The 60,948-nt window shown below is 44.8% G+C and overlaps 1 protein-coding gene across 3 annotated transcripts; it reads left to right on the forward strand.

Moving 5' to 3' along the window:
• Positions 1-10,522: 10,522 nt before the first annotated feature.
• On the forward strand, positions 10,523-60,421 carry KIAA1210 (KIAA1210 ortholog). Of its 3 annotated transcripts, none has more exons than XM_048514485.1 (12): positions 10,523-10,717; positions 37,973-38,034; positions 39,499-39,670; positions 41,032-41,158; positions 47,274-47,432; positions 48,326-48,391; positions 49,583-49,792; positions 51,466-51,571; positions 51,700-53,226; positions 54,784-54,968; positions 56,657-56,756; positions 58,494-60,421. In XM_048514485.1, exons 2-12 carry the CDS (start codon positions 37,983-37,985, stop codon positions 58,655-58,657), a joined length of 2,868 nt encoding a protein of 955 aa, XP_048370442.1. In that variant the 5' UTR covers positions 10,523-10,717; positions 37,973-37,982; the 3' UTR covers positions 58,658-60,421. The 3 variants fall into 3 exon arrangements, with proteins under 3 accessions (XP_048370442.1, XP_048370441.1, XP_048370443.1); XM_048514484.1 differs by lacking the exon at positions 10,523-10,717 and adding an exon at positions 20,911-21,170; XM_048514486.1 differs by lacking the exons at positions 10,523-10,717; positions 48,326-48,391 and adding an exon at positions 20,911-21,170.
• Positions 60,422-60,948: the final 527 nt, after the last annotated feature.

Consider the following 60,948-nt stretch of genomic DNA (forward strand, 5'->3'; position numbering starts at 1 on the left):
ATTACAAGCATGTCCCTGTTTTCATCTGTGAAATGCTGCCAAGTAGGTAAGAGGTGAGGTGGTGACAACCCAGAGGTTTTTTTCAGTAGAAGCATCATGCCATTGTAACCTCTATCTGTGGGTTCTGTGGGGCAGAACTTGGAATGAGTTTGCAACAACAATTTTTAAAAACAAAATGGTTTACTTTCTTAACACATAACATACAACATCAACATTTAACATCACATTTCAAGGTCCTGTTCAGGTTGCATTTTCAAGTCCTTCTAGTTACAGTCTACTGATACTGCCAAGTCCAATTCTTCTTTGCAAGTGGGTTGGCTCCTGAAGACTCCAAGGGCTTGATGAACAGGATTCAACACGATGAAGGTTTCCAGGAGAACTCTCACCCATTACAACCACAAAAACCGTGAAACAATGAACTCCAACATTTACAACATAGCAAAAACAAACAACTACCTTCCCAGTAGTTCCCAGCAACATTGCAGTTACCTTAACAAGGTGTTAAGGGCTCAGACAAATCAAGATCCGAGTCTGGTAGCCTTGTCTCCTCCAAACTACATGAGATCTGCAGCCTCTTGCTGCTTTGAGTCTCCACCCCTTACTGGGTCAACCCATTCTGAGCATGGGGGTTACACCATCTCCTTTGAGGCTTATGGACTTTACTATCTGTTAGCCAATAGCCACCAGGCCAAAACATCTTTTTAACCCATGCTTTTAACTGAGGGTTTTCCATCCTTCAGGTGTGCCCTGAAGTTCTCCCAGATTTACAACTGACTTCCAGATTATAAAGATCAGTTTCTGCCCTGAATCTTCAAGAATTTTCCTAGCCATAGTTGGCAAATCCTACTTTTAGCTTTTAAGTGTTTTTTAACCTAAGGACTCTTTTATAGTTACAATTTTAGTCTGCTTAATGTTCTGTGTTGATTTTATGCTTGGGCTTGTTGTTATGGTCTATTTTGTTGCTTTTATGGTTTATTCTGTTGGTTTTATGATTTTATAGTATTGTGAGCTCCCTCAAGCAGGTCCCCGGAGATGTGATATATATATTTTCTAAATAAATAAATAGGGTTTATGGGGTTGCAACCCTGTAGTTCTGCAGTTCTCAACTTTTTTGTACCTGTGGGCACCTTTGAAATTCTGACACACTGTGGTAGGTGCAGCCATAAAATGGCTGCCACAGAAGGTAGAGCCAGCCACAAAATGGCAGCCACAGCTTACCTTCAATCACACAGTGAAAATATTTGTGCTGTGGTTACTAAAGCTACTTAAACAAAAAACTACACAACCAATCAAATCTCCAGTGACAGTCAGAAACTTTGCTGGACCAAAGTCCCATCTGATCTCACGCACTTTCTAAAAACTCTTGATGGGTGCCAGGAAAGGTCCATGGGGACCCCTACCCTAGCTACAGAAGCCTTTGCTCCAAACAAAGCAGTGGCCATCATCCTTGGTTCATTCACAAATGGCAACCACCCATCTCTCACGTACACATCCAGTGCTGAGAGTTCTGCATGCCACAAGAGCTTTTTGTCTGTAAATACTCATTGTGTATTGTCAGTCACTTCTTTCTACACAATGGCATGGAGAACAGCAATCTTAGGCTTGGTATTACTCAAGTCTATCAAGTGGAGCTTACTTCCAGAAAGGGTTCTTTGGACCGCATGGATAGTGAGATACTACATGCAAAAAAGTTCAGGAACTGTTGACGCTGGTGATTGGGTCCATTAACATGGCCTTTACCTTGCAGTGGTAACAGATCAAAGGTTGAGAATGTTGGGCAGAAGCTGTGGCTCCCTCTCCCCAGTGCTGCAATAATGTTGCTGCAATCATGCTTTTTAGTTTGCCAAAACAGGAACAGGTGTGGCGAGATGCTTCTTTCATGAGGATTTCAAACAAAAGTCCTGACCTGGATCATCCAGTTATCTCTGATTTTGAGTTCTAAAATGCGAATCCATTTATAGCAAACTCTAGTTAATGTACAGTTATTTTAAGCACTCTATTTAATACCAAGAAGTTCCAATACCGATTTGTAATCTGGAGAAACTGGCTCAAAGTCTTTTGATTCAGTTTCACTTTCTTGTTTCTGTAGTGAAAAACGAGATCAGAATAAAAGACAATTTCTACAAGGTGGGATTAAACTAAGGTGGGATTAAACTAAGAACTTAGTTTAAAGCCTAATAATCGCAGGCTAAGCATTCGGCAATTATTTTTTATAATAATAAGCATTTATATAACAAAGACCACCCACTGAAAGATAATGTACATGATCTTCCATGATCTACACTGATGATTAAAACTAGTCCGAAAGGGGCATGGTTTGGATTGGGATTTCGGTAGTAAAGCAAAGGAGCTTGATCCTTTCTCTACAATTTTGTCTCTTTGACCCAGACTCAGTGTGGAATACTGGTTGTATAGAGACTTGAATGACCCAGATTTAAATTCCTAATCAGCCATGACACCCACTGTATGATGCTGGACCAGTCACTACTCTTTTAACCTACCGGTAGTCTACCTCATAGGGTGATTGTGATTATAAGTAGATGAGGTTAATGCAAAATAGATCTCAAGACCCACCAGATACAACCAGGATTAGACAAGATAACAAGTAGTCACTCTGTTTTTTAAAAAAATATAAAAGTCACCCATTAATCAGCTTTTTTTTGCTTCTCTGTAATTGTTTTGTGATGTATCTTGAAATGCCTTGCCCTCAATGCTATCTTATGTCATTAATTGTGCAGTTCTACATAGAGTTATATCCTTCTAAACCCCTTGACGTCAACATTCTGAAAATCTGCAATACCTCTTGGTTTCCATTTCAGTGACGTTACACACTGCAGAATTTGGGCTTTTTCTTCATACTTTCAAATGTACTGCTTTTCCATTTTGTACAGAACATTCATCCGGGTGAAGTGAGAACTCAGATCTTTCTCACTACTTGGCGTCAATGTAGTTGGTCCTAAAAGAAAGATGGCTCATTTATTGGGGATAGGGGGCATATTTATCATGGTCCATCATGGTTACCTGCAATGTTTTCTTATTCATCAGAGAAGTTAGATTGATGACTGTTCTCTGTATTTTACTTGATTAGATTTGAATTTGACACAACATTTCGACCTGTTCTCCTATATTTCGTGACCATTGGACCTTGCTTTTTCCCATCTCTACATAAAATGACTGCATAGTGATGATCCACTAAAGAAGTCAGCTGTAGTCCACACAAATTTATGTAGTCTACACAAAGATTAAAAAAAATCTTTAAAGTCCAAGAATCCTGCTTATTTTTTCTACTCTTTACTATGCGTAATTCTTGATTCTGCTTTTCGCCATGTGGGGGAGTGCTTATACAAGGATTATCCATAGAAGTATTAGAGATTTCTAACACTGGAGATTTGGAGTCTATGACCATTTATGCATTCACCACTTACCCCACTGCTTTCTACTAGGGATTTCCCTATTTTTTTGTTGCATGGGGCTCTTCCTGTTATGAAGTGTTACTAGCTAAGCTGCCATTTTGCCTGCTAGCCTCTTCTTTGTTCTTCTGTGCAATGTTCATTTGGGGAGGTTGTCTGCCACTCCTTTTTTGTTTGTTTGATGTCTTTGCTCCAGTGTTACTTTGCTGGGGTTAATGATTTCATGTCAATTTCAGAGTCTATGGCTCCAGCAATAGACCTTAGGCAATACAACAACAACAAAAGCAAAAAGAAAGAAAGCCCCTCTGGTCCTTATGAAATGTGGGCCTGAAAAGTGGGAAAAACTGCTGTTGGGTAGGCGGGGGAAGGCAGGGAGGAGCAAGAAAACCCAAAGAGAGCATAACACACAGGGAACTCCTTCACTTTCCCAGCAAAGGGGGAGAAAAAGTTGTACTTTTTGAAAATCATGGGGATTCTCTGATCTGAGAACACCATAAATTCCAAAGAGGGGGAAATGTGTGCATAACTGAGAATCCAACTAGAAGGGAATGTATGCTTAATGTGCAGGAGACCATAGGTGTGTAAATGGCCTGTAAAACCTTATCCATTGTTCGCCTTTTGATTTCAACAGTGTTTTAGGATTCTACAAAGCCTGCTGTTTCTGTCCATAAGACTAACTGAATTTTTGTTTTTATATTCTTTTGAACTGTTTAATCAACTAACAATGTAATACCTTATATCACAAAACTCTTACATGGGTACGTACCTCTTAGAATAATAAAGTAACCTGTAATGTTAATAAATGCATTTTCTTTTGGTTTGTTCATATGTACAAATACATCACACACTTTTTAAAAACTTGATTACTGTGTTCATGGGACTGGAGTGTGAATTGGAATATACAAATGTAACTATGTCAACAAAATTTTAATTTCTCTCAACATTGATTTACACCCACTATTTTTCAATGGAGGTAATTTGCTTTTCTTCTTTCCAGGTGCAGAAATGACTCAGTGACGTAATTATGATGGTAATCGACAGGATGGGATTGATCAGTAACAGAATGGGCTATTGAGATAGATCAGGGGTCTGCAACCTGTGGCTCTCCAAATGATCATGGACTACAATTCCCAATTGGCCATGCTGGCAGGGGCTGATGGGAATTGTAGTCCATGATCATTTGGAGAGCCACAGAGTTGCAGACCCCTGAGATAGATCATTGACAACCCAAGGAAGGGAGTGATTGCTGGGATAGGCCAGAGATGTCTACTGATGAGATAGATTAGTGGTGGTCAGTGATTGATGGCCCAGTGAAAGGATAAATTTTTGTGATTTTAATATGTGATTGCAAGGAAGGAATTTTCTTCCCCATCAGGCTGATTTGAGGTTGTCCTGACAACTCCTATAGTTGGTTGAGGTGGATTTTCTGGGATGTGTGGCCGTGGTCTGGTTCCTAATGTTCTGCCTGAAGTGTGTGTAACAGACTTCCCTCTGTGATACTTAGTGTGTAACAGACTTCCCTCTGTGATAAACCTCTGAAGATGTCAGCCACAGATGCAGGTGAAATGTTAGGAACAAGATCCACCATACCATGGCCACACAGCCTGGAAAACCCACCACAACCAGTTAAATCCAGCCGTGAAAGCCTTCAACAACTCCTGTAGTGTTTAATATCTGCCCTTAGCATTTCTCTCCCATTCTCAGTTTGTCATATATTACTGATGTCCATCATTGTGATGGACAGGATGTGTGAGGATGTTGCTCAATGACACATACTTCATTCGTCACTTTCATAGGCTACCAAATTGACTATCAGTTGTCAGAGATAATGGACAAATTTTCCTCTTGTTTCCTTGTTATCTCAAAAGTGCAACACTTTATTGTTTTCTCCCCAGTGTTCTCTACTTACAGTCAGGAGTAGAAGAGGCAGACGTGCTGTCATCTCACTTTGAATAGAGGGGCAGCTGACGTTCAAGATCCTGATGCACAGTTGTTGCTCAGTACTTATGAGCATGGCACAAACCCACTGCATACAATTTAAGTACCTCTTTAGTGGAAAGGTGACATCTTATCGACAGAAGACAAGACAGCTTCTTTAAAAAAAATTGTTTTCCTGTGAAGGTACCAGGTTGCTTCATGAACAATGTCTTTACATGTAGCAATTTGAAAGCCCCTGAAAGCAGCCTATATTCTGCATCCTGTACAAGGAAGAATGTGGTAATTACAAATAGTAGATCCTGTGGCCTTTCTGAATGCCAGCTATCCTATTTTGCTGCTTCTGGAGGGAAGAGATGGATAGTGTTTCAGGGATAAGATTGTGGCATGTTGCAGGGGGTGGCTGACCCAGGCGAGTGGCCCAAGCAAACTGTCAGTATATAATTTTGCTGCCTCTGAAGAATGATCTGCTATGCGTATCATGAGAAGCAGTCATTTGGAAAGCCAACTGCCAAGTTTTGTTGAGTGGCCTAGAGAGGCAGATATATTCCAACTTCAGACAAGTTTGAACTTGTCTGAAATTGCAACCGCTTTGCTTCTCTGACAGCTCCATCCAGGAGACACACTCCAGCTAGTGTTATGGTCTTTGTGATAGACGAAATGATCCATTTGGGACATCTGGATGAGTCGAAATCTCTGTCATATCATTCACTCACACAGAAAGTAATCCCTGTAGAAGAGGTGTCTGCAACCTGTTACAATTAGAGAGCCTCACTACATTAATCTTTACAGCAAGAGATCCACAAAGAGTCAGAGCAAGACAGCTCACTTGTATGACTGAAAATATGGCCACTCCCCACTTACCTCTTCTAAGTGCAACGCCAGAGCGACTCCATAGAGAAAAGCTTTTCTCCGCGGGCTTTTGACCCATGGAGATTTTGTTCCCTACCCATTTGCCATTCAGGAAATAACGCTGGGGAGCAAGAGGATGCGAGTTCTGTATAATCGAGCCGCTCTGATTGGCTGGTAGTGACATGTGCGCCATGGATTGGAGGAAGCAGTCACGGCCCGCCGAATGGCCTCCATTTTGATTGGCTGGATTACTAAGAAGTTGTTTTTGATAGGCCTGCCAACGCGAAAGCCGCAAAGCTCTGCTAAAGGGAGCAATAAGCTATTATCGCGGCGGCGCATTACACGCCTTTACCTCTCGCGAAATGCATTGTAAAAGAGGATGTCGCTGCATGTCTACATCATCACGTAGCTTCATGTCGCCCACTTTCTGACGGGGACACCCTCTCAAAACAAAAAATGGCGGTTCTTGTTTCCTGATTACGGAAGCTGTGCTTCTGCGAGCGAACCAGCCGCCACAGAAACAGTCGTGAGGTTCTCTTCACCACCCCGCAGTAATCGGCGGGTTTTCTTGAAAATGTTGCTCTTTTTGGTGAGAATCCCACCCCTGCCGCTACACAAGGAGGTGGGAGAGCGGCAAATTCCGGGCAGCTGCGCAGTGGGCGCTGGTGACGTGGGGAACGTCCAGGATCCTCGTGTCTTTTAAAGAGGTGACCCCGCGGCTTATGGCAGAGTGGGGAGTGGGTTCCATTGGTTTCTAACATTACTGATGACTGATGGGTTGATTGGCTTTTGTGGCTTCGTGGTTTTTCTGGGCTGTGTGGCCATGGTCTAGTAGTTTTTAGCTCCTAACGTTTCACCTGCATCTTCAGAGGAATGTCATGGTAAGATGTATTTCTCTCCATGGCACATCAGAGTGATTGTGTAATGGGTTATGTATTTTGTCACAGGTGAGAAACATTCATTAATAATCTATACTGTTTCTGCAGCCCAGGGGTTGTAAATTCTTTATTAGGAAGTGGTGCACAGGAGGTCTCACAATAAGTCATAGATATATGTGATTGTTTTATTGCACAGACATAACCCTGTGCATGCTTTGCACTTGGATTACTGGTATCTGTTTACCTGCATAATTTCCTTTCATGTAATGCATCCCTAAGAAGCCAATAAATTTTTTTGCTTCCATCCCCTGTACATACTAATTATTCTAGTGCCCCTAACACCTACCCTTCCAATGTACCCTCACATTTACTTGCACACTGAGCCAGATTGGCTCCATAGGATGCAGACTCCTGCAGTAGAAGGTGTGACACCAACAAATTTCTGACTACTCATCAGTCTCTCTAGTTCTGACATCCCCAGAATGGAGAAGCTAGTGGTTCAATTAAGAGATCTGGAAATGTAGCAAGGAATTAGCAGTTCTGTGTAACTTGAAAGGGGGCACACCACCCTACTATTACATGCTTTCCACTTCCCCAGCAGTGAGAAGTCCCAGGGGCATTCACTCCGGGCACCGGCAGAGACATTTGACTAAGTGTTGCCTTTCATACTCACAAAGGAAGAATACAGTTTTCCCCATCCTCTCCTTTGTCCCAGGAACATGGTGCAGGTTGATTACCTGTTTTATACACACCATCGTCTAAGCTGACTCATTGTAATGAGCGTCACATCCAGTTCAAAGCTGCAACTGCTGACTTTGGGCTTAGCCATAAGCCTCGAAACAACTATTTCCTACCACCCTTTTTGGGTTTTTTTGTTTTTTTGTACAGGACATTCAACTTGATGAGACGGTCTAGAGAGCTTAAAAGCTTGCTTACTTTTTAATTGTATTACACAGAGAAAGCAAAGCAAATATACATTGTTAAAAGGCTTGGTTTGTGGGGTTTCTTTGCAAAACTGAACAGCATAGTGATAACCACTGTCATTATTCCAAGCATGTGAAGGACTGGGGCTTAGTATTTATTTATTATTATTATTATTATTTATTGGGTTTATAGACTGCCCTCCCCCGAAGGGCTCAGGGCGGTGAACAACATATAATAGAGCACAATAACAAGTTAAAATCCAGTAAATATAAATTAGTACGGCTCTAATAAAAATAAACCCTACCCCATTAAAATAGCAGTAGAACATCAGCTTTTCCATGCAGAAGAAAAGTGCTGTCAAGTCATGGTTGACCTATGTAGAATACATTACAGTAGTCTAGTCTTAGGGTGATTCTGCATGGGCCAAACATTTGGGGTGGGGGAGTTCCCACATAACTCAGCCCCCCATGCCTCTAACCCATTTTATTGACCAGAACCCAGGTTAAATGAAAATCGCAATTTTTTTCTTCAACCTGGGTTACCCACACTTCCTACTTGCCTGTGCGAACTACAGCAAGCAGAAAGCATTCAATCTCCACCCCACCCCCCCTTTGTCCACCTTTATGGTGGATTCCCCAGGTGGCCGCCGTTAGAGTAGATATTCTAATATGTGGCTGCCATACTGTACAGGAAGTGTGTGTGTGTGTGGGGGGTTTCTCAGCTGGGGGTAGATTCTCATGTGAGAGTGGATTCTTGTGGGTGGATTTTCTTGTGGGGGATTCTTGACTGCACCGTTCACATGGAAACACAGCGTTTCCATGCAAACTGTGCTGCCTCCTGCCTCTGGGATCCCAATGATCTCAGCTGCCCCTCACAGCCTCTGTGCAAACAGCAACACAGGCAAAGGAAACTGGTTCCATCCTGCTGGCTGAACTGACCATCAAGAAAGTCCCGGGTCACTATGCAGAGGCAGGCAATGGTAAACCACCTCTGAATATTTCTTACCTTGAAAACCCCTCTGGGGTCACCATAAGTTGGCTGCGACTTGATGCACTTTCCACAACTACCGTAGGAATTATGCGGTTTAGAAAGTTGCATGGGTAAAGGGATAGGAACTGTGGCTAATGTGATTGTGTTGCTGCTTATCATTTCAAGTATGCTCTATGTAGTTTGAGCAACATTGAATGTATCATGTTGAAATGCTCAGCTTTGTTTCATGTTTGTTTCAGCTCTGTTTTAGATTTCTGTGTCTTTTCATATTTCTGTATCCAGGCCCTATTGCACTGTGGACACCTCATCCCATCGATTGTGTTTTTATACACTATGACTATGTAATCCCTCTTAAGTCTCAGTGACAAAGGCAGGCTATGAATATGCAAATAAATAGACAGAAGACTTCTGGAGAGTCTTTGCCAGTTGGAATGGACAATACTGATTTTGGTGAACCAGTTCCTGAATCAATGTAAGGCAGCTTCATGTGTTCAAATGCAGTTGGTTAGGACTGTCAGCTCCAGGTTGGGAGATACCTGAAGAGTTTGGAAGCCGAGCCTGGGGAAAAGGTGTGGTTTGGGAATGATGGACTTCACTGGGTTGTGCCATAAAGTCCGTGTTCTAAACGGGCCATTTTCTCCAGCTGAACTGATCTATGTCACCAGTAGATCAGTTTATTCATTTATTTCCTGTATATTCTTTCCCTGGCCAAACACCAAAGTCCCTGGGTGTTAATGAGAGATCTCCAGCCTCCACCTGTAGATTGGCCACCTGGCAATCGGTGATAGCACAGTCACTTTTGCTACAGTTAAGCAGTTAATAGTGGCTGAGAAAATTATCAGGCTTGCTAAGCCTCTGGCGAAACCTCATTCAGCAGTTTCCCATGGGAGTCTCTTCTGAAGAGACAGTTGTCAACCGTCAGCTGCCGTTGCTGAAACCACAAGGGATCAGACTCTCATCCCAAGGTGGAATGAGAAGGTACACGATCTGGCAACCTCGCTGACACTAAACGGAGCTGCCTTTGCTTGGCTGGGAGTCCTGAGGTCATAGAGAAGAAGATTTTGGATTTATACCCTGCTTTTCTCAATCGTGAGGAGTCTCAAAGCAGCTTACAAACTCCTTCCCTTCCTCTCTGCACAACAGACACCTTATGAGGTAGGTGGGGCTGAGAGGGTTCTGAGAGAACTGTGACTAACCCTAACCCAGCAGGCTTCATGTGTAGGAGTGGGGAAAACAAAGCCAGTTAATCAAATTAGAGTCCACTGCTCAGGTGGAGGAGTGGGGAATCAAACTCAGTTCTCTAGATCACATTCCGCCCGCTATCAACCCATACACCACGCTGGCTCTCTGTAGGTATATTTGGCAGGATCGCAATTGCTCCTAGAGATAAAGCCTGACAAAGGAACGATTGGCCAGGAGCCCCGCTTTGCAAGCTCCTCCTCCTTCTCTTTGACTTCCCGGGCGTGGAGGGGAGCAAGTTTCTGCATTGGCCGAAGTTGCCCTCTTGCCTTCCCCCCCCCGGGCCCCTGCACTCTCCTGAAAGTAACTGGAGTGGGAGGCGCAAGGACTCCATGGTTACTGCAGCGTCCGGCGGCTCCGCCTGGTTGGCCGCTGCAGAGGCTGCGAGTGGCTGCTGGAGAAGCGCGGCTGGCCGGCAGAGGGGAGCCCCGATTGCCGCCGGAGGGCTGGACTTGGACGCGCCCGGATGCCCTAGTAGTCGGAGCCGGGGTAAGGGAAGGCGGGCGGGCTCCAGTCCTTGCAGGTCGCTGCTCTCCAGAAGGAGGGAGATCTGGTGGTGGTGGTGGTGGTGGTGAGGCGGGGGATTGGAGCCCTGGCTTTGCTGGCGCATCCAGACGGATCGAGGTGGAGGGCGCTCAGACCCGGAGATCTGGTGATCTGTGAAGCTCAGGACCGTGCCCCCCCCCCCCCCCGCTTATTTAGATTACTCAGAACAGGACGCTGTAGCAGCAGCTAGAGAAGGTGGGGGCTTTCAGAGCCCACAGTTGCAGGGGGCTCAGTCTCTCCTTGGTTGAGCTAGACAGCCTTTATGTGCAAGGGTGGGTGATCTGGGTGTCTATTGGGCAGGGAAATGCATTCTATACATGCTCCTAAGGCATGCCTTGTTAGTCCATTCCTTGTTACAGGCTGCCCTGTTCTAGACAAAAGCCTGGTACAAATGGCATTTCACTTGTATCTGAATTTTACCTTTGGTGGACCTTGTTTATGGGAGACTGTGTTTTGCATAATTATTTAAACCTTATTTTGTTGCGAGTTTAAAATTCACCAGCCCATCACGAGCCCTCGGGGAAGGATGGGCTTCACCTTTAAATAGATGTGAGCTCATAAACTATTACTAGAATAGAGCAGGCCTGCTGGAAAGAGGAGGTTGGCATGTTCCAAGGTAATTCTAAAATTGTATTCACCTGCGATTTTGATGTGTGCAAGGATGGTTGGCGGATTCTTTCTCTGGACCAAGTAGCTTCTCCCCTCCTTTGAAACAAAAGCGTATTCTATTTGCAATCCATCCCATAGAGGTATGCTGATTTTCTCCCATCCCAGTAGGCAAAAGAAGAGTGCGAAGCGTCTGGGATCAGTAGCAACAGATGAGGCCGAGGAATCTGTCTTTTAATCCCTGATTCTATTCTCCAAGTGGACTTTCAAAATATGAGATTCCTTCGGGATCAGGAAAATGGTCCATCTAGTCCGACATCCTATTTCCCACAGACCCAGAAGGTCTATACGTAAGACAAGGATGCCATAGCCTCTCCCTATAACGAGAGGCCTTTGAACATGAAGGTTCCATATAGCAATTGTTTAATTAATAATGTAACTCCCTGAACTGGGTTAATCCCTTTCAGGTACTGCAGTTCATTGATTCTCAGCCTTCCTCAGACTTTATAGAATCCCACCAGTCTCTATCAAAGAACCTGTGTGATTCTCACTATGGATAGGAAACAAAGTCCCCCCCTTTCCTTGAGAAGGATATATTTGAAAGTTTTAAAATAAATTTTTATTGATATTTTGGATTGTTACAAATTTATGTTATATAACTTTATGTTTCATCCTCCATATCCTTTTACCCCCTTTCCCTCCCCCCTTCTTCTTTTCTTCTTTAAATGTGCAGCAGCAGGTCCATTCCTTCTAATCTTCTTTTCCAGTTTTCTTCTGTGATTCCAATTTCGTTTAAGCAGTCTTTGAATTCAGTCCAGATCCACTTCATATCTTTTTGCTTTTCTTGCCATATTTGGTTTCTTGACATTATGTCTAGAAGGACATTTCTGTGTTTACCTCCATTCTAGCAGAATGTACAGTAGATTTTTAAGCTATTAAAATTTGCTGGAACACAGTGGGTGATCCCTGGCAGGTAGGGCAGGTGTGGAGTGGCATATCAAAGACCCTTGCTGTTTGGAAAGGGGGGAACAGGGCATTAGGAGTAAGTGTCCAAGGTTTCTATTAGCATGACAGAAGGTCAGAGATGGATAATCCATGGTGGCAGTTAAGGTTAGCAGGAAATAGCAGGTAACACTTTCAAGTGGATGTGGGGACTGCAGGGAAGAGGCTTCTTCGTAATTGTGATGAAGACCCTGCTTCACACCTAGGCCACTTCTGCATCCCACTGGTGGCACATGGCCCACTGGTTGAGAACTTCTGTTCTAGTTGTCGGCCATGATTTTAGAACAAAGCAGGCTGCTTCTCCTGTGTTCCCAGCTCAGATCAGGCAATGCAACCAATGTAGGAACACAAAGTGATTTTCTTAAGAGCTTGAAATCTCTTCCTCCAGAGCGGGGAAAGGGAATGACACCCCCTCTGTGCCTTTGGGATTTAATCTTTGAGGCGAGGGGTGCTAATGCAGGAGGGAATGTCAGGCGCTCAAGATGTCAAAAGGCTTCATCGGTCTATTTTAAGACTATGGAGAGGCGAAGGGATTAGTGAAGCCGGCTAGTTACACAGCCAAGCGTGCAACCATATGCTTTCTAATTTTCTCGGCCAGCCCCTCCTTTCTCTCTCTGTCATGTGTATAGATTTGATTGCCCCTGGACATGGCTGCTGTTAATTTACAAGCACCATTTAAGTCAGTGCTCTGATTTCTGATTGCAAACCCAGTCTGTCTCCATCCCTTCTGTGATCTTCTCAGTAGCCCTGGATATGCCTGGAGTGTTCATAATAACCTTGCTGCAGCTAAACAGGGTCTCTTCCATGTGGAAGTTTCATGTGGAAGTTTTGATCTCATTTGTCATTCAAACTGGTGCAGGTTTTTTTTTAAGCATCTGCATGATATCATCCATGCTGAAGGTTTTCCCCTGGTTTGATACAGTCGTTTTGAAAAGATTACTTGTTTGCCCACTATATGAATGGGAAGGTGTGCCTTTTTGAAAGTCCAAACTATATTTTTCTTGTCTCAGCAAGAGCATCCCCTCCCCTTAGACACCATTCCCTATATAATTGGGGGGGGGGGGGTGTCTTTTCTGGCTTTTGAAATAAACTGAATGGCTTTTGAAATAAACTGAAATTTCTACAGCTTTATAATGATGTATCACTGTAGCATCATAATGATAACAAAGGAAAGTGCTCATAAAGCTCCCATGTTTTGAAGAAGAAGAGTTTGGATTTACATCCCCCCTTTCTCTCCTGTAAGGAGACTCAAAGGGGCTGACAAACTCCTCCCCCTCTCACAACAAACACCCTGTGAGGTGGGTGGGGCTGAGAGAGCTCCAAAGAACTGTGACTAGCCCAAGGTCAGCCAGCTGGCATGTGCTGGAGTGCTCAAGCTAATCTAGTTCCCCAGATAAGCCTCCACAGCTCAAGTGGCAAAGCGGGGAATCAAACCCGGTTCTCCAGATTAGAGTGCGCCTGCTCTTTACCACTACACCACGCTGGCTCTCTTTTGCCTCAACATTTGCAGGGGTTTTGCCTCAACATTGCAGCCCAGGTTGGTGTTGGGGTGGGAGACCTTCTGGGAATATTTCCCATGTATGTCACTTTGAGTCCCATGGGGGAAAAAAAGAAACTAAAATATGTTAACATTTGCTGTAGCTGGGTATATTTTAGTAGGAGTGGAGTTCTGGAGATTAAATCCCCACTGTTCTGGAGGCTGTGTGATCACAGGGCTAGCTATATCTGCCTTGCTCTTGCTTCCTTTGGGGAGGGAATGTTGTGGAATAAGCATGGGTTAGGGACAGACACTTTGGGAGTCCTTTTCTCTGACATGGTTGCTTTCACTATAGCAGATTTTGGTTACCACAAAATATGACTGAATGGGGAACAGGCGTAACCCATGAGACGAAATAATGAAACTGCTGCTACTCACTGCTTTATGCTGTCCAAAGTGAGCTACATTTTATGTACAGGCCGCACACGGATGGCATTTTCTTCTTCCATTTTATCACCGCAATAACCCTATGAAGTAGGTTGGATTTAGAGAGACTGGCTAGTACAAAATAAGATGGGAATCCAGTGCCCCTTAAAGACTAGAAAAATTGTGTCGATATGAAGAGGCACTTGGGTCTTCCTTGGGCCAGTCCATCAATTTACCTACTATACTACACCATTTCTGTATGTATGTTCATGCTGCAATCCTTACAACAAGCCTCTATGGTAGACGAATATTACTATTCCCCTAGTCGGGAAAAGCAAGTCACTCTCTCTCAGCCTCTTGTCTGACAAATTCATGGCAGAGGTAAGACCTGCATATCGATCTTGTTGGTTCCTACCGGATAGTGATGTCCTAAGCAGAGTTACACCCTTATAAATCCATTGAAGTTAATGGGCTTTGAAAGGTGTAGTTCTTCTTAGGATGACACTGTTAACCCCCTAACTAATGTGCTATGCCAGCTTCTTTTGAGCGAGCTTTGCTGAAATGAACAGAAGATGTTCATTTCTGATCCTTTGGTGCAGTTCCTATTCCTTTCAGTCATACCTTCAGGGCCGCATCTCCCCATACTGCACATGGAGTACTCTTTGGTCCTCCGATAGCAATCTGCTGGTGATCCCGGGCCCTAAGGAGATATGGCTAGCTTCCACCAGAGCCTTCGTGCCCTGGCCTTCATGCCCTGGCTCCTACATGGTGGAACTCGCTCCCAGCGGATGTTAGGGCTCTGACAGCTATTCAACAATTCCACAGAGCCCGTAAGACCGAAATATTCTGGCGTGATCTTATGTTGGGCAAAATTGGATTTTATGAGGGCAGATGATTGATTTTAATCGCCACTGGGGACGTTATGGAATGTTTAAAGTATTGACTATTTAAACTATGATTATTGAATCTATGTTTATTTAACTATGTATGTTAGCCGCCCTGAGCCTGAGGACAGGGTATCAAATCAAATCAAAATAATTGAAGTTAGTGCCGAAGGATATCGTGGTTCATTTGTAAGGAAAGGACTGGTGCTCCTTTGGAACTTTCTCCTCCTGCCACCTGGATGGCTTGGATTTAGAACAGGGGTAGGCAATCTCCAGCGGGTGTGGACAGCGGTCCTCCATTTTAATCTTTGGAATATAATTCAGATCCGCTTATTTGTGCTTTCTTAGTGCTGTGAACAACCCACATGGATGAATATGATAATTTAGAATGTCATTGTGCTGTTTTTCACAAAGTGAACAAACTTGGGTTTAGTTAAGTGGCACGAAGTCTTCGCATTATATGAAATGCATGCTTTAAATATTTTGGTGGTGGAAAATGTCATCAGCTCCCAGCCAACCAATGGGAATCCTGTGAGAATTTCAAGGCAAGTGATGAGCAGAGGTGGGTTGCCGTTGCCTGCCTCTGCACAGCAGTCCTGGATGCCAGGCAACTGCTATACAGATGCCCTCACTAATTGATTATTCAACTTCATTGTTACTTACATATGCTAAAATGTGTGGATTCCGCTCAACACATACAAATCACACTTGCTAATTGCACCCTTTACACTTGTTAACCAATGCAAATGGTTCTTTCTTGCACCCTGGACATTCCACAGGTATATATACTCCACTTGCTTTACTACCATCAGATCCTCTGAAGATGCCAGCCACAGATGCAGGTGAAACGTCAGGAGAAAATGCTACTGGAACACGGCCATGCAGTCCGGAAACCCCACAACACTCAAGTCCTGGATTTCTTTGGTGGTCTCCTATCCAAATACTAACCAGGGCTGACCCTTCTTAGCTTCCAAGAACTAATGAGTTTACATTCCAGTGAAAGGGCACATTTTGACTTCCTTGTATGTAAATATTCACTTTTGATTACTTTCCACAATCCCAGCTAAAAACATTTTCACATCTTCAGTCAGTATTTCCCTAATATTTACTTCCTCTCTTAGAGTTCAGGTTTGAGCGTCAGTGCTTAAATGGATGAGTTTTGATGGAGAAAACCCTTATCAGGCGTCTAGCAAGCAGGCCTAGAAGTCGTCTTCTCTCCTCTCCCCACTTCCTCCTCTGCTCTGTTGTTAATCTTTGTAGTACAGACACTGTGTAGGCCATGGTTGGCTGTCACATTATTAGTTACATAATGTGGGCATCAACGGATTAAAAAAAACAGCAGAGATGAGTGTCTATGCCATCTGTTCTTGGTTCTTCTCACATCCATGGTTTCTATTAGAGCTTGGTTCTTCTCACATCTTCTCACATTCTTCTCACACTTGGTTCTTCTCACATCCATGGTTTCTGTTAGAGCTGAACCAAATATTGCACATAATCATTTGGGGGCAAAAAAGTGTACTTTTTGGAATGGTGGACCCCCCCCCCCCCAAAAAAAAAAAAAACTTTTGCAATTTTGGAGACTTTTTTGACACCTTGGCTCATTCCGCACATGCAGAATAATGCACTTTCAAACTGCTTTCAGTGCTCTTTGAAGCTGTGAGGAATAGCAAAATCCACTTGCAAACAGTTGTGAAAGTGGTTTGAAAATGCATTATTTTGTGTGTGCGGAAGGGGCCCTTGTTTTCAAGGACCTGGCTTCTTCACAGAAAACATGATGACGGCCTGACTAATCTATAAGGATTCCTGTCTTTTCAGTGCACATATAAACTAACTTATATTTGGCGATCCTCTTGCTTAAGAGCAGGCCTTGCTACATCAGACCAAGGTACAGAAAGCCCAATAAGGAGCAGGCACTGGGAGGTCAGCCTACTGCAATCTGTCTTCTGTCCACGCAGTTAGAAAATGCAACTGGCCTTACGAGCTCATCTTAGGGTGCTCCTGGACATCGACAAACGTCACATTTCATTAAAGTGTTGATTGGTGCTGCCATGACACTAGCCTTTGCACATTTCCTGTGCATTTGGGCTTTGCCTGAAATAGTGTGCTTATCCCTCCACCCCTAAACATGTATATGTTTTTGTTATTGTAGATTAAGATGTTGCTTGGTGAAACAAGTGTTGTAGTACAATTGGTGGTGGTGGTGGTGGTGGGGAACTGGGGTTTCTTCTACTTTTGGGAGAAGGTGGAAGAGGTTGTTTCCAGTACCCATCAATGTTTCCAGTACTCTTTAACATCTGCTCTAGGAGTCTGCATAGCTAAAGCCTCCCGTAAACAGCGAATTAAACTTCTCTCTTGCTCAAAATCCAGATATTATGGGTTGGATCCAATGCAGTATTTCTACTGGTACAAGGAACTGAATTCATGGAGCCAACACAGAAAACTTCATTTCTTCGTTATCCCTAAAACCCCTGTCATGACTTATCTGTAAGTTCTTATTCTGCTTCTCCACCAATAGCTTCCACAGGTGGGATCAAGTAAACCAGTTTCACTTGAGGTTATAGCAGCAGGGGAGGACAGGTTTCATGTTTCCATGAGCAGCATAATTTTTTCAAGAGCCTTGGGAGCTTCCAGTCACAAAACGGTGGTTCAGTGGATGGAGCCAGCCATGAAATGGCTGCATGTAAAGCTGACAGCATTTCAGAGTAGGTCTGCAGTGCTTGGCTGGGGAAACCTTTTGTCTGCCTTGCCTTGCAAGGGAAAAAATAGACAGTTAAACTCTGTGTTTTTCCCAGAAGAGGGAAATAGTGGCTTTCGTGCAGAGGAGGGGGGAAGAATGCACATGCTTGGCGGTGATGTGTTTGGGAAAGTGTGCTGTCATTTTCCCCTCTAGAGCAAATGTGTGTGCCTTCCTTCTGCTTTGCACAAAGGAGGAGGAAGAAGAAGAAAAGTTTGGATTTATATCCTCCTTTTCTCTCCTATAGGAGACTCAAAGGGACTTACAATCCCTTTTCCCTTCCCCCCTCACAACAAACACCCTGAGAGGTAAGTGGGGTTGAGACAGCTCCAAAGAACTGTGACTAGCCCAAGGTCAACCAGCTGGCATGTGTTGGAGTGCACAAACTAATCTGAATTCCCCAGATAAGCCTCCACAGCTCAAGCAGCAGAGCTGGGAATCAAACCCGGTTCCTCCAGATTAGAATGCACCTGCTCTTAACCACTATGCCACTGCTGCTCAGGAGAAGGAGGAGAAAAGATGCTGCAGTAGCTTGAAAGACCAGGATAAGAAAGTGAGTGCCGGGTCACTAGAGGAGGGGCAGAGAGGAACTTCTAATTGCTTGGAGGTGATGGGTCACTGCCAAGTGACTGCCTGCCCATTCCTGCATTAGAGGATTAGCAGCACAATCCTGTGTGGAGCTACTCTAAGCTGGATGGATTTGCTAGAGTGACACTGTACAAGGTTTCACTACTAGGGCAGGTATTGTGAGCAAAGGTACCTGTACCTGACTTCAGAAAGTGGCATGAAATGATAACATATGGTTATCAAGCCATAGTTGTCAGTCAGGGTGATGCAAGAACCCACACCAGGCTCTTTGCATGTCTCTGATGTGTACAGATCTGCTTTGAGCCCAGATACCTTTCTTATTAGTGTCAGTCCTCCTCCTTGACTACATCTGATAAAGTTGGGCTTTGTCTGAACTTGTCTTTTCTTCCCTGTGGATTGTTTTTTTGGCACACGTGCTCGGAAAGCAACACTTTGCTGGGTCTAGGAGCACCTGTTTGGAGAGGCGCCTTGGCTGGGCACGTGTGCCAACTCAGACTTCTCTCTTGAATCCCAGATGCCACAGACAATGCATTCATGGGTCTTGGCACCTACATTTCAGGCGGCGTGATAGTGTCAAGGGCAAATAGGAAGAAGCCACAGTATTCATGAGGCAGAGTCCTGCCTTTTGTCTCTGTGAGACAATCAACAATGTTCCTATCAACAATGACTCATGTCAAGTGAGGAGACTGTCGTCTTTTGTTTAAGTGTAGGCTCAGTTATACTCAGCTGATGTTTCTGCTGAAGAACATAAGAAGAGCCCTTGTGAGATCAGACCAGTGGTCTGCCTATCTTGTCCAGCATCCTACAGCCACCCAGTTGTTCTGTCTTAGTATAAGTCAGATCCATATTGGAGAATCTATCACCACCAGACTAGGGAGGTAGGATGGATGATACCACTGAAATAATGATCCTTATCCCCAAAGTGGCAGGCATATGAGTAATCTAAGCCTTATTTTCTAATGTATCATTGCTTTTTATATTATATTAGCGGGGCCCGGCCACGCGTTGCTGTGGCAATTGTCCTTCTCATCACAGTCTGCAACCCACACAGATGTCCATGCAGATCCAATGATCCGCAGCATAGCCTTTTGGGGTGGTTAAATAGAATCCCTCTTTCCCTTTTCAATTCACATTGTTATATGGTGGTGTCTTGTTTTTTTAGTATAAGGTAACCCTTTCCATTCCACAACGGAACTGTCCAGAGTGCGAATCCCGCTGTCCATGAGGCTGGTTGACACGCACAGTCCTGGCTTGGGTAAGGCAGAACTGGGGCAAGGAGGCTATTCCAGTCAGGCAGCAGAGGCAGCGTGGTGAGGCGTTCAGATCGAGGCCAGCTCCCTGGGTTCTTAAAGGGCCATGTGCAAAAGAAGCGGAGCCAGTAGTGTTGGTTCGCCCCCAACCTGCGGATTGTCTTAGAAGAAAAAGGCAAACTCCAGCTCGCATGTGAGGGGGGAACCCCACCTGATGTTTCACATGGCAAAGTGTGTATGTGTTTCACTTCCACTCGTATTACCTAACAGTATTACCTATTCACTGTTTTCACTGCTCACCTCTGGCCATCTGCGCGAACATTCTAAGGGCATACCAACCCCTCAGGCCACAGACATGCTGCACGAACATTCTAAGGGTGACAGTTAAACACAGCCAGCCTCATGGCCTGATGTGCCAGGAAAAAGACATTTTACCTGGCTCAGGTATGGACTTTTGGCAATTTGAAGGTCCAATTACCTGCCCGCAACAGGGAGTAACATCATGTGAAAATTTGGGGGCGATCCGTCCAGCCGTTTTGGCATTAGGACATGACTAACAAAGTCACTGTTAGGTTTTTATATATATAGAAGATATAAAATAGCTTTCACCTCCTCCACAAATATCTTTCACCCTCTCCCAGGCAGCAGTTTTTACTTTTGCACTAATCCACATCAGTGGTGCTGAATTGCACCCTTGCATGATGTATGGCAGAGGGGTATCTCAGCAGCGTGAAAAATTGGTTGTAGAGGAAAAATCTACTAAAAATAAGCACTTTGGAAGATATGTGGGCCAGTGTTCATGCAAGAGAAAATATCTTTCCCTCAAATAATTTAAAAGGAAAAGTTAAGCAAACAGCATCCCAATGCCTCAAATTCATCCCTGTATTATTTGTGAGATCCACCATTACCAGAGGAAGTAACTTTTCCAGGAGTGCTGGAAAAAGTCACCGTTTCCCTTTTTGCATCCGTTCTCTGTCCCCAATGTTAGCGACGATAATTTTAAAGCCATCCTTTTTGTGGCTTCTTTGTTTATCCAAATGACAGCAAAGTCCCTCATTAGCCTTGCAGAGGAGTCAAACAGATGGCATTTTGGGGGCTTGCAATATTTGTGGTTTTGCAGGGCTGGAGAGAGACAGGAAAAGGGGGAGTGAACAATTCATACCCATGTATGGAACAAGCTCAACTTTCTTTGGATCTTGTTCAGCAGTGGCTGTGGGCCTCAGATCAGGAACTTTATCTGGCTAGTAATCACATCGGCATGCTGGCTTTTGTGCGTGTGTCGGTGCAGGGCAACTGGCAAGTCAGACTCTGAGTTTCACAACCTTGCCAGGAGGAAGCATCCTTTATAACGTGTAAGGAACCATTAATTTGATATACAGCGTACATGAGGGATCATGGCAGGCTTCTACAACTGTCTAAGGAGTAACAAGTAAGTGACTTTAATTATAAACATTGCATCCTACCTCCTTTCTTTAAAAATGTTAGCGTTCGATGGAGTTAAATATAGACTCAACATTTAACTTTGTTCTGTTTGACTGTTAAATATTGCACTTTAATAATGCATGCAAGAACAGAGAGTTCCCATCTTTTACTGACCAGTTTGCATTATACGACTGTGGGCAAGGTCTGTGGAGTTTGCCCTTGCTGTGGACAGACATCACCCAGGTGTTCAAAATAATCATAAAACTAATTAATTGTGCAAGGGACGAACCCCAGTGAAATATGCTGCTACCTGAAAATTGCCTCTTTTGATAAAGAAATAGTCCATGGTAATTAAGGTTGCAATGGAATGATCTTTGGAATTTGAAGGTTCTGCTTTTATAGTTTCCCGAATGCGTTTTTTTTTCTCTGCATGATTAATTTGAAAGAAAAGATGTTTGGTTGAGGTAAACTGTTCAAGAATTTATAGAAGGAGTATAGAAAGCATGCTAATGATTTAAATCAGATGTATTTTAAACGCTGGATGTTCCTGGAAATGTGGCTGCAGTGCTTATAGGAAGGAGGGATTTTGTTTTCAAAGAGTGCTGTATAACAGTGGTATTTATTTATTTTTCTGTAGCAATGGAATCCATGCAAACTGAAAGAAGGAAAATGTTCGTGCTGCTTTTTAAATGGACATGATATTAATTTTAGAGCCTATTTGTCAACTAATAAAATTAATGTTAAAGAACTTTGCATGTTGTATTTTCCCTCCCCACTTAGTTTGCCATCCTCTTCCCTTCCTTTCATTTCAATGCAATCCCTGCAGTTGTTTGTAGCAACAAGAATCAAGATGGTCCGTTCTTTTTCCAGTGCTACAATGAAAAGAATGTTTTTTTTAAAAAAAACCTGTACTGTAATGTAGGGTGTGATATTTATCATTTATTCAGTTACAGGGTTTACACCCCTCCTTTCTGCCATCATAAATGCAACCAAGGTGGCTAACAGATTAAAAATATTCATAATGAAAATATGTCTTAAAACCACTAAAGGAAAATAAAATACTTCAGCCATTTATGCACTTATTTACTCCTGTGTGGAAATCTGCTTTACAGCGGGGTTTTTCCTTTTGGGGGGGGAGGAGGGGGGTATAAGCAGGGATTCTCTTGTTGTGAAGTGGGTCCAGCTAAGCCGCTGTTTGCCTGCCCACTGCTTTCTTGGTCTTTCTGTTCAACTTCCCGCCTGGGAGATTGCCTGATGCCTTTGGGGGCGGACATCTGTGGTCTACTGTTAAATCACTAGATGATAATTTTCATGTTAATTTCAAGGGTCAGTTTCTAAAGTAATAGAAACAAAGTGTTAAATTTTTTTAAAAGGAAGCCCTTTGGATTGCTCTGAAATGCTATCTCAGAGAGTGGAAGGAACTGCTGTTGGGGGGGGGGTGAGGGGTGAGGAGCAAGAAAACCTGAAGAAAGCAAAACACATGCTGATTCCCTTCGCATTCTCACTTTACCAGGTTTTGGAAACAGCGGAGATTCTCTCATCTGAGAGCGCAGTGAGTTCTGGCGAGGGGAAAAAGCATGCGTAACCGAGAATCCAATCTGAAGGGAATGTTTGCTCAATGCAGAGGAGACCCTAAGTACATAAATGGCCTTCATTAAACCAATTAAAACCAAATTAAATATACATATAAAAATGTGGGGGGGAGGGGTGATTGAGGGAATGCCAAGCAACACTAAAAAGTCTTTGCCCACTGGTAGAAGATGGCAACAGAAGGAAACAAACGAGTCTCTCTGGACAGAATGTTTTGGTGCCATCCTTGAGAAGGCTCTCTACTGAGCTGTCACCCATCTAATGCAGAGACATCCAACATATGGCCTAGATAAGTCATAATAAGGCAGCTTTATATGTTCACATATAACCAGCAGGTTGCAAAAATGTTTATCTTTGCTTAAAACGCAAATGAGCAAATAGCATTGATGATTTTGAGTAACAGGTTGGCTGTTGTTGTTTTTATAATGACTCCTTTTCCCAGAAGTAGAGTTTGAAGTCCAGAGAGACCCAACCCTGGGTTTGTTGTAGCTGATATGACACACCTGGAGTCCTGCTTGTTACAGCACGTAACTGGGGAGGGGGTGACAAGGAAAGCACAGATGCCATGGTTGAGTCAGGGAGTTTGAAACCATAGCATGTTTTCTGAGTTGCAGTTAGCCATCTTAGTTGCAAGCTGTGCTCTCTGAGAAATTAAAATAGGTGAGATGAAAGTTTTTTGATTGGAACAGTGTTCAACATCCCAAGTATTTGGTATAACTTCTGACATGCTACATCTACCTTTGAAAATCAGCAGTTTGTGTGAAGGAACAACACCTGAATAGCTGAACAGGGCCATTTTTATAATGGCACCCTGTATATTTAGCTGTGCTCAAGAAAGAGAGGAAGGATAGGAGGCCCAATCTGAAACATTTACTTACATAGGAGTTTTCCAGAAAAAAGAGTGGGGGAAAATATGATAAGAGAGTTCCCAAACTACCAAAAAAAAAGAGACTAACTTTTGCTAGTACAGAAGTGGGGTAGCTTTTGAGTTAAACAGAACTCTTCATTAACAGTGCAGATCCAAATAACAACTCTGAGAGTGATAAATCCCCAACATTCTGCATTGCTTTTCCTTGAAGTAAGAAGCCTGGAAAACAGCCATGGTTCATTCATTATCTCTTTTAAACAGCCACAGATAGTTACTGCACATTGTTTCTCTATGGTTTTTTTTATATTGGAGTGAGCCTTCCCTTGTCCTGCCTACACTACTAACGTAACTGTTATTCCACTTTAATTGTCATGGCCTTCCCCGAGGCTTCTGGGAACTGTAGAGGGTACCAGACACACTTCATTGAACTCTAGTTTCCAAAATTCTATGAGAAGAAGGAATGATTCTTATTGGTTTAAGCCTATTGTATAAATATGCTATAGCTATTATAAACATACACATATTTTATGGCAAAATGTTATTTTATCTGTTCATATCAACTCCACAAGTAAATAATTCCATTTATTTATATATTAGATTTTAAACCGCCCACCCCCAAAGGGCTCTGGGCGGTGTGCAACAGGCCAAAAACAACATTACACACAATTGATGTTATATTGGCTATCCTGAAAGGTTTTATTACTCTCAGAGTTGTTATTTGGATTTGCACTTTAGTGTCACCAGGTTAAATGCAAATGTCTTGCCTGAATTGATAATACCCATCACTGACTACCAGGAAAATCCATGCAGATGATCTTCACAGGTGTGCAGTGGAGCCTATGGCATACAATTTGTTAACAAATGATAGAATTCAGCTTTGATTCCCCTAACTCATGGTTCTCACAAATGCATAAAGTCAGGACATACCTTTTCTAAACCTGTAACACCTCAATACTATTTTAACTGCCGGGGCTTTTGTCAAACACTCCTTTGTATTCTAGCTTGTTGACTGTGCTTAGTTTACTCTGTTAGCGATCCTTGACCTCCTTTTCCAGCTACAGTTCCAAGGGTCAAGGAATGGCTATTAAATAAGTTTACATGTGCAGCATAAACATCTAATCTGTATAGAGTGCTTGAACAAAAGAACCTGCCTTATATCTAGTCAGACCATCTAGCCTGTCAGGATTGGTGTTTCCTCAGACTGGGATCAGCACTCCACAGTCTCACAGTACTCTGATTAAGTGAAGAATTTTTTCTGTAAGCTCTAAGGATTGTATAAATGTTGGTAACTTTATTATTTGTTTTATGTTAAAATGGCTAATGATGAGAAATCATACCTTTTTCATTTTAGAATATACTTTGGGCCAAGAAAGGAGCGCGGCTCAGCCTAACTGGGACTGACTCGCTCAGAGAATGCTTTAAGCATACCTACAGAGAGCTATCTGCTCTAGCTTATGTTATACACGTATCTTCAAGAACCCTTAGAGACCTAAAAAGCTTTAGTGATTACTTTGGGTGCATCAAGTATAGGCAAACAGCTTCAGTGGCATTTGCTTAGAACACAAACAAGCATATAGCATTGATGGTTTTGAGAAACCGCACAATCTTGTTGTGCACTCACAACATATTTTTGTACATATTTTGTTGCACATTGTCAGCGCGGAAGTTTGTTATTTTCTTTCTTAGTGAGATTGGAAGGCGCGTTTCAATGTCAAGGTTTTTCCTGACTTAGAAACAGTGTGTGACTTGAAAACACAGCTATTTTGTTTTGTTTTCTGACTTGTTTGTTGTAAGCATGTAATAAAACACCAGAGCTATTGTGTTAGAAGCTACACACATTTCCTATTTGCTGAATATTCTGTATATACAGTTTTCTGGTTTATTACGGTGATCAGTAGAGTTTTATGGGGTTTTTGACACGGAAGCCAGAGGTACAGTTTTTTTTTCCCTTACTGATTACTTCACTCTGTACCTCCCTACGTGATATTGATTACTCCATAGTCTCAGGCAGAAATCATCTGCGTTGCCGACTACCTGATCCTTTTCATTGGAGACTCTGGTGCTTGAACATGTGACCTTCTGCATGCAAAGCAGCAATTCTACCACTGAGCCACTGCTCCTCCCTTAACATATGCCCAGTAGGCACTGTCATCTATTTTCTCTGTAATATGGCTGCATAGCGTTTTGGTGGTAAAGCAACGCCTGAAGACCCAGCACCCACTTTTTGTTGTCATGTTAATGGCTGCAGGATTGCTGGTTGCTCTTTTGCTCGGAGATGAATGTTGATGGCAAAGCGAGCCCTCTGGGAAGCTATGCCAAGAGTGCCTTCCCTCTCCACCCGTTTGAATCCCTTGGCCACTAAACATCTGTACTGAATCCAGTTGGAGTCAAGCGTGCCTGGGAAATTCAATCCCTGTAAACTGCCTCCCGCTCCCTGCTCCTCCTCTCCAAGCTATTTTTCTAACCTACCAATTGAAACATAATTGGGTCTTTCAGAGGGAACCTCACGGCCTTCCCTGGCAATTTGAAAACCCCCAAGCATTTTATACTTAGTTCTGATCCAGCACCAGAAATACAATATTGTATCTTCTATACAATTGGGGGGGGGGTATAAACTGACAAGTTGCAAGAACCTGCTTTTGGGTTTTTTTTTAAAAAAAGAATCAAACTGGATTGAGAGATGGCTTTGCTTGAATGGAGGCACACTAGATACACTGCTTTGGAATGATGGGTCAGTCAGGGAGGAGGGAAGAGTTGAGCTATGTTCTAAACTTAAAAGAAAAAGGAGAAGAGGGGCCTTTCTCTCTTTCCCTGGCTTGGTATGTTGGGAAGAAGGAACAGAGCACTGCTGTGGTATAGGACACAGCTATGCTTAGGCCCCTTCCGCACATGCAGAGTAATGTACTTTCAATCCACTTTCAATGTACTTTGAAGCTGGATTTTACTGTGTGGAATAGCAAAATCCACTTTCAAACAATTGTGCATGTGCAGAAGGGGCCTCAGTCTGGAGAATTCATGAGCAGGTTAATGCTGAGGAACTGGCTGTTTGAGAGGGATCCAACCAGCTGTAAAAGGGAGAATGGTAAAACCCTTTGAGCATCCAAGAAAGGTAGAAATGTGTGACCTGAGTGGATAAAAGGCTTGTTGAGTGAGGGTTATAGTGAGGAGGGGAATCGGGTGAGGCTGAGTGAAGAAGTTTCATCTCTCTTGCCTGCTTCTATCGATAGCAGCAGAACCCAAGGATGATTGGGGGGTGGGGAATGGTGTACTTTGCCAGAGCCCTGAAGGTCTTGGAAGGATGAGAATCCATTCCAGGCTGCAAACTTAATATTATGAAATGTTGTATTTATGACATTTCAAAAATAAAATACATATTTCTTTCACAATGCAAAACATTATGTTTGGGTGGTGGGATAATATGTTACAAGTTTCTTGTGAGACCAGAAAAGTTATGTTTAGCTGCCAACAGGACTGGGCCCCTGAAAGTGCTTCGCTATTGAGAATCACTGTGGCTCCTCTATCCCGGACCACACTGAACACATCTTGGATGCAGTGATTCTGGTGTCTGTGCAAACAGACGGTGTGGGCTCCGTTAGAGAGTTCCATTCCATGGTGCTCTTTTAGAAGCATGACAGTATCTTTGTGAGGCACGGATCCCTTGATGCCTGTTTGGTTTTTTGGAGTTGGGAGAGGAAGATGTGTGTGTAAGTGGGGAAACGGCAGGCTGCCTGAAGTCAGCGAAGCAGTTCAGATGAAATTCAAGATCAGTGGCTCAAAGAGGCATTTGTTTCCTTCGCGCCAGTGTTACTTGCCAACCTATATATTTTCGTTTCTTTCGCTCAAGTTGTTTGCCCTTTCTTTCATTCTCTTTGGCTTTCTTAGCTAAGCCTGTGTAATTGCATGAAAAGCATTTCCTCCCATTCCTTTTTTTGGGGGAGGGGGGAATTTCCCACAAAACCAGCTGTTTTCCATTAGATTTTGTTTTGCTTACACACACACACACAAAATAAGAGTGCAAGTCATTTCCAGAACAATTTGTCGAATGTGAACTACTGTTAAATCACACACTCTTATCAATGTAGTTTTTGCAAATTATAGTCATAGAATCCTGGAGTTGGAAGAAACCACAAGGGCCATCAAGTCCAACCCCCCGCTGTGCAGGAATACACAATCAAAGCACCCTTCTGTTTACAAACCTCCAAAGAAATATACTGTCAGGAAGTTCTTCCTAATGTTTAGGTGGAATCTCTTTTCCTGCACTTTGAGTCCATTACTCCCTGTCCTAGTCTCTGGAGGAAAAAACAAGCTTGCTCCATTTCCAACATGACATCCCTTTAAATATTTAAATATTACTATCCTGTCATCACTTAACCTTCTCTTCTCCAGACTAAACATGCCCAGCTCCCTAAGCCACTCCTTATAAGGCATGGAATCCAGACCTTTTACCATTTTGGTTGCCCTCCTTTAGACCTGTTCCAGCTTGTCAATATCCTTGAATTGAGGTGCCCAGAACAGGACACAGTGTTCCAAGTGAAGCCTGATCAATGCAGAATAGAATGGTGCTATTACTTCCCTCGATCTAGACACTATAGTCCTATTGGTGCAGCCCAGAACTGCATTGACTTTTTTAGCTGCCACATCACACTGCTGACTCATATTCCCAGATCCCTTTCACATGTACTGTTGTCAAGCCAGGTATCACTCATCCTATATCTGTGCATCTCATTTTTTCTGTCTAAGCGTAGTATCTTACATGTATCTCTGGGTGGCAATTGTTTGGGTCCTGTTTTTTCCCTTATTGAAGATGGGGACAACATTAACTCTCCCTCCTCCAGTCTGCTGGGACTTTTCCTGTTCTCCAGGAATTCTCACAAAGATCCTTGCAAGAGGTTTTGAGATTACTTCTACCAGTTCTTTTAATTCCCTGAGATATAATTAATCAGGCCTCGGAGATCTGAATTCATTTAAAGTAGCTTGGTATTCCTTTATTTATTCTGTACCGAATTTCACCAACTGCATCTTCTGTTCCATTTCCCTCTGGTTGAGCACTGTTTTCCCTTTGGGAAAAGTCCAAGACAAAGAAGATTCTGCCTTTTCCCTATCCCCTGTTAGCATTTTGCCACCTTCTTGACACTGTGACCCTATCATATACATTTCCCCCTTTTGCTATGAACGTAACCAAAAATGCCTTTTATAAATTGTTTTCAATCTCTCTTGCAAGCCTGAGCTCGTTCTGAGCTTTCGTTTCTCTGACTTTCTCCCAACATGTCCTGGCTGTATGATATATATATACTGAAGCCAATGCTATCAGATTCTGGAATTTGATGTCTGGAAATGAGCAGGCTTAAGGGAATATGTGACCCTGTCATGATCCTGACAGCATACTTTTATTGATATTAAATGTCACTTGGCTGCTAAGCCAGACTTCCTCTGCACCATTATTAATTTATGTGTATTTAAGGGAAACATTGGGCAGCCTGACCTTCTCTCTATGCAGAATGTTACTATAGTTAGGAGTTGTATATGCTCTGCATTTCTGTGGAGAAAACTGCAGATTGTGGTACCACTGCAAAATCCAGTTTCTTAAGAAAATCAGCTTTTATTGGGAAGGGGGGGGGGGTTCTAGCTTTATTGACTGCAAAATTTGGCATGACATTGTATGAACAAAATGTGATGAAGTTAGAAAAGCCAAAAAAGTAACTGAATCAGCCTGTAGTTCCTCTGCCTGAAGCAGAATAAATGACACAAACAATTTAAAGATGTGGAATAAGGTAAATGAAGCATAATTTGCATATCATGTACAGTTTGATGGATTCAACTGTTGCTGTCTTGGGATGCAGGTTATTTTTGAAGGTTATACTTTTAAATTTCAGAGCTCACCCAGCCCTGAGTCTGATTGTTTGCAAAAAAAAGTTGTACATAGGGAAGATGGAATTCCTGTGTGTTACTGATTTTTAAAAATAGAATTAAAATTAAATAGGACTCTGGATTTCTTTGAAAGCAAAATCTTATGTTTCTGCTGGAGATCTTTAAGCTTTGAAATGTGTTTCCAATCCAGCTGCCAGGCCAATCTTGTCAACACATTGTTGTGTCGTCCCCCAAGAACATACTTTGCTAATTCTGTGTTCATACCTGTGTTTCTGTTCTGTTGTCTGTCTCTGGCAAGAAGGGACACCGGGGTGGGGGTGGGGGTAGCGATGGCTGATCTGCTATTATCTCCTTGCATGCATGCAAGAAGGGTGATCCAGTGATTACATTCCTAAGTGGAACTTGGAAGATGTAGGGGTGAGCCCGCGAACCCGGCAGAACCGTAGAAGGAGCGCCAGGCATGCCGGTGCCGGCTACTGCCTTCCGGGCGCACACGCTCCCCCAACCCCCGCTCCCCCATGAGTCACGGGTCATGAACTGCCTGACTCGCGGTCACCAGGTGTCCCATACGAAAGGACAAAAGGGCTCCTGCCCTCAGGTGAAGATTAGACCCACACACGGATGCTTCCTCCTGCACGTAGCAGCCCGATGAGATCATGCATCACATGATGATCTCCCGCTCTCCCGATCTCCCGACCTCCCGTTCTCCCGCCTGCCCGACCCCTTTACACGCCCCTGTTGAAACCCTAATAAAAGGTGTGAGGGGCGAGCGCACGGCAGAGTTGCCAGGATCACGGGATCCCGCACTTCCTGCTTGCTGGCTCTCTCCACCAGATGAAATCTCCATGTGTCGTCTCTTCCCTGGGACCTCGTGGGTACGACTACAAGCTGGTGCCGAAACCCGGGAATCCTCGAACCTCCGCCGTGACTTACTGTCGCCTGGGAAAGGGCTTCTCGGTACCGAACGTCCGCTGGATCAGCGCATCCAGGGACCCACCCCCTCGATACCGACCATCCGCTGGATCGGCGCATCCAGGGATTTGCGTTCTCGGACACTCTCTCGTCTGATCGAACCACCGGTAAGCATGGGCGCTTGTAAAAGCACGGCTTTTGACAAGCACGTTAGCAAACTGAAAGCGCTAGCGAAACGCGGCAGGGTCTCCGTAAAGAGAGGGGAGCTGCGCGAATTGGTTGAGGAGATTGATAGGCAATGTCCATGGTACCCAGAAAGGGGGACATTCAATCTTAAGGACTGGGAAAACATTGGGCGCACTCTGCACAGAGAGCCTCGCGCGCCGATGTCGCTGCTACTGACGTGGAGACATTGTTATGTCGCCATCAGCCTGCAGGTCCATGGTGTCTTTGCCATGGATCTCCCTCCTTTTGATCTTTCACCTACAATTTCAAGCCCGGAACTTTCTCTATCCACTAAACAGGACGCCTGTCCTTCTCCCGTTTCAAACTCTTCCGCTCGTGCTCTCACGGCCCTGCCGCCTCCTCCTTCTGCTCCGCCTTCTGCTCCGCTTCCCCCTCCTGTTTCTGAAGCCACCGCACCTCCGTCAATGCCACGTAATGGCGCGAGTTTCAAAACTCTAGCAGAGCGTATTACCCACGATCTGCAGAGGAAGGAAACCCTGACGGAAGACGATGCCGACCTCCTTGCCGTCTGCCCAGCCCACTACACTGACCACGTGGGGGAGGACGGCGCCGTCCAACGGGTCGTTGAGTATCGCCCCATAGGCTATAACGTTCTCACTGAGCTCCGCAAGGCGATACGGGACGTGGGGATCACCAGCCCCTATGTGAGAGGCATGCTGGAAGCCGTCATGCGGAATCACGTAATGGTTCCGGAGGACTGGAAAACCACTTTCCACATGCTCTTGAACCCTGCGCAATTTGTTGTTTGGGAAAGCGAATACCGCCAACAATGCATAAGCAGAGGGGCAGCCTCTGGCGGCACCTATACTGCCACGCAGCTCTATGGCTGCGAAGGCTTCGCCCTTCCCGACGCGCAGATCGTCCTTATTCTGTACCCTTAAGGTTGCCTCTGACTGCGCCTACAAGGCGTTTGTAAGAGTGCCTGCTGCCGGACAGCCAACCCAGAGCTTTTCCAACGTTCGGCAGAAGCCTCCGGAGCCTTACGCTGAATTCCTGAACAGGCTCCAAGAGGCCCTGCAAAGGCAAGTTGACAACGACGCAGCCCAACACGAGCTCCTCATGCGCCTCGCCAAAGAGAACGCCTCCGCTGAGTGCCGCAGGGTGATCACGGGCTTAGGGAAGAACCCCGAGCTGGCCGACATGCTTAAGGCTTGCCAGGATATCGGATCTTCTGCCCATCAGGCCAGCCTCCTAGCCGCAGCACTCTCCACCACCCGGGGACAGCCCCAAGACGAGTGCTTCAACTGCGGCAAGCGGGGACACTTCCGGAGGGATTGTAGGTCGCCCGGTGGGGGGGCTTACAACCCCGATGGAGGGGGGTTCTCCCCTGGGAGACGAAGGCCCCCAGGGAAGCCCTGGACCAAATGCCCCCGATGCCGGGAGGGCTTCCACTGGAGAAGCGAGTGCCCGTTGGGAAACTCTTACCCGGGCCTCTCCCCAGCCCAGGACCAAGGAGGAGAATACTAAACCAGCCCCGAGAACCAAGGCCCGAACCCAAACCACCTCCTCCCAGCGGTATCTCCCTCTCCTGCACCCAGCCTCTTTCCCTCAAGTTTCCCAATGAGATCCTCGTTGTTCTGACCCAGTACAGCGATCCCATCCCCCCAGAGGCCGTCGGGTTGATCTTGCCCAAAGCCTCCGCCGCTGAGCAGGGACTGTTCGTCGTTCCGGGAGTCATTGACTCTACACACCAAGGAGCCGTTCACATTCAGGTGTGGACAAACATCCCGCAGGAGTTGCCCAGTGGAACCAGCTGTGCACAGCTGATCCTCCTGCCCCACATGCTGCCTGCCGCCGATTTAATAAAGGCCACGAGCCCAGATCGCCATCAGGCCACAGCCGGCACCACCGTAGCGGCGGTAGAAACGCCCATCGGTAGCTCCCGCCCGTACCTGGAGCTCACTTTAGAGGGGTGTCCATTCAAAGGACTTGTGGACACCGGCGCCGACGTAACCGTCATCAGAGCAGCCGAGTGGCCTGATCAGTGGCTGACCGAGGCTTGCCCGCGCATTTGGGGGGTGGGGGGGAAGCAGACCGCGAGATGGAGCACCCGCCCGCTCACAGTCCGCAGTCCAGGGCTTGAGGGACAGCTCACGGTCCGCCCCATCGTTTTAGACATCCATGTTAACTTGTGGGGAAGGGATCTCATGAGTCAAGTAAAGACGACTCTAGTTTGGGATGGATAAATCCACCCCCGCCATGGCTGCTACCCAGAAGAAGAACAGATAGCAGCTGGCCACGTTGAGATCCCCACCCCCCAGCTTTGACTGTGTTTCCTACCTCCACCCCAGAGCCCTCGCTCTGGAACACCCTCTTTCTTTCTCTCACCTGTTCTATTTTTTCAACCAGCAAAGGCGGGAGGGCCAATTGGCTGACTGGCCCTCCCTGGATTAAAATCTGGGCCCATCCTGGTACCGCAGCACTGCCAGGACAGGCCCCAAGTTAAGGGGAGGCCGCCGCCATCCGCACCTACTCACAACCCGTTTGAGTTGTGGTCGCCCGGTGCATGGCGTCTTATTCAGCGCCTGGCAGCTCTACCAATATCATGTTAAAGGCCAGGCGCTTAGCCGAAACCGCCCCTTAAGGAGTGGTTTCGGCGGGCGGCATTTCCCCAAGATACTCAAATTCGATTCCAAATTCTGAACGCCATGCCTGCCTTGACCCCTGCGATCACGGTAAGTATATCTGCCCCAGGGTGGAACCTCCCCCAGTCCTTTGTCCCAAAGACCAACTCCCAAATGTGTAATTGTCTTGCTCTTCTGACGCATCCCCTCCTCTGAACGCACCCCCAAAGTCCTTTTGTCCTACAAATTAGATATGCATACCCACAATCCCCTGACGGTCCACTCGCCCCCCTCTCTCTCTAGGGGCTCGGGCCGTCGCTCCGACGCGTCCTGATGACGTCTTTGAAGCCAACTCCACATGGGAGTTGCCTGCCTTTCGTACCCCCTGTCCCATGCCCAAACAAACTAAAGAAAGGGGAGTAGGTGGGGCCTCCATGGCCTGCCCCCCCTGCAGAATTGAAATTGAACAATTAGAACCTGCTCTCAGGCCCACTCCCACCTGAGCCAAGACCAAGCTTGGCGGGGCCCGGCCCCCTCATAACCTGGGGAAGGGGGTATGCTTCAATCCCTCTCCCTACAGGTTCCCAGTGGATTCCAGCTTCGCCATGTCCAACCAACCCATGGAATGGCACCAGAAGGAAACCAACCCGATCCCGGAGATGGAGCGGATCTCCCTGGAAGATCCGGCCCCGCGACCCCGACGGAACCGCCGCCAGCGCCAGAACAGCTTGAGGACCCAGATGACTTGGGGAGACGTCAAGGCAACGACTGGCCGGGCTCGAGAGCTGCTGCGACAGCAAGGCTGCCCCGAGACACCCGAGGGTCTCTGCGCTGCCATCTTTGCGATCATCACTGCAAACTCCGCAGTCACCATCATCTGTCTGCTCTGCTGCCTCTTGCCGGTGACGCTCGGTCACCCCCTTTTGGAGATCAACCAAGTCAACATCTGGGAGCGGTTCGCTGCCGCTGCCAACGTCTCATCCTTCTGCCTGGGCCAGTATCTCGAAGTGGGAAGCTTGCTAAGCTCCTGCCTACTCCCTGTCTGCAAGGCCCCTGGAGATTTCCTGGAAGAGTCGGGCCTGAGCCCTTTCATGAACGCCTCGTCCATCCGGTACTCCATGAGCGCCGATTGGGGACCCGTTGTTCAAACCCTCCCCGCTGGCGCCCTCTCTCTCATCACCCAAACCGTCGCCAACCACGAGTCCAACACTTGCGCCCACATTGCTAATGTGGTGGGACAGGAAACTGGCCCGAGCCCAGTCACCGGCTCGGCCAACTGGAACTGCACGCATGTTGAGGACATTCCCCCCATATATGGGAACATCCTTCTCCCTAAAGGCTGGTTCTGGACTTGCGGGGAGAGAACTTTCAACTACATTCCCGCTCGCCTTTCTGCTGGAACTCTTTGTTGCCTTAGCCGTCTTACCATCGTCCTGCCTCAGGCTCCACCCCGGGAGCCCAAACGCTGTCGCCGCTCCGCTCTTTCCCTCGACCCTTCGAAGCCGAGTATGTTTCCCTCGCGACCTCCCTGGTGGGAGTCCCCGGACTCGCCACCTATAACGCTAAGACTATTGGCCGGCTGGCCTGTGCCCTTGCAAAGTCCATTAATTCCACCTCCACCGCTCTGGATGCTCTGGCCTCCGAGCAACAAGAACTTTGTCAAGCGACTTTAGATAATCGTGCCGCTATTGATTATTTGTTATTACTGCATCACCAAGGTTGTGAGAATGTACATAATATGTGTTGTTTTAATCTCTCTGATAATTCCCATTTGATTCATATGAAAGTTCGTGAGTTACAAGATGTTGTATCTAATCTGAAATACGATGTGTTGCCTCACTGGTGGTCAGCCCTTTGGAGCTGGCTGCCGGGGGGATGGTTAAGTACTATTGAACAATTCTTCATTGGTTTGATTGTATGCTTTGTTGTTGGATCTTGCCTTGTTCAGTGTGTATCTGCCTTTGCCTGTAACATTTGTAAGAAACCCCTTGACTTTCCCCTACGACGCAACCAGGTCCTCATGCTGCACAAACAGCCCAGCCAGCTTGAGCAAGTCCCTGGGGAGGCAAGCATCCCCCTAAATTGCCCCAACTGATTCGGCTTCCTTCCTAAAATATAAGAAACGGGGAGATGTAGGGGTGAGCCCGCGAACCCGGCAGAACCGTAGAAGGAGCGCCAGGCATGCCGGTGCCGGCTACTGCCTTCCGGGCGCACACGCTCCCCCAACCCCCGCTCCCCCATGAGTCACGGGTCATGAACTGCCCGACTCGCGGTCACCAGGTGTCCCATACAAAAGGACAAAAGGGCTCCTGCCCTCAGGTGAAGATTAGACCCACACACGGATGCTTCCTCCCGCACGTAGCAGCCCGATGAGATCATACATCACATGATGATCTCCCGCTCTCCCGACCTCCCGTTCTCCCGCCTGCCCGACCCCTTTACACGCCCCTGTTGAAACCCTAATAAAAGGTGTGAGGGGCGAGCGCACGGCAGAGTTGCCAGGATCACGGGATCCCGCACTTCCTGCTTGCTGGCTCTCTCCACCAGATGAAATCTCCGCGTGTCGTCTCTTCCCTGGGACCTCGTGGGTACGACTACAGAAGACTGACTTGAGCCACTTTATAACTGATGTCCCTATTTACCAAGGGCTATTCCTGTTGTCTGATATATGTCTGATCAGTCGCTGTCCCTTTTTTTGGCCCTGTTCGTGTGTTTTGTGGGTGCCTTGTTACAATTTTGTGAGTAGGAGTTTGCTAGCATTGTCATTCTTCAGGATTCAGTTCCTTTTCAAGGCTCTCAGCCAAATTAAACCTCTGAGCTGTGAGTGGATGTCTCTTGTCTTTTTGGCACATGTGTGCTTGTGCATGATCACGGAGGCACTGTGCAGTACACATTCCTCCTTTTCACACCCTGAAATTGCTGAGGTACATTCTGAGCTTCTGAGTTATTGTAGAATCTGATATATATGTAAAAATCTGCCCAGAACAACCTCTTGCATGACAATGAATACAGCATACAGCAGTCTGCTGTGTTTTCTGTGTGTGTGTGTGTGTGTGTGTGTGCGCGCGTGCGTCCGTGCGTCCGTGCGCGCGCTCCTGGGAATCAGGCAGTGACCCTTGGTTTGAAATTCTGGAGGCTCTGTACAGCTGCCTTTTGATTTCCCCACTCCCTTGAATTAGGGCAGATTCTGCATAGGTAACATGGGTTCATGGAACCCATTTCCATTGCCTGTACTGCCATTTGCACAGAAGCTTCAGGGGCCAGCTGGGATTGCTGTGTTTCTGTACAAACTGCACAGCCGAGAGTCCCCCCACCTGAGAATCCACCCCTGAAAACCCACCACCACCCGATAATTCCCCCACCTACCTACACGGCATGGCGGTTGCCTATTAGAGTATCCACTCTAATGGCAGCCTCTTAGGGAATCCATCACAATGTTGGACGGAAGGGGGTGAGGATTGAATGCTTCCTGTTTGCTGTAGTTCGCAAAGGCAAGCAGGAATCATGGGCAATCTGGATTAAAGAAAAAAAAGTTGCTAATTGAGTGATTTTAATTTATCCTGGGCTCAGGCCACTAAAACAGGTTAGAGGTGTTTGGGAAGCAGGTTCTGTGGGAACCCCCCCCCCCCCCCCCAGGTTCTCAACCTGTTTTACTTGGCACTGTAGAATCACCCTGTGTGGACTGGGTATCCTCTGATCCAAAATCATTAGTCTTTATCCTTTATTTATCCTGGCAGTTACGTTAGGCAAGAAACTCATAGCCATGTATAATATTTTAAGATAATTGGCCCAGGTTTTCACCAATTCGCAAGCTGAGTTTTTTCTCAAACTGGGAACATGAAAATTATTTTGACCTCTGATCTATAGGGAATTGCCCCATCTCTTGTTCTATCCCATTCTTATGAAGGCTTGGTGTTTTCTGTCTAGGCTGGAAATTCCATTGCAGCTTATTTATTGACTTCATTTCTTGTTAATGAAATGTTTGCCATCAGCATCTTGTGCAACTACAGAACTCATGGATATCTGGAACAGAGCTGCCAGGAGTAGATTGTGAGGGAGTTTTGGTACTTTAAAATACTGTGGGGAAGTAGGTGTTAAGAAAGAAAAAGGCATGGTAGAAGGTGGACAAGGCCCATACTGTTTGCAAGTCACTGTGTAATTTCTAAAACATTATATAGTAGAAGATGCACATACGTGTTCACGGTTTTCTAACAATCATGAGGGCTACAAACTCGGTCATATAATAAAAGCTCAGATTGCTGTGACACGTGCTGTGAGATAAAGACCACATTTTACTTCCAGCATCCCTTGGTATGCACACATTCCCTCTACTTTTTAGTGTTTAAAGTATCGGTACAAATATCAATTCAGATGGACAAGGTTATTCCACCCACAGTTTCTCTTTAACCCCCCCCCCCCCCAATAATTTAATGACTTCTTTCCTTTAATGCAAACGTTGATCCTGATTTCCGGAAAAGTGGGATGTGTCTTCTTGAGAAGCAAGGCTGTTTGTTAGTTTTGGCTGGAGGATGGAGGATTGTCGAAAAGTGAGGAAAAATCCATTTGGCTTCAGTACAAAAATATCTGCGAAATCCTTCCCCCCTCCTCCCTGCTGAGTATGCACAACATTTCTGTAGGAGAGCCTCAGACGGTATTTCTGCTTCTTGGCTGACTAGGGGATTTTCAAAGTCCTCGTCTAGCTAGAACTGCGACAGTGGATTGCATTGAGTCTAACCAGCTGTTTAAACTTGAACTTTTCAGTGACTACATCATGGCGACTGGACCCGTGGATGTCCTAGAGCCGCTTGAGGTTGAAGAAACAGGTGAGCAATTTTCAAGGAAGTAAGGAAGTATATTGACTGTTTTGACGATCCAGTGGAAAGGCATTACTTTCCCTGTTTTCTTTCTCTCGTTGTCTGGAACCCTTAGTGCATCCAGAATGCAACCACTGTTCACATTAAAATGCGAGACTGAAGTCATGCTGAGCACCTTGTGACTGACACCCTCCTCCCAGCAGAGCAGAGAAAAGCTGAGTCGTGCTCTGGCATCATTGTTCTTTTCTCAAAGTGGCCACTGTCTGCCCTGCGTTGCAATGGACGGTGACTTGCCCCTGTCATACGTGGTGGCCTGGCAGAGCGAGAGCATTGCTGACAAAATCATTGGGGAGGACACAAAAGACAAATACCCGCTGAAATGGCTGCTTTGTTGACAAAGTTCTCCGGGAGTGGGTCTCCATTATATGGCCTCCCTGTTCTGCCTGCATGTTGAGCAAAGAATAGAATATGTGTCGAACCAGGCTCTGCTAACCTCTGGACTTCTTTGTATCCCAGATGTGTGAGTCACAGCAGGGCATATGCTTCATCCTAGAAGACTTACAATGACTTTATCGCATCTGTTTATTTACAGATATGCAAATTAAACATAGGAGGGAGAGTAGGCTAGTGTCCAGAATATGATGTTCATTATTCCTTGTTCATATGGGACCCAGCATGGCATAGTGGTTGGAGTGTTGGACTAGGATCTGAGAGACCCAGGTCTGAAAACCCCATTTCTGCCATGGAGGCTCACTGGGTGACCTTGGCCAGTTACACACACGCAGTCTCTAGCCTATCTCGCAGGGTCGTTGTAAACAATGTGAGCTGCTGTGGATCCCCTTTGGGGAGAAAGCTGGGATATAAATGAAGGAAATAAGATAATTAAAAATGCTAAGGGGTGCCAGCTAGCCTGGAAAGTAAGCAGTATACATTATTCTCTTGCCAGCTGGCTGTAAAATCATCAGCCTCTGCTGGCTATCTTGTAGCTATCCGCCTTTTAAGGTTTCTATGCTTGTTTAAAGAACCATCCATGATTATATGTCCTTAATGCAAATCTAAACTAAAATGTAAGTTTTTTTTTCATGTTGCAGAGCCAAAGCGGAACTCTGTAGTTGCACCAAAGAACCTCAAACTGTAATAATGGTGTAGTCCAAAAAACACTTTCCTGCGACTAAACCTCACTGAATAGACCTGAGTAGACCCACTTAGGTTGCTCCATAAAGGTTTTTAGGAAGGGGTTTTATTATAATTATACTGTTGTATGGTTGTTATTATAACCCGCCCCGAGACCACAGTAAAAGGTGGGGAATAAATGTAAATAATAAATAAATAAATAGAAAATAAAGCATGTGATTTAATCTTAATACAGGCCTCTCAACCATGTGGTAGCTTTCAGTGCCAGACAGAGGCGGTTCACACTGGTGCTGATAAATTGGCAAAGTACTTTTCTTCCCCACCCCCTTCCTTTTGCAGGAAAGAAAAAATCCAGGTTTCAGAGTTTCAAGAACTTCTTTGCCAAGAAGAAGAAAAAGAAAGAGCCTTCTTCTCCGGGGGCAGAAAACACGCTGAAGCCAAGCCAGTCCAGTAGCGACCTCAGCGACCCTCATTTTGACTCCGGCATGCTGCATTTACCAGCGGATCCCGGGTACAGTAGACATCTTGAACCAACAGGTTAAAAAGCAGGAATTGTCCCACAGCAACATATTTCATTCAAGCTGATGGGAAAACAGATCCCACTGGCGTGGCTGGAATGCCAGGAATTTCCTCTTTTTTCCCCTTTGCAACGTGCCTCCCTGACAGGAAGCCTGGTGTTAGAACTCTTTGAGGCTGTTTCGGCTCACAGAAGGGCTGAGCAAGGAGCTTTGACTGCCCTCTGTTTGAAATCTGCCCAGACAGTTCTAATTTGCAGACTTCTTCTTTTAATTACGTGAGCAATTCAAATATGATTCCTGTAATACCATGAGCCCTTACTGCGGTCTGTTTGGGAGAACAGACTCGGACCCCCTCCCCCGCAGGAGTAGAAGCTGGCAGAACCCTGCCACCAATAAATAAAAAGGTTTTCTCAGTTTAAAAGCTGTGCTTGCGTTAGACTTACAAGTGATGTGGATGTGTACATTGTTGCTGTTGTTTGCATAATATTTTTGCAGTCTGCAGTGTGGGAGCCTCTTGTACGTGAGGTGAAGTTTAGGGAATATTTCTAAAAAGTGTATTGAATGTGCTTTACTCTGCATGTGTGGAAGGGGCCTCTGACTGTAGCGCATTTACTTTGTCGCACAGAATTTAATGGGAGCCTTGGAAAATCAGACCAGCTCCCTTATCTGCTTAGCCTCATCCCGTATCATCGTAGCTCTGCCCTGTGTTAGGAAAGGGCCTTGTTTACATACACCAGGGACACATTTTATATGGTTCATACAGTGCATGTATAACATGACATCTACAGTTTTAGACAGTAAGCTGCTCAGGGAAATCTGACTGATTCTACTGTACACAGAAGGTGCTGCAGAAATAGCCAATTTGTATTTATTTGTTTGATTGATTTTTACCCTGCCCTTTCCCGAGAAGTCTCACAATACACAGTAATTGTTTATTAGGTCACTGCATAGCTGTTTCTCTGTATGTCATGCTCTAAGCAGCTTCCGCAAATTGCTTTAGAGTAGGGCAGAACTACACTGGACTTCCTGCAAGTGCTGTAATTATCTGAAGCCATAAACATGATTCCCAGTGGTCCTTTTCATCCAGTGGGTTTTCTAGCACAATGAGTATTTTCTAGGTGTGAATTAACAGCCAGGTAGCTGATAGTTCTCATAACTTACTAGGTTTGTAAGCAACAGTTTCTCTCTCACACACATGTGTATACACATTCACACATACTCACAGTCTCTCATCCACAATATGTAGTTAAGACTGGATAGCTTTGCAGGGCTGTCATAAGGATTATCCTGTATTTGAAAAGAACACTATTGGGAAGCATTTCATCTGATGATGAACTACATTTTTGCCTCTCAGGTCCAAAGGAAACATGGGAAATAAAGCCTTATCGCATGACAGCATTTTCATTTTTGAATTGCCACCAGATACAATTGGCAAAACATCCTCACAGGAGAACCTTCCTGGGAAAGTGAAAGCTTTGCAGGTATGAGGGCCTTCAGGTGTTCTGGAGGTCTTTTCACTGTTGTCACGAGTTTTATGAAAAGCATCCATCTGTCTGTGCATCTGTATGCCCCTGATAAAAATGTCATTGGACAATTAGCACTTCATTTCCGGACAACCCATCTTCTGCAACAAAGTGTTTAGTCTCTGAAAGGCTCCTGGTCTTTGTGTGTGTGGAAATGAAGTCAAGTTCTCCAAGTGTAGTTTCTCTTTCCTTTAGACCCTGAATCCTTGTCCCTGTTAGTTCAGGACTTGTGAATGTATTCTACTCATTGGCATCAAGTGATCATGAGTTCATTTGCATCATCAGTCTGATTCTGGCCAGTTTTTGGATGGAGGGAATTGGAATAATTTTGGAACCCGCCCCCCCCAATATTTTCCTGCATTCTTCCCCAGACCTCTAGTTTAGCTGGCTTTAAAAGGGTACACCAAAATAGAGAATCAAGCAGATGTAGTGAACCTTAACTAGCACACAATAAAACAAAACCTACTACACTGCAGCTATTGGCAAGTGCAAACCAAGCACAACAATTTAATAGTGCGTAACAGTGTTAATATATATCAGTATACATTATCACAATAATAAATCAGAAACAGCTCAAACGAATAACAAAGAACAAGGACCGCATCCAAATATCTCAAAAACAGACAGCAAAATACAGAAAGTGTAAAACAGACACATGTCACAATGGCAAGATCAACAAGGTAAATATAAAGTCCTCAGGTAAGTGGAATATTTTTCTAATAACTTGTCTTCAAGCGTCACATAGTCCAAAGATAATCTTTCCAATAGTTCAACTCGAGAGTCACATGATTTGAAGACGGGGTTTCCAGACAGACAATGCTCGTTTCACCCAACTTTTCAGGTTTGATCACTTCAAAATAACTGGTGCTTTTCACACGAGATTTCTTCCTGTATAGTCCTTATACTGAAATTGGGAACACATGAAGGGTATCAAATTTTTATGCCTCTTTAAGAATCCCTAAGATAGGACATGTACCAGTCACTTCGAAGTGATCATACCTGAAAAGTTTGGGTGAAACGGGCATTGTCTATCCAGAAACCCCATCTTCGGATTGTGTGACTCTCAAGTTGAACTACTGGAAAAATTATTTTTAGACTGTGTGACTCTTGAAGTCAAGCAATTGGGAAAAGATTCCACTTACTTGAAGACTTTATACTTGATCTTGCCATTGCGACATGTGTGTTTTATGCTTCATGTATTTTGCTGTCTGTTTTTGAGATATTTGATCTTTGTTATTCATTTAAGCTGTTTCTGCTTTATTATTGTGATATTGTATACTAATATATGTTAACACCAGAACTCATTATTGTTGTACTTGGTTTGCACTTTCCAGTAGCTGTGGTGTATTGGGTTTTGTTTAAAAGGGCATAATCATGGAGGCTAAAGTCAGTCAATGACTGGTAGGTGCGGTTATTAAATGAAACTTCATCTGAAATAAATCTTGATATTCTGAAAACCCAGTAACCTTCTGAATGCCAAGTGTGAAAGGGTAAACAGATACATTTAAGTATTTGTTTTTTGCTGGCCACACAAACCAGAGTGCTTTGTACATAAAGTTTCAATAACATGAAAGTTCAAAAGAGGCACCGTGAGCTTTGCATAGTCAAGAGTTCGAGTTAATTGAGGCTTACATAAATCAGGTTTTGATTTAATCCATGATAGTCCTGATGAGATCATTTAGGGTGCAGTACAAGTCAGGATGGTACTTTTCTATTGTGGCCCAATGGCATTTTGGTGCCTCCTTTGCACATCTGAAATTATACAACCCTTTTAACTTCCATCCAGTTGAATGTGCTTCCAGTCATGTGGATGCCTTCCAAGGGTTCCTTTACTGTATTTTCAGAAAGTACATAGTGTAGCTAATCAGGTCTGAGTCTAGTTAATGTCTGATGGGAGACTTCTATGAAGCCTAGGCATGTTGCCTTGAGTCCCACAGAAGACAAAAGGGGTGGAAATGCAACTTACGATGTGTGCTTGTGGCTTTGGACAAATAGTTTAACTCCACTCAGTGGTCTCTGCACTGTAAATTGGCAGCGTAGGCAAGCTTGCGTGGGATCACAGGAATGCCTTTGATCAGGGGCGTAATGCCCATTGGGCAAGGTGGGCAGCTGCCCAGGGCACCACCTTGTGGGGGGCATCGAAATGCAGGGTTTGTTTTTGGGTATTTTCAGTGGTTTTCAATTTTTGGCCTGCAGGGGGCGCAGTTTTTAGGCTAGTGGCACCAACATTTCAGCGTATCATCAGGAGACTGTTCTTATGCTACCCCCCCAAGTTTGGTGAGGTTTGGTTCAGGGAGTCCAAAGTTATGGACTCCCAAAGGGGGTGCCCCCATCCCCCATTGTTTCCAATGGGAGCTAATAGGAGATGGGGGCTACAGTTTTTGAGGGTCCATAACTTTGGCTCCCTAGGAACCAAACTGCGCCAAACCCTGAAATTATCGATAGGAGCAGTCTCCTTATGAGACCCTGAAAGCCTTTGAGACATATGCCTTCTGTAGAAATGTGTCCCCCCCCCCATTGCCTGGGCAATCTCCCCATTGATTAGCAAGGCACGTAAAACTCAATACAAGAACTTAAAGATTCAAGAGCAAATTTGCTTTGATATTCCTTGCAGGCATTTCTGACATATCAGCACCCAAATTGCAGGATATCATCTGGAGACTGTCCTGATAGGACCCCCCAAGTTTGGTATTTTTCAGGAGGTGCAAAGTTATGGACCCTCAAAAGGGTAGCCCCCATCTCCGCTTGTAGAAAAGAAATGGGGGGATGGGGCAACCCCTTTGAGGGTCCCATAACCTTTGGACCCCTAAAACCATAAACTGCACCAAACTTGGGCGGGGAGTCCTATCAGGACAATTTCCGGGGTGATACCCTGGAAATTCTGGTACTGTATACATCAAAAAAATGCGCCCTCTGCAGGAACATTCCAGAAGTTTTTGCCTAATCTTTGTTCTGCATGTGAGTTTTCTACCTATTGCTGTCATAAAGAAATATAAGAACATAAGAACTAGCCTGGCTGGATCAGACCAGAGTCCATCTAGGTCCAGCACTCTGCTACTCAAGCAGTGGCCCACCAGGTGCCTTTGGGAGCCTCAGCATGCAGGAGGTGAAAGCAATGGCCTCCTTGCTGCTGCTGCTCCTGCCAAGCACCTGGTCTGCTAAACATGCATGCAATCTGAGATCCCGAAGGAGGATGGGGTGGTAGCCATAGATCGAACTTCTCCTCCATAAATCTGTCCAAGCCCTTTTGTAAAGCTATCCCAGGTTAGTGGGCCACTCACCACCTCCTGTGGCAGCATATTCCAAACAATCTAATCTGCATCGCTATGCGTGAAGAAGTGTTTCCTTTTATTAGTCCTTTTCCCCAGCATTTTCAATGAATGCCCTGGTTCTAGTGTATTGTGAGAAAGAGAGAAAACATTTCATCCCTGTCAACATTTTCTACCCCATACGCATAATTTTTTTTTATAGGACTTCAATCATATCCCCCTCAGACGTCTCCTCTCCAAACTAAAAGGAGTCCCAAATGCTGCAGCCTCTCCTCATAAGGAAGGTGCCTCCAATCCTTCAATCATCCCTCGTTGCCCTTCTCTGCACTTTTTTTCTAGTCTCTTCTGATATCTTTTTTTGAGATGTGCATGCGACCAGAACCTGAACACAATACTCCAAGTGTGAAATCGCAGACCCACCTCGCTTCTATATAAGCAAAGGCATGACAATCTTTGCAGTTTCATTATCAATTCCAGCTTTCCTAATTATCCTAAAGCATAGGATTTGCTCTTTTCTCACAGATGCCATGTGCATTGAGTTGACATTCCCATGGAACTATCAACTAAGACGCCCAAATCCCTTTTCTGATAGCACTGACCCTTGTAGCGTGCGTGTGAAGTTTGGATTTTTTGCCCCTATGTGCATCATTTTACATTTTGCTACATTGAACTGCATTTGCCTTTTCTTAGCCCACTCACCTAATTTATTAAGGTCCGCTTGGAGCTCTTCGCAATCCTTTGTGGTTCTCACCACCCTACATAATTTGGTATCATCTGCAAACTTGGCCACCACGCTACCCACCCCTACTTCCAGGTCATTTATGAATAGGTTAAAGAGCACTGGTCCCAAAACGGATCCTTGGGGGACACCACTCCCTACATCTCTCCATTGTGAGAACTTCCCATTTATACCCACCCTTTGTTTCCTGTTCCTCAACCAGTTTTTAATCCATATCTTGTAAACTGCTTGGGCGACTGACTTAAAAACTAACATTTACAAGAAAAAAATAAAAGTTTTAAAAGGATATGTAGGACGCTTTTGTCAGCTGGGGTGAACTTAAGCAATTCCCGTCAATATCCCTCACCCCCAGCCCAGCTTTTAAGTGCATGCTGGAACTTTATTATTATTTATTATTTATTATTTATTGCGTTTATAGACCACCCTTCCCCGGAGGGCTCAGGGCGGTGAACAACATATGATAGAGCACAATAATAGATTAAAATCCAGTAAATATAAATTAATATGGCTCTAATAAAATAAACCCTACCTTATTAAAATACAACATTATTAAAATTAATATTAAACAACATTAAAACAAGATGGCACCAGCTTCAATTCACCCAGAGCCCCAAAGGGGGGGACGGGGTGGTGGATCCACTTGATGTTGTAGAATAAAAAGAGAGGGAGGGGGCTTCCTTCCAGACTACATCAATGGGGATTACAGGCTGGGGGGGGGGCACATTTCTGGAGGCACAGTCTCAAAACATTCAGGGTCTCATCAGGAGACTGCCCTGATGATACCCCCCAGGTTTGGCACAGTTTGGGTCAGGGGAGCCAAAGTTATGGACCCTCAAAACTGTAGCCCCCATCTCCTATTAGCTCCCATTGGAAGCAATGGGGGATGGGGCACCCCCTTTTGAAGTCCATAACTTTGGACTCCTTGAACCAAACCTCACCAAACCCTTCTATCATTTTCTTGACAGCAGCTCTTCTCAGCCAGCTTAGAAACCCAAGGACAGAAGTTCATAAGGTTGCTGTGAGTGATGCAAGCTACTCTCAGTCAAACTATGAAGACCAGGAATGCATCTCTGTTGTTGCTGCCAAGCAAGAGACTTATTAGGCCCAGTTTAAATTCAGAGTATTTGTTTGCAGTTCAATTGCAAGGAGGAAAGATGGAAGAGCTTTGTTTTTAAAAAAGACTGGTTTCTGTAGTACTTGCAAGCGTGCTGGTTGCAGCATTTCTAATCCACATGTTCACCTCTTGGTCACACTAGAGTGAGATGCAGAGAGCCTCCCAAGACCTGGGAAACTTTTTAAAAGAAGAAGAGTTTGGATTTATATCCCCCCTTTCTCTCCTGTAGGACACTCAAAGGGGCTTACAATCTCCTTGCCCTTCCCCCCTCACAACAAACACCCTGTAAGGTAGGTAGGGCTGAGAGAGCTCCGAGAAGCTGTGACTAGTCCAAGGTCACCCAGCTGGCGTGTGTGGGAGTGTACAGGCTAATCTGAATTCCCCAGATTAGCCTCCACAGCTCAAGCAGCAGAGCTGGGAATCAAACCCGGTTCCTCCAGATTAGATACAAGAGCTCTTAACATCCTATACACATATATACAAATTTTTACACACATATATACAATTTACACTCACACACACTCACGATTTGTGAGTGACTGCAGTGTGTGGAAGTTGTATCATTTCCTTGCTGGATGTGTTTCAAGCATGTGTTTGAGGGAGTGTTTTACAACAAGAGCTGGCTCATTTTTGTTCTGCATCCCAATAGATACAGATTTGTTTAGCCAAAGTAAATGCCTCTGGTTGCAAAGACTGCAGGCAGAGATCCAAGGGCTTGAGGGAGACCACACAGCAGTTCCCATTTATCTGCCAGGAATGCTTGGATAAGTTAAAGGTCAAAAGTGCTAGAGGTTGCCTGCTCCCCAAACCTCATAGTGGAGCAGTGAATTTGCAAGCATGGCATGGAATTGGAAGTCATGATGAAGGCCATTTTCCCCTCAATCTCTCTCCCCCCTCCACCCCTAGCAAAGTCCATGTGTTTTAATTCCCTTCCCTCCTTCTGCTTAACAGCTTAAGTTCCAGCAGACTCTCCAGCTTAGGTCGCCACCTTTGGTTATTGCTAGCAAGAGAACAGAAGACACAGGTGCCATTTCAGAAGATGATGGCTTACCCAGAAGTCCTCCAGACATTTCCACACTCCATGATGTTCTGACTTCTTCCGCTAGTACGGTACGCACGTTACAGCTTTCTTGTGAGAGTGGACAGTAAGGCAATCCCATTTTGCTTGGTTTCTCAGCAGCAGACCTGAATTTTCCACACACAGCTGTAGTTAGCCCATCCATAGCCTACATTACAGACTTCAGTGGTTTTTAAATTGGCTGGAACTTAAGTACAAGTTAGGCATGAATCCATTCTGACCACTAGAAATCTTATCCAGCTCCTCTGGCTTCTGAAAATTTATCTTGTACAGCTTGCACACTTTCAAGCATATCTTCTACATCTTAATTTCTAGAAGTTTGCTTTTGCTTTTTACAAAATGAGCACTGAGGATATTTAAAGGAAATGACATCTGCCTATTCCAGCCTATTCCACATTTTGGGCTCCTCTGGAATTGCAACAACCTCACAGATTGTAGGTGATTCTTACATATCTACCAGCTGTTGCACATTGTGAGAACCTTGAGAATTTCTGCTGCATGGCACATTTATCTGTGCAGAACACAGACCCATTTCAGAGCTACCTCTGTGCTGCAGTCACTATTTCCATGAGTTTGGGATCCCCCACTGCAACAGTTGTGCCTGCAATGAATAACCAAGTAGGCCAGCCATTTAGACACCCCCCCCCCCCTCTTGGGTTGTAGGAGAAGCACCAAGGACAGGCCTACAAATTTAACATTCACATTTACTTCTCAAGCTCAGCGTACAGACTGCCTTCATTCATAATGGAGGTCTTTTTGCTGCTGCAAATGAATGTGGCCACCTCTGTGGATGTGTGTGTAGTTGAAAGAGACATCCCTGCTTTCCTCTTGTACTTTTCTCACGACCGTCCTAGTACCTGCCACCCTGGAATACCGTCTGCTGTGCTTCCCTTGACTTACCCTTCTCCCTTATTTTGTCCCGCAGTCCTCCAACCATGTTCAGCGACATAGCTCTTTGAGTTTAGGTGGGACAGACAGTGAAGATGACCAGGTAAATGGCCGCTTTTCCTGCTATCAAAATGGCTGCTTTTCAAAATGGCCACTTTTCCTGCTATCAAAATGAATGCACGGAGTTTGCCATACTGAAGCTGGAATCCTGAATTACCTGGGAGTAAAATGAGACTTATGAGTGAACATGTGTAGAATTGCATTGCTATACTCTAGGGCTGGCAGAGGCTCCCCAGGATCCAAGGCTGAACGGGGGAAGCTTCTGTGTGTGCAAAGTATGTGCTCTGTCGCTGCAGGAAAGGCCCTCTGAAGGTTCAGGGGAGTCTTTGCTGAGGCCACAAGCCTTGGTGTTATTTTTCTGGGTTGAAAAAGGCACCATCATTAAACATCTTGGGATGAAAATGCCTGCAGAGAAATGTGCCTCAAGTCGCACTGAGTAAAGAGAAGAAATGCAAACATTAAATTAAAAACTGTTCAGGAATGAAAGTTTTTGGTAAATCTGATCTATACAAATGGATGCTTTTGCTAAGAAAGTTACAGTTTCCTCTTGCGAACTTAGCATGAAAGCTGCCGTGTGTGGAAAAACCTTCTGCAAGTCGAAAACCGCCACAGCAGGCAAAAAGAGCAAGAGATGATCCTTTCTTCTTGCTAATGTTAAGCTAATTTTTCATTTGTGTGAAGTTTCTTTTAAATAAGAAGGAACATTCAGAGCTGAAATCCCCTCCCTACAACCGTGAAGCGGCACAGCCCCTTCTTCCACCTTATTTTCCTGCATGTGTGAACAGGGATGAAGCGAAGGGGAACTGCATGTGGGGCATGTGCGTGCCCTGTGCCCCTGCTGTGGCAGCGCCCGCCCCCATTTTGGAATGCCCCCGGAACACCCCTCCACGCCCCGACCTTGCCTCTGTTGCTCCATGCACCTGGGGCATTGTGCCCCCCCCCCCCGCCCTGTTGGCGCTACGCCACTGTGTTTGAACCAAGCTTTTGATTTAAAATCAAAGCATGGACAGCAGTGTTAGGATCAGGTTTTCTCTGGGAGGGCAGCAGTTGGTACACTTTTCAGGGTTAAACATATTAAGACAAAATCCCAAGGCTAGTTTGTTTGCAATGTTACATGTTTCTGTCTAAATACTGTGCTGTTTAAAGGTGGTCTGTTGCGGTTTGATGGGGCACAATACTTCTCCAATGTCAAGGGAGTGCAAAATAAATGAACTTGTCTGTCTCCATTTTCCAGGTACCCTCAGAAGCTTCCTCCAGGCCTGTCAGCCCACTGTCTTCCAGCGTCCTCGTGAGCCCCATCTCACCAACCTGCCGCTTGCTTGCTGTCGATTTCAACTCCCCAGCTATTCCGCTGGGCTGCCTGGATACCTCAGCAGCCAGGCACAAGATTGCACTTAATCCACGGAAGCAGAAAGCCTTTAACAGCAAAACTCAGGCCTTGGCTGTAAGTGTCTCCTGAAGGACGGTGGTTCTCCCTTAAGATCGTTCCCATTCATTAAACCTTTGCATAAGGCTCATCTCTAGCAACGTTCTCCCCTGTGAGTAGACTGTGCATGTAGTTCAGTCAGCTGGTCAGTGCTGAGAAGGAAGACAGAACTATAGACTGCAGCAGGACAATGGAGACGTGGTTCCTACAAGGTTCCCAGAAAGGACCATATTGATGGATAATCTCCCCTGTGAGATTATGCCAGTTCACATCGATCAGAGTGTGACTGGAGGCTAGAGCGCAGCAAAGCCTTAGCGTACATGTGCACGTGTGCAAATCCCAACATGCATGTAAGCTTTGACACAAAGAAAAGTCGGAGTCAATTGTAGTTTCTAATCTAATAAAAAGTGTATTTATTAGTTAACTCCATTCTGGATAGAAAGGTAGGTCGATAGGTTCACTAATCTATTCTAATCTAGCTGGATGGAAACAGATGTGAGGAGCACCCGTCCTCCCTCCAGGTATGTTCGAGTAAGATGGAGAAGAATGCGAAGAGGAAGTCCTTGAGAGTATCAGTCTAACTTCAAAGGGATAGAGCCAGCAGGATAGAGTAAAGGTGTCAGTCCCTAGGTCCCTATCTAGCCTCTGGCTTGAGGCAGAAATAGTGTAAAGTCCTTCTCTTCCAACACATATCACCACCACTCTGCAAGTAGAAAACTATTACAACAAGGGGGAGGGGGAGGTACTTTTCTGCTAGTTTTCTACTTGGAGAGAGGGGGGAAATGCACCCCCCTGCCGGCATTCTGAATGGTAGAATCTGTTCTTTGAACTCTGGGTTCTCCTTCTTCGTGCTGTCTGTGTAGATTAAGCTTTAGGCTAGCCTCCAAAAATACCTTTCAGCTATGGTTTCTCCTCCTTGGGATGTTTTGTCTTAGGAAGTCCACTTGCTGAATGTTAACATGTGAGTAAAGGTGTTTGGATTTTGCCAGGCCTTTGGAGGAGTGGGTAACTGTTGGTTTTGCACGTTAGTTTTATGCTGCTGTTTCTGTGCCTGTATTTCCAATTTTAAGCCAAGTACAGTCGAAGGTGGTGCAAAAGTGGGAGAGATCTTAAATAATTTTCAAGCTTGCCACATATATGCTTCCGCTTTCCCCATCACTCCATCAACATTATTTGGGGGGGTGTGTGTGCTGCAAAAACTACTTCACAAATAAGGCTACTATCGGAAAAAATGAAAACACTTGGAGGGCCAATTGTATTCTTAATGTAAGATTTCGCTTGCTCGTCTTTTGAGGCTTTTGTGGATTTCTGGTGCAATGAAATGGAAATTAAAGCCAAAAGCATGCAAAGGGGCTTTTCTTTCTAATGCTGAGTACTGATTTTGGGATAGATTCAAACAACTGAGGTGGACTTCTATTTTGCAAGCCAGAGGGCTCCTTTCATGAGCAGGGGGATCTTTTTGGATTCACTGCCACATTTTGGATCCAAAACATCGTAATCCTGAATATGTCCTTCACTGATGGAAAAAGTTGCTTGTACTGTGATTTTTAGTAGTTGTCAGTTAAAATGCAGATAATTGATCAATTGCACTTTCTTTATTTGGTTGGCCACCGTTGTTTCTGCATTTATGTCCTTTAAAATACAGCCTGACTTTTGCAATTTCCACAAATGGCCTTTCTGCATCTCACCAGGTGGGAAAACTGGAGAAGGAGCAACGCCTTCTCAGAGCTGCTGAAGGCAAAACAGGCCACCCAAAATTACTTGAAGAAACTGACTGCCCAGAGGAGAATTCAGAAGGTAATGGTGTCTAAGCATTGTGTGTTTGAATGTGTGCCTGAGAGAAAGAGAGAGGCATGATATAGGAGGCATAGATATGTGTGCCTATTGAAAGTCATTATCTTTTTGCTCCTTCCTTTTCTGCATAGGTTCATCAGTCCAGAATACCAGCTATTTAAAGGAAATTTGGATTAACAGTGCAGTTCCCAAGACAAGGAGCTCCAATCCTTTGCGTTACTCTTGGAATTTTCTCCCGGGCCCAGGTGGAATTTGTATCTCAGCACCAGAGGATTGCAATGTTACAGAAACAAATTTCCAAGATGATATAGCAGTGTCCTGTACAAACGCAGAGTCTTCTCCTGCAGAGATTGATCTACAACTGGAGGAGGAAGGAGCAGAAATGACTCAGTATTGTATTAATGGCCTCAAGCCAAATCTTCAGAGTGCTGGGAAAGAAGAGCTTGAAATTTCTGAACCTTCACAAACAGAAACAGAAGCTGTAGTGCTTTGTGATATATTATTTTCCTCCTCTCATGGTAACGGCATGGAAAAGGACTTTGATTCGCCAGCAGAATTTATCCATGTGTACGTCGATCAAAAAGCAAAAGGCTCTGGGAATAGCAGCAGTGCAATCCAGTTTGACAGAGTGCAGGAAAGACCTGGTGGTGGGCATGGTGGTATTGCCCTTGGATCTGACTCTCAGGTGTCCATTCCACAGTTTTCTTTATCTGCTTCAGAAATGCCCTCAGGAGCTGGGGATTCTGCAGTTCCAGAGCTTGAGAAAAGCTCAGTTATCAAAGATAATGTGGAATGTCATCCATCTGAAGACCCCGTGGAACCAAGGGTATCCCCGCACAAAGAATCAACCATATTGGACACCAATTTAGACAGCACAGAGGGCAAAAAGCTGTGTCTCCTGACAGAATTTTACCACTCTGTTCTGAACAATGTCCCAGGCAGCCAAGAGGCAGAGCTCCTCAAAAAAGCACATGACTCTACTGTGAAAAACAAATTACCCTCTGAATCTGCTGAGGTTGCTTCTGAAAGCATCCCTCTTAATGAGGATGCCAGAGAAGATCAATCAGACAGTATAAAATTAAAAGAAGAAAGCAGATCGCCAGATGAGATTGTCCAGATCCAGCTGAAGTCCAGTTCTACTAATCCAGTCAGATTCACTATTGCCCCTGCCTGGCAAAGGTCTCTCTCAGGAGGTTCAAATTCCTTAGATAGTTCATGCCCTAGGAGCTCCCCATCTTCACCAGTAAAACCAGAGTTCTTTGAAGCAGTATTAGATACAGCCACACTGGGAAGTATACCAAACAACCTGGAAAGACTCAATGGGGATATAGGAAAGACTGCAGCCAATGACTGGCCAAAGGAGGAGCCACAGAGCCATGACAGCCCATTTGGGGTTAAGCTGAGAAGAACAGCCTCATTACTAAAATACCAAACTGGACAGCAACATCATGAGCCCCCAAAACTAGACCCATTAGCCTTTTCTAGTGTCTCCTCTGTCAAAGATGAACCAAAGTCACCTGAGCCTGGGCAGCCCCCTCAAAAGCTTACCAGCAATGCTAAATCTTTAGGGACAAAAGTCAGTTTCCAGGAAGAGAAAAGTGCCAATAAGGCTAAACCCGAAGAAGTGACAGCCAAGCAGCAGATGAACAGACTTCCAGGTATTGTAGAAAGATTCTGATTCTTTTCTTTTTCTGTGCACATTGAAACCAGGAGGCTGAGGTGACTAGGAATGAACTAACATTTCCTACAAACAGTATGCAATTTATGGAAGTTACACATTTGTTGCATGCACATTTCATGCATGCATATCTGAGAATCCTATATAATCTTTTAGGTCGTAGCTATATTTTTACATGTAGACTATTATGATGGTTTTATGTCTTATCCCTAAAGAATCTTGAAAACTGGAGTTTAGAAGGAGCTATGGAAAAATGCTAGGCCTTTTGTGCACTTCTTGCAGCACAGCTGTTTGCTTCGCAGTGTGGTTTTCCCATGGTTTTCTATTTGCAGAGGAAGTCTGCTGCTGCTGCTAAATGTGCCAATCCAATCGGCCATTGTGCCCACCCATTGCTTCCTTTTTGTTTCCATGCAACCTCCCTCTGTCAATTTCACAGGTCTGTTGCATTATTGATAGTTAATTTCATGGGTCTGCTGCATTATTGGTAGACCTCCAGCGTGAAAATTAAAAAACAAACAAAACCCCAGCCCTTTCAATCCTGATTGGAAGAGCTGTTGAGTGGGTAGGGGAAGATGGGGGGGGGGGGGGGGCTGGGAAGCCCAAAGGAAGTGTAACATATCCTAATGTCCTTCGCCTTGGTTGCAAAAGGAAGGAAAAGTTGCACTTTGTCCGGATTTGGAAACTGCAGAGCTTCTCTGATCTGAAAGTGTGGTGACTCCTGAAGAAGCCAAAATGAGTGCATAATCAAGAATCCAACCTGAAGGGAATGACTGCTTAATGCAAGGCATGCTACAAGTGCATAAAAGCCTGGAAGATTCTGCTTCCACTTATATAGAGGAAATGACTGTCAAACAAACTGAAGTCTATGGTGTTGATATGGACAATGAGGTCTACTGATCATTCCACAAAACTTCTATTTTTGGTTGGGCCCCGAGAAATACCCCATCTACCCTGTTGCCTTAATTTGAGAGTAGCGCTCCCTTGTGAAAGCAGGAAAGAGTTAGATAAAATGTGGAGTGGGAAGTTAAGACACAGGCAACTCAAGATGGGTAGGATCTTGAGGTAATATATCAAAGTGGCCTCTCCCATTGTGGTAAGAAAATCACTGACAAAATTCCTGTTTTTTAACAACACCTTTGAAGTCTATCACCCCAGGGGGCTACTGTGCATTACCTAACTAGGGTGATTGATGTCATGGCTTACCTGAGAAGTGGGAGAAGAAAGGACAGAGCTATAAGGAGAAAGGCATAGGGTGTGTCAATTTTAAATACAGATTCCTGAATATTGCTCTGCTGGAAGGGCTAATACAGCTTCGGCTGGCATGCAGTTATGTTACAATTGACAAGGAGAAAACAGTGCAAGTAGAAAAGAGTTAACACACACACACCCTGCCCCCAGTGCTACCTGTTGGCACAGTTGCTTAAAACTTTTGGGTAGATCAGATCCTGAATTCCTTCCCTGATTTGCATTTTGTTCCTAAGAGTAAGACATATAGATTCAAGCTCCGATTTGTTATTTGGTAATCTCTTTCACCTAGAGAAAAATCCACCAGCCCATTTAGAAATTCCATCCTCAGAACCAGCTTGGATCTCCATGGCAAAACTCAAACAGAAGGGCTTCCAGGGCCTCCCTCTTGCCAAAGGACCAAAAGAAGAAGAGAAGGCCTTAGCCCAAGCTGAGCCAGAGGAGGAGAAGAATCCAAATAATTCTAAGCCTGAGAAGGTAAAGGGATGTATGAGAACCATCAGACAGAGAGATTGGCATCCTTGTTCCAGTGTTATAGATTTGGATATCTGGTTTTTAAAAAGGTCCCAAAGCTTATAATATTGGTTTGCTTCTTTGTTGTTACTTTCTTTCAACATGCAAGGCAGTTTGCGGAGTTAGGTCCCTGTCCCAAGGCGTTTACAATCCAAAATTTAACATGTGGGAAGCATCAAATGAGGTGGAGGCCAGAATAGACTGGAAGAAATTGCATTTGTAAGGGGAAAGGGAATAAGTGACAGTGGCCGAATTCCCACTGAAAATTTAATCTAGATACAATCACGTTTCAAAAGAATCGGCACCTTTTCATCCAGGTTCCAACATCCTCACTGCAGCATGTTTCTAGGGAAGACATCTAGGCCTGCCCCTTGGGTGGGGGTGCCTGCTGTCAGGGGTGCAATTGTTAAGCTAGCTGCACCAAAATGTCAGAGTATCTTTAGGAGACTCTTCTGATGATACCACCCAGGTTTGGTGACGTTTGGTTCAGGGGGTCCAAAGTTATGGACCCTCAAATGTGTAGCCCCTATCTCCTATTAGCTCCCACTGGAGTGTTTTTTCAAAAAAGTGCATATACAAGCAGGTCCAGGAAAATCCCGAGATAAGGGGGGGGGGGGGAAGGAGTGCCAGAAATGGGACTAATCTGTGTTCCGCGGTTCAGCTGTGAGGAGATCTCAAGGGAACCTGGATATTTCGGGTGACTATCCCAGGATTAATCGCCAGTGAGGATATCACCAGTGTGAACAATTCAAAGAAAAGGTAGGTTTTGAGGAGAAATTTGAAGGAAGGAAGTGGGAGATGTTGGTTCTGGTGGTTGCAGCCATCAGGGGCAGCAAGGGGAAAATGGTGACATTTGAGTGACCAGGAGATCTTCAGGCAGCTGAGGTTGGTCAAGATGGAGGAGCAAAGGTTACAGACAGGGGTATATTGGGGCATGAGATCAGAGAAGTGAGGGGAGACCAAAACCCCGGAGGACTTTACAAATAATGACAAGCTGTTTGTGCTGGATCAAGGATCATCCAGAAAATCAGCGTTGGGGTTCACGTAGGGGTGGTGCTGTCACGTGATCAGCATGAACCCGAGTCTTTAAAGCGACTTTTCATTTTGGGACAATTGTGAGGATGGAAGTAAACCATGTTTAGTTTTAGACAATATCTGGGAATGTAAGTTTGCTTTGTGGTTGGTTGTAAATAATTATTCTGTTTGGGAGCCAGATGAAGAAAATTAGATTGGCATTGATGGGCACATTTCGAGTGTGCCAAATGCTTCACTTAATGATCTTGCACATCTTAGAATAGATCTGTAAAGGAAGGTAAGTATTATGTCCTGTTGCAGGTGAAAGAGTGAGGCAGAGAAATGGTAGCAGAGTTCTTGTTGACATAGTAGTACGTAATGAACTTGGTGGACTGACTCTAAAAGGGGATGAGGCATATTCATGAAGGAGAGGTCCATCCATGGCTATTAGCCATGATGTCTGAATGTCAGTTGGGGCAGCAGTGGGGGAAACTCTGGAATCCAAAACTTGTTTGAAGGCCATCCAGTGTATCTGGTTAGCCACCGGGAAGCAAAATGCTGGATTAGGTGGGAACCTGCAAGATTCTTCTTATCCCCTTACACAATGCATAAATTACAGTCTTCTTTTTGCTTTCTAGGATGCTCTCTGTGAGAATTTACTGAAAAAGAGCAGCACTCCTCCTGTGAATGCCTGTGAGAATAAAGCACAAGTGAAGATAACCTCGTCATCTCCAACTGGTATCAGACAGCAAGAGTGAAGGGGGGGGGGTGTTGCCTTTTTTTGCAAATTCAGCTAATTTGGGGGTATATTTCGTCTTTCATATTATATCTTGCTTGGTCAAAAATTTTGCCTGGACAAATTCACAAAGTCCACAGGCTTCAGATTAAAATTCAGGAAACTGTTCTGAGTTAACAACTACAGCAGCAACATTTATAGCCTACCTTTCCCTATATGTCCCAAGGTGAGTTACACAAATCAAATAGCAGACGTCTGTAATAAACAAGAAAATGCAGTGGGCTTAGAATTGAATGCAAGCAAACTCCCCTAAGGCAATAACTCTGTATAAGGTTTTATGTATCATATAAGAGATTACAAAGACAGAAGATCTTAAACTACAGTAAAAGGTAGTCTGATACATGCAATAAACATTGCAATGTGTTATAATATTATCCCCTGTAGAAGCAACCACCTTTTATAAGAATACCTTCCCAAACATTTCTGTATTGCACATTCTGTGAAATGACAGAAGTGTGGAGAGTCAGCATGGCATAGTGGTTAAGTACGGTGGACTCTAATCTGGAGAACTGGGTTTGATTCCCCACTCCTCCACCTGAGCAGCAGACTCTTATCTGGTGAAACAGATTTGTTTCCCCACTTCTACATTCCTGCTGGATAACCTTGGGCTAGCCCAGGGGTAGGGAACCTGCGGCTCTCCAGATGTTCAGGAACTACAATTCCCATCAGCCCCTACCAGCATGGCCAATTGGCCATGCTGACAGAGGCTGATGGGAATTGTAGTTCCTGAACATCTGGAGAGCCGCAGGTTCCCTACCCCTGGGCTAGACGCAGTTCTTTCAAAACTCTCTCAGCCCCGCCAACCTCACAAGGTATCTGTTGCAGGGAGAAGAAGGGAAAGGAGTTTGTAAGCTCCTTATGGGAGATAAAGGGGTCTATAAATCCAAACTACTCCTCCTCCTCTTCTTCTACTACTATTACTCACAGACAATTCCAGAATGCGGGAACCATCACAGAGAATGTGCCAGAATGAAACCCAGAAGGAGAGGAGTCTGATACCAGAAGGAGAGGAGTCTGATGCCTTGAGTCTGATACCACATTTCCCCTTTTTGGGGGGCCCCTGTGGAATTGTGGGACATGCCTGCAGCACTGATTACTGGACAAACTGGTTAAATATACATCCCTGTAGTCCAGCATACCCACTAAGTAAATGCCAGAGAAATCCATAGGACTTGGATCAGAACAAGATGCGGCATTTGATAACAGCTTCCTGTTAGCATTTCTTTACATTGTGATGTGGAGAATTTTCTAAAATTCAGCAATCCATTTAATTGCTTTGGTTTTACTCTTAAATCATTTCTTTACATCCTGCCTTTCTTGCTAAGTCTCAGGGCGTTTGCAGTGTAAAACGTTGTGGTCGCACAAGATGCCTAGTAAATTATTTAATGGTACTAGGGATAACACAAATTAGAAACAATGCAACAAAGTACTATCAGACACGGTATATCAAAACCAGTGCAAAAAATGGATTTACAAAAGTAGAAAACAGTGCAGGAAGACCACCATAATACCTGCTGTGAACAATGGAATGGACTACAGTTCCATACTGTTGTTACAAAGTTCTTCTTAAAGTAAGAGATGTCTTAATGTTTCAACAGGAAGAAAAGGGGTTAGCATTCTGTAGCATTTCTGTGCCTCTTACTTTTCTATTCACTAGTCTGTTTTCTGGTTTTTGACAGCATCAATCAAAATGGTCCCTCAGGAAACCACTTGTGCGGAAAAGGACATAAAGACATCGCTGAGCCTGCCGGTATCCACGTGCAGCCCTGCTGAACCCCCCTGGTTGTCTCTGGCCAAGAAAAAGGCTAAAGCGTGGAGTGAAATGCCCCAGATGGTTCAGTAGCAAAGCCATTCCAGAGGTGTGGTCAACACTGCCAATATCTGTATTAATAGCATTTAATGATTGTGAGCATTTTAGTGGCTTGAAAGGAAAGGGTGGCAGTCAGGGAAGGCACCTTTTAACTTGAAGATGGAATCGCAAGTGAATGTTTGAACTGTGGCAGCCGTTAGTATTAATACACTGAGTGCTTTTCACTGTAAAACAAGAAATGCTCCAGGAACTGTTACTTATGCTTTCTATGAAGATTTGGAATTGTCAAAGACTTTGAGAAGAAGAAGAAGCTTAACTTGCATTCAAGACAGTATTTCTGCATGGTGGAAGGAACGGCCTGAGACATTTGCAGGGGGATTTTTTTGAATTTCCCTTGGTATTGCTACAAAACTTGGGTGTCTGGTGGCTAAAAATGAGACTGGTTAGTTGGCAGTGGCTCTTTTGAATGAAAAGCAACAGCGAAGACGAGGCCAGTGCAGATAGATGCCATTCATAAGTCACATTCTTATGGCCAAACACACCTCTTTTTTTTCTTCTCTCCTGCTCTACAGGAGATGGTAGTGCCATGAGGGGCATTGTGTCAGTACATCCAGAAACTTCCAGGCTTATTATAGAAAAAAGGAAAGGAGTTGCTACGGCAACTATCAGTAGTAACTTCCCTTGCCACTTCTTTTTGTTTTGCTAACTCAGAACCCAAAAATGGCTGGGCAGTCATATGCACAATAGGGTTTTTTTTTCCTCTTTTTCATACCCCTGTCCAGCCATGCAGGTGTGAGGATACCTGTATAGAGGACTGGATGGCGACACCCTTCTAAATGATGTGTGTGCACAAACTGTGCGCTTCCTCCCTCAAATCATCACGAGTTCCTTCTGTGTATTGCTTGCCTTTGTAATTCATCACTTCAAAGAACTCCTGGCTCAGTCAGCTAGAAGGGTCTTGAGGCTTCACCAGTGCTAGCTACAGACCTTCACATTCAGCAGCACTCTTTTCACTGGCTTTGCGGGCTACACAGCATAGATGTCAAAGCTGTAGGTTTTCACGGGAGGTGCTAGCTGCGCATCCCAGCCTTGGACAAGTGCTGCAGCTGTACCAGGGTTTACTGAATCTTCCACCCTCTGCTGTTCAAAGTGACGGATGGTGACGGTTCTGTTTCCTACATGTAAAACTCATGTTTCACTTTAATGGGCCGGCCAGACTCTGCTCTCTGGTTTGGCGGATACCTGAAAAGAGGTATAAAATCCACTGCTGCCTGTAACCAAGTCCCAGTGGCCTTTCTTGAGAACAGAGAGCTGTGTAGACATGTTCCCATGCCAAAGGCCCTGGAGTTCATCTGCCATGGAGAACAACCTCACATGCTGAAGAGATTTGTCTCTTTTTGGATGTCTTCCAAAGTCTGGCTGGCCCAGCCACTGAAAAGTTTTAAACTTTTCTTGAAACTGCGCCCCCAACAGTTGCTCCAGCTGCCCCTGTTCCTAATGGACTTTTGGTCACCAATGCAAGGAAGCGGCCATACCGTTTTAACTCGGAAATCACCCCCACTGATTCTGTCCAAGTCGTCCACGGGCCTCACTTAATCTGGATTGCTGCCCTAACTCCTAATCCCCTTTGCAAAGGACACCAAAAGCTGTGCATTCCTTTTTTAACGTTTGTCTCTAAAGACCTTTTAAACATACCGTGTGTATATACGTTTTTGTAATCCTTGCATTTCAGTAACCCCTTTTTTGTACTTTGTTTCTGTACTTTGTTTACTATTAAATGGTATTGTCTTAAAGGAACTCTGCTGTGTTTGAGGTGATGGAAAACTAGTGTTTTTTTTTTTTTACTGAATGTCTTTAATGGTGGCCTTTGTTCCATCAACACATTAATACATATTAATACATTAATACATATTAATATGTAATACATAAGATAGTTTTCTTCCCAGAAAGAGACACCAAATGGCTTCCTCCATGGGAAATTCATAGTTAGGGGTGTGCAATTGGGATACTCCTCACCCTAAAAGTCAAATTGAGCAGCCTATACCCAAAACAGTCTTCCCAGATCAAATTCTGGATCTCTTAACATCACACATTAATTGTCAGGAGTTTAACGGAGCCAACTTGCCTGCTTTTTTAATGCTTCTCCCCACTCCCTGGAAACAGCAGTGCTTTTTTATAAGCAAAAAGGTGAAAGGACTCATATATAAGGTTGCACTGAAGTTTCCCCCTCCAAGACTTGGTTCACCCCCTCATAACTTGAAAGAGCCTTGAAAAAGGGGGCTGATACTGTCACAGAAAGAAAGCCAGCCGACCAGCCAGCCTGA

The sequence above is a fragment of the Sphaerodactylus townsendi genome, linkage group LG13, assembly GCF_021028975.2.
Source record: "Sphaerodactylus townsendi isolate TG3544 linkage group LG13, MPM_Stown_v2.3, whole genome shotgun sequence".
Lineage (NCBI taxonomy): Eukaryota > Metazoa > Chordata > Lepidosauria > Squamata > Sphaerodactylidae > Sphaerodactylus > Sphaerodactylus townsendi.

Excerpts from the sequence above, each read along its gene's own strand:
- KIAA1210 (XM_048514484.1), top strand. The coding sequence starts at position 21,136 with ATGGCAGGCTTCTACAACTGTCTAAGGAGTAACAA. Across the intron at positions 21,171-37,972 it reads AACTGTCTAAGGAGTAACAA|TGACTACATCATGGCGACTG; the intron begins GTAAGTGACTTT and ends TGAACTTTTCAG. Across the intron at positions 54,969-56,656 it reads ATAATTCTAAGCCTGAGAAG|GATGCTCTCTGTGAGAATTT; the intron begins GTAAAGGGATGT and ends TTTGCTTTCTAG.